General features: G+C 35.6%; 1 protein-coding gene across 1 annotated transcript; it reads right to left on the bottom strand.

Annotated features, from left to right (window-relative positions):
* Positions 1-53,610: 53,610 nt before the first annotated feature.
* Positions 53,611-65,430, bottom strand: LOC114258327 (signal recognition particle 14 kDa protein). Its single transcript, XM_082873128.1, has 4 exons — positions 65,324-65,430; positions 60,131-60,224; positions 59,932-60,037; positions 53,611-54,019 (listed from the first exon to the last, which is right to left on the bottom strand). The coding sequence occupies exons 1-4, from the start codon at positions 65,324-65,326 to the stop codon at positions 53,851-53,853; spliced, it is 372 nt and encodes a 123-aa protein (XP_082729254.1). The 5' UTR covers positions 65,327-65,430; the 3' UTR covers positions 53,611-53,850.
* Positions 65,431-72,089: the final 6,659 nt, after the last annotated feature.

The raw sequence follows: 72,089 nt of genomic DNA, 5'->3' as shown, positions 1-72,089 counted from the left end.
GTGTAAGCACACCACTATTCTGACTCGTACGACGGTTGTCTAGATCTCGAGTATGGAACCGGCTGCTATTGATTATGCAACCTAAGTACTCTTTCACTAGCAAATTAGGACCATTTGTTAATAACCACAATTCATCAGTTGCCTCTAATGACTCTTCCATTCTCAATCTATTTATCTACAATTGCATGTAACAAACAATAAGTAAATAATTTATGAATGACGACATTTTGTAAAACTTTAATTTTGTTTAAGTTGTAAATATCGAAAAATTATAAATGTTTTACCCTCTCTTTGAACCACTTGGGAAATTCTTGTCATTGTATGTGGGTTATCTCATGTCCAGCTTGAGTTTGTAATAGATTTTTGTGTTCCCTACTCAAAAAAAAAAAAAAAAAAGTGATTACTACGTAGTTCCGCAAATAAAAAAGCTAAGCATAAACATAATTCAATGAAACACATACTTCAAATACTTTTCAATCTCTGGGCTATTGTACAACACAAACCAATAAGCAACATCACGAATTTCTTGAGACATTTCAGCATCTCGTGTGATTAGACTAATTGGACGTGCAGTTTCTGTGAATACTGTTAACCCTTGTTGACATTCACCGCGATCTTCATTCCGTTCTGGTCGATTATGCATGGTTTCAATCCCATCAACATACATTGAACAAAAAGTAATGCACTCTTTGACAATGTAAGCCTCAGCAATTGAACCTTCTGGTCGAGCTCGGTTGGTCACATATTTTTTTAATGCTCCAAGAAACCTTCAAGAGAGAACGAATTAGGAGTATAATTACATATGCAACACACTTACGCAAATCTCATTTACAATTATAAGTGTAAAAAATACCTTTCAATTGGGTACATCCATCGATATTGTACGGGTCCTCCAAGAATAGCCTCACGAGGCAAATGAACAGCCAAGTGGATCATCACATCGAAGAAGGCTGAAGGAAAGATCTTTTCAAGCTTGCATAAAATGTGTATTATACGTTCCTCTAATTTCTTCAGTTCGCTCTGCATTAGTGTCCTAGAGCATAGGTCTTGGAAGAAATTTCCTAACTCAAAAAGTGTTGTGCTAATTTCTTTATCCACGTAACTACGTATTCCAATGGAAAGAATTCTTTGTATCAGTACATGGCAGTCATGGCTTTTTAGGCCTGTTAGTCTACCATTTCTTGCATTCACTGATTTGGATATGTTTTCCGCATACCCATCTGGATACTTGACAATTTTTAAGAATTCAAAGAAACCCTCCCTTTCACGACCCAAACCCGCCCCTAAAAGTTTGGTCCATGACCGGCCTGTACATAGGCCTCAAAATAGAATTTTAAAATAGTATTTAACCATATACGGGGCCTTAGGCAGAAGCAATATCAATAAAAGACAACATCCATTGAGCTCGTGCATACATGATGGTTTAATTGGATTTAAACATTTAAATACATTCCCAGAGTTATATATAATCACATAATTCAAATAGATCTCACACACTCTTACATAAGACTTAATAATTTATATGGCTCCCAACACAAATTAAGGTCTCCACACGGAGACGTACCCCAGGAGACTTGGCAAACAAGCGAACCTGAGTACAACTCTAGTGTCAATCTCCGACGGCTCACCTATAGAAATATTCATAAAAACGGAGTGAGCAAGGCTCAGCGAATAATAGCAATGTAAGGAGGTTAAGTAATTGAGCATAGACTTAGAGAATGTAAATATGCATATCAAACCGTACACAGCTCTTATACATAATCATATTTTAAAACAGCCTCAAACCCACATGTAACACAGAACGGCCTCAGGCCTATATATAATACAGAGCGGCTGTAAGCCCAGATATGATACAGGACGGCTGTAAGCCCAGAGATAATACAGAACGGCTGTCAGGCCAGATATAATATAGATCGGCTGTAAGCCCATATATAATATAGATCAGCTGTAAGTCCACAAATAATACAGAACGGTTGTAAGCCCACAGATAATACAGAATGGTTGTAAGCCCACAGACAATACAGAATGGCTGTACGCCCACAGACAATACAAATAGCTGTAAGCCCACAGACAATATAGAACGGCTGTAAGCCCACAGATAATACAGAACGGCTGTAAGCCCACAGATAATACAGAACGGTTTTAGGCCCAACATATTATGCTGAGCGGCCTCAGGCCCAGATATCAACAGATTGGCCTCGGGCCCATTATTAACAAAACAGAATGATTCCAGATACACAAAGAAATCATTGTTCCATAATATACATATGTTCCATTTGTTCATCATGAATTCAGATAGTTAACTTGCAGATAACAGAATGTCAGTATTAACTATTAACAGTAAGCAAAATGTACTGCTACAGTACTACTCCTCAATAGTGTACAGAGATTTTCCCATGGTTTATTACAAGTCGACATAGTTGTCTTGTGGACAACAGAACATTAATGATCATTATTAATAGAAGACAAATGTATTACTACATTAATAGGGACAGAACAACTCACATCATAACGGCCTCGGGCCCACGTCTATTACTAGGGACAGAACAACCTTAGGTCCATATCAATGCCATTATTCAAGCATATCCATTAATTGAATCAAAGCACAACATCAATGGAATAGACCATTCACAAATAACAATACATAAATCATAATCACAGGAAGTAAGTGAAACATATTGTTACACTACTATTACTCACAGTGATCGGCTCCCGGTAGTAGTGGGACGATGTCCTCGTCTCGACCTACAAGTACAGTGCACAACACATAATATGAGATTATACTTGATCATTTACTTATTCTCTTTGATCATTCAATCAATTATCCATGGTGGTACCAAGCTCATTATTCCTTAATAAGTTATAATCCATGTCTCGGAAAATAGGAGAAATCGATGGGAAATGGTTTAGGTGAAGAAATGGTACAAAACTGGTTGACAGAAAGTGAATAGTCGTCACTAATTTGGGCATAACTATTTCTGTATTTAGAATTTGGGAGTGAGACCACCACCATTAGAAACTAGACTTTCGAGGCTTGATTTTAGGCTTAAGAATCACTCAAAACAGAGTCCGAAGGCAAAAGATATGCTTATTCAAAGTTGGCTGAACAGAGTTGTCTCTCGCACGTGCGAGAAACAGAGCCGCACGTGCAGCCCTGGGCAGTTTGCAGTCCGAAAATGGCTAAAAAATTGGAACTTCTCATTTTCAAAATCAACCCTCAAGTTCATGTAAATCAAAGCCCAAAACCCTTTAATACATGATAAATTTCACATTATTAATCTCCATCAAACATCATAACCTCAAAATATTACCCAATTCCCAAGCACAAGAACACAAGAGCATAATATAGCCATAATTGAGGTTCAAAGTTCACATCTTCCATATCAATCCTTGATTTCATGTAATTGATGCTTAAAACATAAGGATTCAAGATAGATGATCATACCTTAGTCCAATCTTTGTTTATCTCTTAGCTCTCTTTAATTTCTCCCAAGTTTCCATGGGTAAGCGTCCTTCTCTTTCTTCAATTCCCTTCAATCATCTTCAAACCCCCATGATTGTTAAGCTTTTTTTCAAGAATCTTGGTCTCTCTTCTCTCTTTCTCTCTCACGGTTCTCTTCTCTCTCTTTTTTGATATTTTGGGCTTCCAAAAGATGAGATCAACCACTCAAAGACACATCTACATATATAAATAAACACACACATGGCCTAACACAATAGGGAGAGCCAAACGTGGCCTTACGAATCGCACGAAATCAAATTTCAATTAAAGTTCCCAGGTGACTCTAAAAATTGTGCTAATCATAAATACGTCCCTTGTTCTGGTTTCTGAAGCCTCTAAGGCCTTCAATTTGGAATACCAAGTTAACCACCCAAACATGCATTAACGAATTAGATAAATTAGATTTCCAATTAATTTTCCCAAATAGTTCTAAAAATTTCCATTAACACACCCAAGTACTCAATTGTGATTTCTGAACCCGTAAAGGTCGATAATTTCAATTTTAAAGTCGTGGCTCAATAATTAATTCCTCAATTTGAACAGTTATCATTAAATTAAAATGCATTAACCCATAAGGCCATAAAAGTAATCTCTAATACGAATTTTGGGGTTGTTACCTCCTCCCCACCTTAAAAAGTTTGGTCCTCCAAACTTGATTCATCCTGCTACAAGTCCAGTTTCGTCTTGGGTAGACAATATTTCTCAATTATTTAGCCATTCACAGTCCTATACAGTCAATTTCAATGGAGTTTGCTCCCAGAATCACAAGTAATTCAACTTTACTAGCTAATTGGTAACCCAATTGATAATAGTACTCAATAACATCAAAGCATCATCTTATTATTCACAACCCTCGTACACTTCAATTTATTGATCCACAAATCATACCTTCCAAGTAATATAACAACTTAAGGGTATTCAGAAATGGATTCACTTCAAGTATTCGCTTACATGTGACTCATAAGCTATCAAACATAGTTCAAACTCTTTAGGTTCACACCCAACCCCAACTATCATAATTCCTCAAAGGTTAAGGAAACATTCACTACTCAATCGGGTTTCAAATGGCACAAACATACTACAACAATTAGGCCCAGAATAAACAAATGAGTTCCACATTAACGATTTCATAACCCTTGCTCACTGATAAATTAAATATTCAAAACAATGGTTTCAGTAATTTGAAGTATCCCCAAGCAATTTGCTTCCATAACAGATGGGATAAATGAGGTCTAAATTTTGAATAATCAAATTTAGGTTCAAATCCTCAACTTCAATGAAGGCTCAAATAATCAGAATTAAACTTATGAATTCGAATCAGATTCCTAACAGACTTCAAATAGTAACCCAAATTCCAAAATAAATTGTTAGTAAAGTCAAATACAGATCAAACCTTAGTTGTCACAATTCCTAAATTACAGTAAGGTAATAATCATTTAAAATCCATAACCGCTTGGAAGATCTTAAAGTCGACATCATGACATCAAGTACAGAATACATTCACCATAAAGCTATTATATTCGTGTTCCAATAACGTCAAAGTAAGCTGAGTATCGTGCCTAAGCCGATCTTTTTTTGTTCCATATTTAGTAAAACATTCTAATCATGGACATAAACATTTTCCAAAAATATGTAATACATAAAATTCATCGAACCTTTCATAATTGTACGTTGTTAATAATCAATATGTTGTTCAGAGATATTATTCAGAAACTTATCAGACCTTTCAAAGATTATCGAATGATGGGATAATTCCTAATAGCATTAAACATATTTAAACTTTGACAGAACGACCTCTGGGCCAACTTATAACAAATAAGACAGAATGACTTCAAGTTCATCATAGAGTATTCATCAAGCATGCCACAATAAATTATCAAATGGGAAACTCATTCATGCATAGCAAAATATCTTTTTCAAAAAACTTGTCATATCCTGAACAATCGGAGTTTCGCAGCATATCTAGTCATTTTGGGGAAATTATTCGAAAAACTCATCATACCATAAACATGTCAGAAGTTCATAGCATGTTTTATCATTTCAGAAAATACTTATCATATAGAACATTTCGTAGCCAAGATATAAATTTCATTAAACATCGTAGAGCATAGCCTTTTTCAAAATCATTTATACAAAAGTATCTTTTACAAAGACATTACTCACTTAGGTCCATGGTCAACTTACACAAGGTCACACATTATTCATCTATGTCGGAAGTACCGAATTTAATTGATGGTATGACATCTCTAAATAGCACGGATCACATAAGTTTCATTCCAATGATCACTCATTTTCAGATCACAATAAAGGAATAAGCCTTGAATTAATTCTCATACAAATATTTCGTCCTTAGTCAATAATGGTGAGTTTATGATAACAATATGTTTGGTTCAGAACAAAAATGCATCATAACAAAATTATGTCTTTTAGACAAATGGCAGTCCACAAAAGAAACACAATTTTCCTTTTATTTACATTCATTCACAAGAATATATGTTCGTACTGAAAGGAGGAACAAAACTTCACTTATCATCCCATAGAAAGATTCACAACATAACCTTCTTTTCACAAATGATCCACTTCAATAACCCAAATAATTTGATTAACAAACATATCATCTCACTACGTTAACAATGCCCATTCGTATTCTCACACGTGGGAAGACAACATAAGCATCACCTCATTCTTACTACCTTTCCCTCAAGCCACTAAATGCAAATTAGCTTAATACATAAGATCATACCAAGTCATTTAACTCCATGGTTCAAGATTTCAGATAATATTTCCTTCGCCGGCATACATATCTCAATTCCCTCAACATACACTCTATCTCTTCAAATGAACATACTCAACACCACCCACATTCTAGTCAAAATTTCAATTTTCCTGCATCACTAAACTTCCATAAAATTCCACCGAATACTATGTAATTAAAGATCATAATACTTGTATTTATTAACATTCCATTTCATTCCCACTCCTAGAGTCATAAGATGCAGACTGTTAACATCTCGCATATCATTCATTAATTATTCCATAACACATAGTTTCGCATACCTAGTCATAACACACATAAGCATACAAGGATATGAGTGGGGCAATCCCTTTATTTCTATTTCTTATATCAAATCATTCTCAAATCCCGTATCCCAATTGCCATACACTTCATTGATTCACAACATCCTCAGTTTCCCCAAAATTCCGCATGGTCTAATTTCACATATAACACAAATAGAAACTAAATTTAATTTCTTTTCATATTATGTTTCCATGAACATACTTATACTTATCAATTTGAATAGCCGAAGAACACCGATATTCTACATCTTTCAAAACTTTAGCCTTATGTAACCCATGCTCATTTCATAACAATTATCCAATTCTCCTTAAACACAAAACTCAGTCTATGAAACAAAACATAAGAATCTTCTTTTATTACCCCAAAGTCTATGAGAATTCTCATTCTTAATCTCAATACTTAACGTATTGTACAAGCTCACATATATCTTTTAAAATGCACATCATAACCTTCCATTACTAGATACATGCAACTTAAATGCATTCTAGACACTCTAATGCTCAATGGACACATGTGTGAGATCTTAACTCATGCTCTGATACCACCTATCACGACCCAAACCCGCCCCTAAAAGTTTGGTCCATGACCGGCCTGTACATAGGCCTCAAAACAGAATTTTAAAATAATATTTAACCATATACGGGGCCTTAGGCAGAAGCAATATTAATAAAAGACAACATCCATTGAGCTCGTGCATACATGATGGTTTAATTGGATTTAAACATTTAAATACATTCCCAGAGTTATATATAATCACAGAATTCAAATAGATCTCACACACTCTTACATAAGACTTTATAATTTATATGGCTCCCAACACAAATTAAGGCCTCCACACGGAGACGTACCCCAGGAGACTTGGTAGATAGGCGAACCTTAGCACAACTCTAGTGTCAATCTCCGATGGCTCACCTACAGAAATATTCATAAAAACGGAGTGAGCAAGGCTTAGTGAATAATAGCAATGTAAGGAGGTTAAGTAATTGAGCATAGACTTAGAGAATGTAAATATGCATATCAAACCGTACACAGCTCTTATACATAATCATATTTTAAAACAGCCTCAAACCCACATGTAACACAGAACAGCCTCAGGCCCATATATAATACAGAGCGGTTGTAAGCCCAGATATGATACAGGACGGCTATCAACCCAGATATAATATAGATCGGCTGTAAGCCCAGATATAATACAGATCAGCTGTAAGCCCACAGATAATACAGAACAGCTGTAAGCTCACAGATAATACAGAACGGCTATAAGCCCACAGATAATATAGAACAGCTTTAGGCCCAACATATTATGCATAGTGGCCTCAGGCCCAGATATCAGCAGATTGGCCTCGGGCCCATTATTAACAAAACATAATGATTCCAGATACATAAAGAAATCATTGTTCCATAATACACATCTATTCCATTTGTTCATCACGAATTCAGATAGTTAACTTGCAGATAATAGAACGTCGGTATTAACTATTAACAATAAGCAAAATGTACTGCTACAGTACTATTCCTCAATAGTGTACAGAGATTTTCCCATGGTTCATTACAAGTCGACATAGTTGTCTTGCGGACAACAGAACATTAATGATCATTATTAACAGAAGACAAATGTATCACTGCATTAATAGGAACAAAACAACTCACATCATAACGGCCTCGGGCCCACGTCTATTACTAGGGACAGAACGACCTTAGGTCCATATCAATGCCATTATTCAAGCATATCCATTAATTGAATCAAAGCACAACATCAATGGAATAGACCATTCACAAATAACAATACATAAATCATAATCATAGGAAGTAAGTGAAACATATTGTTACACTACTATTACTCACAGTGATTGGCTCCCGGTAGTAGTGGGACGATGTCCTCGTCTCGACCTACAAGTACAGTGCACAACACATAATATGAGATTATACTCGATCCTTTACTTATTCTCTTTGATCATTCAATCAATTATCCATGGTGGTACCAAGCTCATTATTCCTTAATAAGTTATAATCCATGTCTTAGAAAATAGGAGAAATCGACGGGAAATGGTTTAGGTGAAGAAATGGTACAAAACTGGTTGACAGAAAGTGAATAATCGTCACTAATTTGGGCATAACTATTTTTGTATTTAGAATTTGGGAGTGAGACCACCACCATTGGAAACTAGACTTTCGAGGCTTGATTTTAGGCTCAAGAATCACTCAAAACGGAGTCCAGAGGCAAATGATATGCTTATTCAAAGTTGGCTGAACAGAGTTGTCTCCCGCACGTGCGGGAAACAGAGCCGCACGTGTGGCCTTGGGCAGTTTGCAGTCCGAAAATGGCTGAAAAATTGGAACTTCTCATTTTCAAAATCAACCCTCAAGTTCATGTAAATCAAAGCCTAAAACCCTTTAATACATGATAAATTTCGCATTATTAATCTCCATCAAACATCATAACCTCAAAATATTACCCAATTCCCAAGCACAAGAACACATGAGCATAATATAGCCATAGTTGGGGTTCAAAGTTCACATCTTCCATATCAATCCTTGATTTCATGTAATTGATGCTTTAAAGATAAGGATTCAAGATAGATGATCATACCTTAGTCCAATCTTTGTCTATCTCTTAGCTCTCTTCAATTTCTCCCAAGTTTCCATGGGTGAGCTTCCTTCTCTTTCTTCAATTCCCTTCAATCATCTTCAAACCCCCATGATTGTTCAGCTTTTTTTCAAGAATCTTGGTCTCTCTTCTCTCTTTCTCTCTCACGGTTCTCTTCTCTCTCTTTTTAGATATTTTGGGCTTCCAAAAGATGAGATCAACCACTCAAAGGCACATCTACATATATAAATAAACACACACATGGCCTAACACAATAGGGAGAGCCAAACGTGGCCTTACGAATCGCACGAAATCAAATTTCAATTAAAGTTCCCAGGTGACTCTAAAAATTGTGCTGATCATAAATATGTCCCCTGTTCTGGTTTCTGAAGTCTCTAAGGCCTTCAATTTGCAGTACCAAGTTAACCACCCAAACGTGTATTAACGAATTAGATAAATTAGATTTCCAATTAATTTTCCCAAATAGTTCTAAAAATTTCCATTAACACACCCAAATACTCAATTGTGATTTCTGAACTCGTAAAGGTCGATAATTTCAATTTTAAAGTCGTGGCTCAACAGTTAATTCCTCAATTTGAACAGATATCATTAAATTAAAATGCATTAACCCATAAGGCCATAAAGGTAATCTCTAATATGGATTTTGGGGTCGTTACACTCCCTCCCTGCAGGTGTCAATGAAAAGATTGCTTGAGGCTTGACATATGATCCATCGGGTCGTTGTGTTAGCCATAGCTCTTTCCTTATACCCATATCTTCCAAGTCTAACCGTGCCTTGTCTGTGTCCTAGTTCTTTCCATCAATGCCTAACATAGTTCTGAAAACATTTTCACTAAAAATTTTCTCCGCATGCATGACATCAATGTTGTGTTGAAGTTTTCGCTTCTTCCAATAGGGTAACTCATACAAGATGCTTACCTTTGTCCAATTAGGTGCTTGACGAGGCCTTTTTCTATTACTTGGATACTTTCCATATATGACACCTGTCTCGTTGTCCAACTGGTCTTGTATCTTTTCCGCCGGCAACTCCACAGATCTCTTCCGTTTCTCAATCTTACCATTGTAAGCCCTACTCTTTCGCCTTTCTAGGTGGTCCTCAAGCAAGTAACATCGATGGTTAGTGTACCTCGTCTTACTTCTCAATGATTCAAAATACGGTTCATCATTGCAAGTGTAACAAGAATAATGACCCTTTGTTCTCCACCTAGATATGTCACCAAATGCCGGCCAATCATGTATTGTCCACAACAAAGCTGCATGCATTCGAAAAGTCTCATTGGTGGAGGCGTTGTAAGTCAATGCACCATTTGTCCATAAATCATTCAACTCATCCACCAATGGTCGCATGTAGACGTCAATATCAATCCCTGGTTGCGATTCTCCAGGAATAAGTAATGATATCAAAGAAAATGGATCCTTCATAACCAACCAAGGTGGCAAGTTGTATGGAATGAGTATGACGGGCCACAAACTATAAGAGTTGTTCATGTTCCCAAAAGGGTTAAACCCATCAATGGCCAACCCTAGCCTCACATTTCGAGGCTCCAAGGCAAACTCAGGATGTTGTGCATCAAATTCCTTCGACTCATCACTGTCAGCGGGATGCCTCAATATCTCGTCGTCCACTCGTTTGTCTTTGTACCATCTCATGTCCTCAGCCCTTTTCCTTGACATGTACAATCTTTTCAACCTTGGTGTCAAAGGAAAGTACCGCAATACTTTATGAGGGATCTCTTACCCCTTCCACGATTGATCTTGTATCTAGATGTCTTACAAGTCGGACATTTATCTAATGTTGCATTCTCCTTCCAAAATAATACACAATCATTTATGCAAGCATGAATGAGCCCATATGACAAGCCCAAGTCACGTAGTATTTTCTTAGCTTCATAAGTTGTCTTTGGAACCAAATTTTCTTTCAGTAAAAGTCTACTTAAAAACTCTAGCATCATATCAACTGACTTATAGCTTCAATGATTTGTTACCTTCATATTAAGCACCTCAATCACAAACTTCAACAAAGTATAATTTGTACAATTTGGGAACAGCTCACGCTTGGCATCAGTCAACAATTGATCAAAAGTTCTCACTTCCTCCCCTTGGGTTATATCAGTCGATTCCCCTCTTATTCGATCTTCCAATAAGGCTTCAATACCACCTACAATTTCATCATCATCAAGTCGCATCTCATCATCATGGTAAGCCTCATTTGAAACACAGGGTTCCCCGTGCTGGTGCCATATAGTGTAAGTTTGCATAATCCCATATTGGAGCAAATGAATTTCCACATTTTGAAGATTTTGTCTACAAACATTCACACACTTTATACATGAGCACAACAGATTACCATTCTGGTCTATAACCCCCATTGCAAATTGAAGAAATAACTTGACCCCATCATTATATGGTTTACTCATCCTTCCATCAGCCGTCCTACCTAGGGCAATCCAACTTTTATCCATGTCTGATCACAAATGAAAGATTAGGAACAATATAGTATAATGTAGACTTGTGTATTTATGAACTAATTAAATTGAAAAATTCAATAAGAACTTCACCAAATATATGTCTAGATCTTTAATGAAGATTCTTATACAAGTTCTAATGTTATATGCAAGTAAGGAATAAAAACTAACAAAAATGGTCATTATTGATTTTAACATTCTAACACCACCATTCTAACACCATTCCTACTGCAATACAAAAGCAAAATACTCCACCATTATAACACCAAAATACTCCACTAGTAGAACTCCCACACTGAAGGCTACTGATGTTGCACCTACTAACCTAGGCCCCTTCTAACCAGAACAGAAATCCCATAAAAACAAAACCAAAAATGACAGCCACTTCTGAACAAAACATTCTAACAAAAGTTCTTAGTTATACCTCATGTGATATTTAATTATAACTTCTTCTTCTTCTTTTTTTAAGTTACGATCCTTATAGTATTGAGTTATGTTATTTGTTATAATCAAATTTACAAATGACATAATTTCCATATGATATATATCCTCCTTTTATAAGTAATGATTACTAGTATGACTAATATGCCTATCTTCATACAAAGCCATCTTACCTAAAATTAATTAGGGCAAAATATTTCTTTTATGGCATTTGACATTAAATTATGTGGACTTATCTTTAGAGGGGCGTGTACATGAATAATCCCTTCCTCATGATGAATAATGCCTTCCTCATGGTGACGATCCCATGATTTCAACCATGATTATATAATTCCCTTCCTCATTATGACGATCCCATTATTTAAACCATAATTATATAATTATGTTACCACTTGTTGAATTGAGTTCTACAATCTTGTTTCAAACCATTTGGTGTTAGACATACGACTTCACTTCATCTTTAATAATATTTGACATTGCAACACATTTTGATTTTCAATACAAGCACTTCGCAAGCAATGTGGGTATAAAATAAACATCAAACACCAGTCACAAGAATTATGCAAAATGGTTCAAACCATTCATAGTTGATAAAAAAAGGCAACATCAAACACTACTAAAAACATACTAGCTAGTCCAAGAGCATACTTGATACTACCTAAACATAACATTAGTACTACTACTACTACTACTACTACTACTACAGAGACCAAAGAGGCATGGTGTCATGACCCGAACCCCTCCCCGTGGGTTAAGGACATAACTGGCCAGTAATCATGAGATTACCTGCGGCCTTAAACCAAACCAAACGTATTTTAACAGAGTTAACGGGGGCCAAATAGAAGCAATTTAAAACTTTGTCCATAGAGCCGTGCTTATATGCACATCGTAACATTCCATACATGCATATGTTAATAACTCACAACAGAAAGTATAGTAACATAAAGTTCTATACAGACAGGATCATTCAAATCTAAGTCAGCCAAAACAGAGCTATATACAGACATACACCAAAGTCCTCGCCAACATGACAAAATAACATAGAATGGCAGAAGGGCGAAGACGTGTCTCATGCGTAAGACGCAAGGGCTGACTCTTCAAAACCTTAGTTGTTCCATACAGACTTTACTGAGGCTGGGTCTGGACCTCCCTTGGCTCACCTACAAACACATGAATGAGCGTGAGCGAAAGCCCAGTGAATAATATCAAATAAAGAAAATACATTGGAACAATATACATCAGACGGCCTTAGGCCCAATTCATATTTCTATCTAGCATATAAATAGATATAGATCATACTGGCCTTTGGCCCATTCATTCTATCATGTCAGACTGGTCTTTGGCCCATTCACACTTTCATGTCAAACTGGCCTTCGGCCCATTCAAACTTTCATGTCAAACTGGCCGTTGGCCTATCCAAACTTTCATGCCAAACTGGCCTTCGGCCCATTCAAACTTTCATATCAAACTGACCTTCGGCCCATTCAAACTTTCATGTCAAACTGGCCTTCGGTCCATTCAAACTTTCATGTCAAATTGACCTTCGGCCCATTCAAACTTTCATGTCAAACTAGCCTTCAGCCCATTCAAACTTTCATATCAAACTGACCTTCGGCCCATTCAAACTTTCATGTCAAACTAGCCTTGGGCCCATTTATACTTTCGTACCAAACTGGCCTTTGGGCCATTCATTCATGTCAAAACGGCCTATGGCCCATCCATCCATGTCAAACGGCCTTTGGCCCATCCATTCATGTCAAAACGGCCTCTAGCACATCCATCCATGTCAAACGGCCTTTGGCCCATTCATTCATGTCAAAACGGCCTTCGGCCCAATCATTCTTGTCAATCGTTGTCCACCATTCAAATTAATGAACTTACAAAACTTACGTAAAAGTAAACAATTGGACAACAACATATTTCAAATATCTTGTTAAGATATTACTCACAGTGATCGGCTTGTGGATTTGCCCTGGAGCTTGACCCTACACATCATATAGCACATATGGGTCACAAACGATTCAATCCGTTCTTTAATTCACACATTCCTCTTTAGGCTTCATTCTTATCTCTTTAACTCAATTACAATGTTTAATGCATGCCTAAGAGTGCTTGCAAGTGAAAGAGAACAGAAAACGAAACACAGAATACACTTTCAAAATTTCAGAAAACAGGGTCCCCGCTCGAGCGGACCCATTAGGTCTGCAAAAGTGCTGGTTGTATCATTTTTATGCTCGAGCGTGAACTCGGACGCTCGAGCGGAAGTTCATCCTACATAGCTCCCCGCTCGAGCGTGAACTTACCTGCTCGAGCGGACACCACGCCTGCAAGAAAATACTGGGAGCTTGAAATCCCCGCTCGAGCGGCGGTTCCCCCGCTCGAGCGGACATCAAAAATTCTGGGTTTTCCAGAATGGTTCTTGAGCTCGAATTCAACACTTTAACCAACATTTCTTGCATGCCATGGCTCAAATGTCACATATACATATACTAATCATGATACCAATACCAAATTACAACACAATGAAGCTCAATTTCTTGAATTACTTACATGCATGCCTCAAATTAACCCAAACTCATCACCAACACATCAAATTCAAACATGCAAAGCTCATACCTCCATGATCTACTCTTGCATGTGAGAAATATTCATTCATATCAACTTAATTGGTGAAGAGATGATCAAATACATGGATTTCAAACAAGATTCAACATAGATTATACACATTGTGTTCAAATATGGAAATTCATAGTAATTTCCTACATGCATGCATCTATTGACTTTAAATACAACCAAATCAACTCAATTTCCTTATAATGAATTTAATCCATGTTCTTGACCACTATTCAACTTTGAATTCACGAAATTACAATTCAAAATCCATGAATTTACTTACCTAGAGGTTCAATTCTTCACAAATTCTAGTTGAATCTCCAAGTTATTCAAGTTCCTTGTTCAAATCTCCAATTGCTTCCCTCTCTCTCTCTCTCTCTCTAGCCGACCCTCTCCCCTTTTCTTAGAGTTGAAATCAGCCAAAATGATATACAAGAGAGGAATTGAATATAATGAGCCCCTTTTATAAAGCCCCACTCAATTACATTATTCTAATATTAAATAATTTAGCACTTAATTCTTCGTTCTGAGTCTAATTATTTTGATCCACATTAATTTTCAATTAAATTTCACCGTAGGCTCTAAAAATTACGCTAATCACAATGGCGTAATCAATTTCGGGTTCCGTGGCCGATAAGGCCTTCAATTTAATTTCCAAAGCAGATAATCAAACAGATATTCCTACGGTGAATAGATAGAAATTCAAAACCACATATTTTCACATAAATGGCACACAAAATCATTTCAAACACATAATCACATTCATGATAAGGACCAATCAGCATAATAAGGAACAGGGTTATCACACATGGCCTCTAATACATGTAATGAACTGCCACTGTCAAAAGGCCTAAAATATGCAGCCTATATATATGCAGCAGATGGGATTGAAATTGAAGTCAAAATGTTGAGTGGGATTGAAGAATAGTTGTATGGCAAAAGAAGCAATAATAGAAAAATAACAGGTTGTATATATATATATATTTTATATGTAAACAAATCTGCAACCAGTGAGAGGGAAACTGAGGAATGAAAGGTGGGGATCAACCGAAAAAGAAAAAATTGAGAAGTGGTGAAATCGGCTGCTGAAGTTATATATATATATATATATACATATATTTTTTATATGTATACGGAGCATTATACAGAGCATATACCAAGCATATTTTATATGTATATAGAGCATATACATCAAACAAAGAAAATATCAGACAGAGGGAGCATCGAGAGAAAGAGAGAGAAAAACTAACAGCGGTGGTGGTTCTTCGATCGGCACAGCAGCGGCGGTGAGGAAATGAGGGGCTAACGATCGGCAGCAAGGGAAGGAGAAACCAATGGCGGCGGTGAGGAAAGGCTGTCGGCGGTGAGTCGATGAAATGGTAGCAGCGGCGGTGAGGGAACTCTGTGTGTGAATGAGTATAAGATGTGTGTAGAAGAACTGATTGCGCCAAAACATTTTTATTTCCCCTCTAAAATATTTAGTGACTAAATTATTTATTGGTGACAAAATTATTTCTTCACCAAAGATAAAAATATTGGCCACAAAAATAGTTTTGTCACTAAATAATATTAAAATATTAAAAATTATTGGTGACAAAAATATATTCGTCATTAATAATTTTATAATTGGTGACCAATTTTTTCATCACCAAAAGTCTCAAAATTTTGGCACCCTCCGAAAAAATTAGTGGGAAAATATTTGGTGACAAAAAAAATATAAATAATGACGAAAAATAATTTTGTCACCTAATTTTTTTTTTATGATTTAGATTGGTGACGAAATTTTATTTTTGTCTCTAAAATGGTACATTTGGAGACGAAATATTATTTTCGTCATTAAAAGATACGTATTTCGTGACAAAAAAAAATTTTGTCATTAGTTTTCGTCTCTAAAGACTATTTTTATTGTAGTGAGCCCACTTTGCCCATAATCTCCCCCTCTACAAAAATTGAGTGCCCCTTGGGGCCTACCCCAAGTTCCAAACCCAAGTCTTATAAACCCACACAAAGTTTGTCTACCAAACCAATGTGGGACAACCCTTAACACAAACCTTTATGAAATTTCACCAAAAAACAACATTTCCATGGAGCTCACTTTAGCTTCAATTTCTCATGTACCCGATAATGGTTTTGAGCAACCAAATATACTACGGGAATCACAATGCGGCATAGAACGCGTTACCACTTTGAACCACCAACTTTGGTGCATGGGTCCCACCTAAAAAATAGACCAAAGTTAAGAAAAAAAATTATTTTTTCCAAAACCATTTCTTACAATCCCCCACATGAATGGAATTTGATGACAACGGAAATGCAACAATATGCAGAATTTGTCGAAAGAGTATAAATCAAAAAATATCTTGCATCAGGATAGGTTGCTTTCGACCTTGAACCTTCCCTAGTGATAACCTATCAGACTTACTAGCTAACCAATGGATGTGATGCCTTGAATTGTTCAGCAGTTTGTATAAGCCAAGACAATAGATTTCACATAAAATATCTCCTAACACATCGTGGTTCTCACGGTTGTGTTCATTTTGGCCTTGAACGCTCCTGGTTGTTCATGAATGCTTCTAGAGAATTTTGCCTCTTCATTCTCATAGAACCGACCCCAGTTCGACATTCATATAGGTGATTCTTATTGTGAGTATCTCCTTATACTTATCTTGATTTTTATGCCTAAATCAAGATATAAGTAATCATTAAAAACAAAGCTTATCCTTAAACCCCTGCATACAACACATGTTGCAGATATCACTCTCACCATAGGAATGGGTAGGGAATTTTAACCCCTTGGTGATTTCTAGCAAGCCACACATAACTTAGTTGTCCCTTTGAACTTAGTTCTTGGGATCTCCGGTTATAGAAGTAGGGTTACCATTATCATGACTCTTATGTAATAGGCTTTAATCCCATCCCCTTTAATGAACTATACGCTTGCTCTTTAGTCAAACCTTTTATTAACAGATCTGCAATATTCTCTTTAGATTTTATATAATCTATTGAGATTATTCTATTTGAGAGCAATTGCCTTACGGTATTATGTCGACAACGAATATGTCGTGACTTACCATTATACATATGACTCTGTGCCCTGCCTATTGCAGATTGACTATCACAATAAATGCAAATAGCTGGCACGGGTTTTGGCCACATTGGAATGTCTTTAGAGAAGTGGCGAAGCCATTATGCTTCTTCACCTGCTTTGTCTAAAGCGATGAACTCAAATTCTATTGTGGATCTTGCAATGCATGTTTGTTTTGTGGATTTCCAAGAAATAGCAACGCCTCCCAGCGTAAAGACATATCCACTAGTGGATTTAGAATCTTTAGTATACGATATCCAATTGACATGACAATAACCTTCTAGTACTGCAGGACATTGAGTAAAGTTCAAACCATAATCATGGGTAAATCTTAGATATCTAAGAACCTGAATGATTTCTTTCCAATTGTCTTCTCCGGGGTTACTAGTTTACCTACTCAATTTACTAACCGCATAAGCTATATCGGGACGAGTACAATTCATTAGGTACATTAGGCTTCTAATGATTTGGGAGTATTTTAACTGAGACACTGCATCACCTTCATTTTTTGATAAATAAAGACTAATGTCTTCAAGTGTTGTAGCTACATTCATATCATCTTTGATAAATTTACCAAGAATTTTCTCAATATAATGAGATTGAGATAATTCATACCCATCAGATATTTTAGTAAATTTCATTCCTAATATAATATCTGCAACCCCTATATCTTTCATATCAAATCTTTTGTTCAGCATTTGCTTGGTTGATTTGATCATGTTTTGACTGCTTCCAATGATAAGCATGTCATCCACATAAGGACAAACGATGACATAACCTTTGTCAGTGTTTTTAACATAGACGCACTTGTCACCTTCGTTTATCTTAAACCCATTAGTAAGCAGAGCATGATCAAATTTTTCATGCCATTGCTTAGGAGCTTGTTTTAATCCATAAAGAGATTTTACAAGCCAACAAACTTTCTTTTCTTGCCCTGGCACTACAACCCCTTCAGGTTGCTCCATATAGATCTCTTCATTTAGATCACCGTTTAAGAAAGCTGTCTTAACATCCATTTGATGTATTTCTAAATTATACAACGCTGCTATAGCAATAAGCATGCGAATGGATGTTATTCTTGTCACAGGGGAATATGTGTCAAAATAGTCCAGACCTTCGTTTTGTCTGTAACCTTTTACCACAAGTCTTACTTTATACTTGTCTATTGAACCATATGTTTTCATTTTTCTCTTGAATATCCATTTATATCCAAAAATTTTAGAACAAGGTGGAAGATCCACCAATTCCTAAGTATGATTTTTCATAATTGATTCAATTTCATTATTAACAGCCTCTTTCCACAAAGGTGTTTCAGGACCTGTCATTGCTTCCTTAAAGCTTTGAGGTTCATTTTCTAACAGGTATGTCAGAAAATCTGGACCAAAGGATTTTGGTGTTCTCGCTCTCTCACATCGTCTTGGTTCATCATCAGTTAAATCCTGTTAATCGAGACCATTACTAACCTCTTGTGTTTGATTGTCATTAGTCTCTTGACTTTATGTACAATCATAAGTTCTTTTATGTGAACTTAATTCCTGTCCTTTCTTGTAAGGAAAAACATGTTCAAAAAACATAGCATTCATTAACTCTATAATAGTGTTCACATTTATATCAGGTACTTCTGATTTATAAGTCAAAAACCGATATGCATTACTATTCTGAACATAACCAATAAACACACAATCCACTATTTTTAGTCCTATCTTAGTCTTTTTCAGAATAGGAACTTCTACCTTTGCCAAACACCCCCATACTTTTAAGTATTTGTAGAAAGGTGGTCGACCTTTCCACAATTCATAAGGAGTGCTGTTAGTTTTCTTGTGGGTTATTCTGTTAAGAACATAGTTAGCAGACAATATTGCTTCCCCCCACAAGTTCTGCGGTAAGCTTGAACTAAGTAACATGGCATTCATCATTTCTTTAGGGGTTCTATTCTTTCTTTCAGTAATTCCATTTTGCTGTGGAGAATAGGGTACTGTAGTTTGGTGAATAGTGCCATGTTGTGCAAAAATTCATTTAAAGGTGCATCATATTCACCACCCCTATCACTTCTAACCATTTTAATGGTTTTCCCAAGTTGATTTTCAACTTCAATTTTGTAGAGTTTAAACATTTCTAAGGCTTCATCTTTACTTCTAAGTAAGTATACATAACAATATCTTGTGCAATCATCGATAAATGTTATGAAATACTTTTTGCCTCCTCTAGTTTGAACAAATTTAAGATCACATACATCTGTATGAATTAATTCTAAAGGTTCGGTTTTTCTTTCAACTGATTTAAATGAAGCCTTAGTTAGTTTTATTTCTACACAAATCTCGCATTTGTGGTTAGGATCAATTTCAAACTTTGATATATAATCCAAACCAATTAGTCTACGCAAAGTATCAAAATTTACATGTCCTAATCTACCATGCCATAAATTTGACTCAAGAATATAAGCAAAAGATGTGTTATTCTTATTAACAGCAAGTTTTGGTACAGTCGTCATTACATTTAACTTAAAGAGACCATCACTCATGTATCCCTTATCAACATACATGCCACTCTTTGTTAATACAAATTTATCAGACTCAAAAACAAGCCTAAAACCATTTTTACTTAACAAAGAACCAGAAACTAAATTCTTTCGGATGTCTGGTACATGCAGTACGTTGTTGAGGGTCAGTTCTTTCCCCGATGTCATCTTCAAGATCACTTTTCCTTGTCCAGCCACAACAGAAGCAGATGAATTTCCCATGAATAGTTACTCACCATTTGTAGCCTCATTATAAGTAGTGAACATCTTCTTGTCCGCACAAATGTGTCGAGTTGCCCCAATGTCAACCCACCATTCCTTGGGATTTCCAACCAAATTAGCCTCAGACACCGCAGCAGAGAGATTGATGTCATTCACCCCGTTAGAGATGTATTCAACTTCTGTCACTTTGGCTTGATTAGTAGTCTTCTTGCTTGTACTTTAGCGATCCTTCTTAAGGTAGCGGCAATCAGAGGCTTGATGTCCGGTCTTGCCACAGTTATAACATTTACCTTTGAACTTTTTATTGCCATTGTTGTCACCTTGTTTAGGACCATCTCCAGCAAACTTCCTCTTTTTGTTTTGTGGTTTAGGCACATGTTCAACCACATTAGCCTTGGACTCAATGGGATTTTTACCATTCCTCTTTTCAGTCTTACGGTTATCTTCCTCAATTCTTAGTCTTACAATCAATTCATCCATGGTCATCTCCTTGCGTTTATGTTTTAAATAATTTTTGAAATCTTTCCAAGCCAATGGTAATTTTTTCACTAATGCAACGACCTAGAAAGACTCGCTCAGAGACATACCCTCAGCATGAATATCATGAAAAATTATTCAAAATTTTGAACTTGAGAAATTACCGTTTGGGAGTCTACCATAACGAAGTCCAGAAATTTACTGACAACAAATTTCTTTGTACCGGCATCCTCTGTCTTGTATTTTTTTCTCCAAAGAATCCCACAATTCTTTTGCTGTTTTCAGAGGGTTGTAAACATTATACAACATGTTGTCAAGCCATTGAGGATGTAGTTTCTGCACAGAAAATCAGAATGTTTCCAAGCGTCTACAACGGCAACAACTTACTAATCACTTTCATCCTCTTTTAGTACTAGAGCCTCTTCACGGAGAAACCGGGCTAGATTTAAAGTTGTAAGGTAGACCAGCATTTTCTGCTGCTATCTCTTAAACCCAGTGCCATTAAATTTTTTTGGTTTTTCTCCATGATTTATTGGAACTTGAACATGGTTCTGGATAGGGACCAGAGTCGTTGTAACAATCAGATTTGAAGTACTACTTTCAGCAGCCATAATATCTGATTACAAAAATCAGAAAAACCAAAACACAAATTAATTTCTAGTTACACAAACCAGAAAATAAATTATAACACAAAATAATTTTATTTTTCTAGTTACTAAAACCAGGAAAATAAAATACTACACAATAATTTTCTATAACACTACTACACAAATTAATATTCTGAAATTGTTAATGACACCAGTATATTACTACTAGTTGTCAAATAAAATAAACAGTATATTACTACTATTTGTATTTTCCAACCAGAATATCACTTTGTAAAAGCACAGAAAATAAATGCAATGAAGACACCAAAAAATAATCTGTCTTAAGATTGTTGGACAATCTTCACTGTATTATGAATAAATTATGTTTGTGTACTCAACAACAAACAAAACACAGAAGAAATAAAGGAAATGAGAGAGGTTGTTTGATTACAAAAATCAAACCAGAATATAAAATAAAATAAAATAAAATAGATTTTTATTTTGTTACAAAAACAAAATCAAAATCTGTCTTAAATAAACAAATTGAAAGTAAATTAAATACTTGCCTTATTTATTTGTCAAACAAATTTTTGATCAAGTCCAGTGTTTAACACTATGTCCATAAGACAGATTCGTCCTCTCCATGGTGCTTTCAGATTATAGACGTCTATCTCCCAAGATAAAATGATCATAACGAACAATAGCAGCACTATAAATTATTCACACAATGAACACACTTTGTGTTTATACTCTTTCTCACACGAAAATTAAATGCAGCAAAATGCAAAGAGTAATTACAGAAGGAAGAATGAATTTTCTGAATGAAAAAACCAAATGAGGGACTTGTCTATTTATAGGTGCAAATGTGGCTTTTCAAATTTGAATCCAACAGGTATGGCACCTGTTCAGACAAACACAAAACCTGTCTAGTTTGAATTGAAAAGGTAAGGCACTATTTTGAACAGATACAATCTGTTCGGTTTGAATTTTGAACAGATAACTGAATCTGTTCGGTTTCTTTTGGACAGATATGGACCTATTTGGGTGTAGGAATAATCTGGACACCATTTCGGAATTGTTTTCAAAATTTAAATTCAAAATAATTTTAGAAAAAATAAAAATCCAAAATGTTTTTGGCCCAAAAAGATAATCATTGGGCCGGACAAGCCCAACCAAATCTCATACCACGCACCCAGCCTAGACGGACGGCGCGCCTGTTTATTTTGGGTCCAAGGGGTCTAGTCCACTTTGCCCATAACCTCGCCCTCTACAAAACTTGAGTGCCCCTTGGGGCCTACCCCAAATTCCAAACCCAAGCCTTATAAACCCACACAAAGTTTGTCTACCAAACCAATATGGGACAACCTTTAACTCAAACCTTCATGAAATTTCACCAAAAAACACTATTTCCATGGAGCTCACTTTGGCTTCAATTTCTCATTCACCCGATAATGGTTTTGAGCAACCAAATATACTACATGAATCACAATGCGGCATAGAACGCATTACCACTTTGACCCGCCAACTTTGACACATGGGTCCCACCTAAAAAATAGATCAAAGTTAAGGAAAAAAACTGTTTTTTCCAAAACCATTTCTTACAAATTTGGAGGTGCTATTGGTTCTCTTATGGGTGATCTACCTGAAGCGAATTTGAAACACTTTTCAATGGCCTTATTTCCACTTCATTTATGTCTGAGTGTATTCATTATCAGCGAATTGTGTGCCGAAGTAGCACGAGTGTCATCACTCCATATCATATTGAAGCTAACATACATTGTGCGACGGATTGGTTCCCTGTCCTGTATTTAAGTGACTGCAATGATAGAAAATGCATAAATAAATGCTATTGATGTACTTGACAACCACATGATCACCATTAAAATCCACATATAACTCCTGCACTTCAAGGGTAATCCACTAATAATGAGCAACATTATTTGCTCAGAGGTACAAAAAAACCTACCAGGTTGGCATAGATTTAAGATTTATATGTTTCCAGATAATTATAGGCAACTACAGCTTCTCCTGCTTGGTATGAATTTTGGATGTCTGTGATTGAATCCTCTTTCCAAACTCCACCAGATGGACTAATTCCTACTCAGAAAGCCATTGTTGCAAGAACAAATGCCACCACTGTTACTTTATCCCTTTTCTTTACCAGCCAGTCACCATTATTGAGAATGCTTTGCGACTTATCCCCTTGTGTGGCTAATGATGTGGTGTGATCATGAAGAAATAAGGGTATTTGTGGATTACTTGCAGTTGCGGGAAACGGTATAGCTTGATCATGTTCAACAGCTTTCAAGCCCCAACTTCTTGGAGGCAGTTTTTAATATCACAATTTTGCACATCTCTTGAATTTTGTGCTAGAATATCCAATGTTGTATACCCATTTGCATTTGCGGCTTTTACATCTATGCCATTTGTAAGCAAATATTTTACAATCTGCAGCACATTAATTTGTAGTCATATTAGACGAAAAAAATTGGCATTAGGCTAGCATAACTGAGAGGGAAAACAATTTATGCATCTTGGACGAAAGCCATCCAGGTCATTACAATCCTATTTCCATCAGTAATTAATGTGGATGAAGTATACATTAGTTTCAGCTGGCTCATACAAATGTTAGTTCATACAATGCAAGATTGAGTGTGAAAGGGTGTGAAAGGTTTTTAAGCTATGCGATCACATTTTTTAGGGTTAAATTGGCATCACATTAATAGGTGGAAAAGTACATAAATTTGAATGATAGAATTACCCTTTACATTATGTTATGCTCTTGAAGACGTAGCAATTGATGTTGGGTAGACCAGTGAGCCTAGAATATGCCAAAGATGACAAAACTACAATACAAAAAAAAAGAATATACAACTCTCCCTGTTTGATTTAAATCATCTCCATTTCAATGTACAAGGTTATAAATGTTAAGTTAATTTGAATTTTAAAATCTCCTTTAAGTTATGTTTGAATCTTAGATTTAATTACAGTTTGGTGGAGGAGAAAAAAAAAAAGGAATAAAAAAAAGTGACAAAAATTAAGCTTTTATTTTTATCACTTTTCTCCCCTACAAGTCCCTACTCAAATAAAAGATCCAAATACATTCTTTGATGTAAATATATAACATAATGAAATTCAACTTAATTTTAGTCCCTACTCAAATTAAGCTTTTATATATATATATATATATATATTAAATAAAGTTATATTGATGTAATTATTACACAACATTGATTCTTAAATGAAATTCTATTTCATTCATATGATAAAGAGGATACAAAATTCTATATTGATGTAATTAATATTTAACTAGTTAAAATATTGAATTGAAATCGCACAATTTGTTAAAAATAATCTTAATATATGATTTTTTTTTTTAAGACAATATTTTATCAAATTAATTACACTAAAGAAAGGAAAATGATCTCTCTAGATTTTTATTTTTTGTAAGTAATGAAAAATTAGAAAGACAAAAAATATATATGTACGTCGCTACAAGAAATAACACTTTTAGCAACCAACTTTTTGGTCACAGAAAGCTCATATCTGGTCGCTAATAGTTTTTCGCGACCAAAAAAAGTTGGTCGCAATTTAGTCGTCAAAAGCCCGTCACATAAGGTTTTTGGCGACCAGAAGTGAAGTTGGTCACGGAAAGTTATCATTTGCGACCACATATTTTGGTTGCGAAAAGGATTTTAATTTGTCAAAAGTTGATCATTTTGCGACCAAAAATTTGGTCGTTAAAAGTTAACATTTGTGACAAGGGTTTAAATTTGTTGAAAGTCCGAATTCGTGACTATTTATTTAGCCGCTAAAAGCCTATGCTTTAGTGACCACGTCCATGGTCACCAATAGTTATTCCTAAAACCTTCTCAAACACCTATTGTGACTAAAATTTTATTGGTAGCAAAAAAGCTTTCAATTTCAAAAATTAATTTTTTAAATCTAATGCTATTTTTTTTTTAATACCTATAATACATTTGCAATTAATGCATAATTCATGTTCATCCAATCAATTTCAACATACTAATCCATCAACAATCCAATCTAGAAACAAAAAACCATTGACTCTAAAATCAAAATAGTAGTTAATCTATCTAATTACGACCACTTGTCAACGTGAATCTATTACAAGTCCAAAATAACCATCCATTCGTTTAGTTTACAACGAATTTATATCAAAAACATATTTACCAAAACCATGAAAGATTTCAAAAACCATTAATATCCAAGTGCGTGTCATATTTGTCCAATGCGAAATATATCAAAAACTCCACGTATAAGCACAACTTAGAATTAATGCACCGGCAAACTCAGGTCCATAAACACGCATGACTACACCTCTAGCTACCTGCAATAAAAAATTAAAAAAAAAAAGAAAGCGTTGTTAATAATAATATTTTTTTCATACATTTCTATTTAATTTTGTAAAAACCTATGGATCTAATTCCACTCCCAAAACTAGCAATCATACACAGCCTTACTGTCCAGTTCAAAAAAATAAAATAAAATAAAATAAATAGGGAATTAATCTAACTAGAGAATGCTTCATTGATGGTGACAACTATCATCAAAGTTTTTCAAAAACAATTATTAATTTTCATGATAGGAAACATGTAGAAATATTCAAATGAGTCACAAGCAACTTAAAAAGTTAGAAGGCGTTTTTCCCAATGTCAATTCTAACTGGAGTTCCTACACTTAGGATTGGATTCTTATAGTTATTTCCTAGTAGAACTAGGATTTCCCGACCATTATAAATTTGGTTATGATCCTCTTGACTAAGTAAAAATTAACTCAACTTACCAATTACATTCCCACTAAAATTAATCAACATTTGAAAACTATCAAACGAATTAAGCTTGCAAAAATGCATTAAGTGTGGGTATATATGTATGTATTCAGATCTTTATTAGTCTTATGATAATTGGATCAAACTATCACGGAGCAATGGTATGAAAAGGATAGAACGAGTTAAGCTTGCAAAAACGCATTCAAACCTTGTACTAGCAAGTGTGGGTACCATCTCCATATGAATTTAGCAATGCATCAAGGTTGTGGAAAGAAATTATCCTACTCGCCTCATCTAATCTTGCTTTGGTTAACTTCTATCTTTTAGGATTGAAGTTGGGGATGGCAGGAGGATTCAATTTTGGGCAGATATGGTTCGACAATATAAGTTTGAAGGAGGAGTTCCCTAGGTTGTTTGGCCTATCAAATGAAAAAGAGGACTCACTTTAGGCATTATTATCAAAAGAGAGTACTTGACTCAAATTAAGGAGATCACAGATACACCAATTGAAGAACAAGTTCTACATTGTTATCAAATTCGTGTTCTATGGAAGGGTACTAGACTCAAATCAAGGAGATAACAGATCAGTTAGCCCAAGCTTCTTCACCAATTAAGGATGAAGACTTTGTTCTACTCAGAGGCGCATCTAAAACAGCAAAAGCAGGAAAACAGAGGCGCATCTAAAACAACAAAACATGGGCACATCTAAAGCAATAAAACAGAGGCACAAACAAATATTCTAGTTTCATAATGGATTATTGTTCCTTCCCGAAGAGTTCCCTCTAGGAAGTGTAACATTTCCTATAACATTTATAGACCAAAGTCAAGTTCCCATTATACATGTGTGTATATATGCATATACCTAAATACATATATAGGGTAAATTATCAAACATATTAAACCCAAGGAACACATCAAGCAACAAAATGAGATAGAAATACATGACGCTACGAGAAAAATTGACCCAAGTAGCCTTTTCGTTGAGTATTAAGTTATTATTACTTTCATCCATTCTAGTAATCAGCACATATATTTTGTGTCTCACCCATACCACATAAAATAACAATGAGTAAAGAGCACAAAATAAAACCAATAAAACAGAGCAAAACAAATCTACAACCTAGGTGAGAAGTGACAAAGAAGAAAATTTCATAACTTGATTACAAAATAGCGAAAGCAGCACTTAAGCAACGTATATAATTTGCCAATTGGACCCCATTGTGCACAACCAAGTTAAGAAGAAAGGGCATTACCTTGTTTTAAAATGTCTCAGCAAATAGTTCTTGAAAACTTCAGCCACATTACATGATCATAGTTAAAGATACCGTAGAGGGAATATACACACGTCCTTTAGAATGACAGCATGAAAGTCACAATCTAGCCAAATAGTGAAATCCATAATAAATAAATAAATAAAATAAAAAATACAAAAATAAGGCATCAAGTTCACCTGTCATTTTTTCTTTTCTTTTCTCAATTATTTAAGTACTTGTAGTGCAGTGGCCAATAAGTAACCTAATTACCCCTTGTATTATCCCTTGTAAGAATGTATGATTTGTAGTCATCATTTGTAGAATTTTATCTACTAGGGCAAAAAATAGGGTATTATATAACCTCATGAGAAAAGGGACTTTAGCTAGGTATTGGCAGCATATCCACTCTTCGTCCAAGCAATCTATTAATGGCAAAACAACTATGTTTAATATTTTTATGCGTTTAATATTATTGTTACAGTAGAAAATTCCCACAATTACATTATTAATATATCTCACAATTTTATGAAACAAATACAGTACTTATGTACCTAACCAGCAAGAGTGGTAGCTCTATTTTCCATCAGAAAACTTTACTACAGAAAAAGGTCCATTTTTATTCCTCAAATCAACAACTTATTTGGACAAAGAAATTATATTTTTATTAAGTCAATGTTTTTCCCTTTAGATCAACCAATCAATAATTTTTAATTACTCTTTCTCCATTCTTTGTAGTTGGAAGTCGATAACAATGCTAATCCCAATGATAATCCCATTCAATGGTGTATCTAAATTGGAAAAAACCTAATCACTGGGAAAAACCCAAATCAAAAAAAAAAAAAAACAGATTTCATTGTTTGATTTTTTTGTAAGAAAAACCCAATTACAGATACGATTCACATATAAGATTCAAATAAACGTCTTCGAAACAGATGGAGGCTTAGAGGGAAAAAAAAAAAAAAAAACCAAATTTTGGTTTTGTCCTCCTTCGTTCATGGTGGGCATTAGACAAAACAACACAAAAAAAATTCAAGAACTAAGCTTTTTGGTTACCTAATTGCAAATTCTGTTGGAAAACTGGTTTTATATAAGCTTAGTTTGGGCCAACTTTGAGCCCAAAATTAAGTGGGCCCTAAACGTCTTTTGGGGTGGGTCCGAAAAGGTGACGTGTTCCTTGCCACATGGCAAGTCACACGGTGAAGACAGTTCGTCAAAACCATTTATGAGTGAATGGGAACTTGATGTCATTTTTGGGATCGTGGAATGGACATTTAAAGAAGTAAAATGTGAGTTTTCTTGGAATGGTTATCCCACATTGAAACTTTAAAAGAGCTTTTGTGGGTATATAAGCTCTTGGTGTACTAACTTCGGTTGGGCCCCAAGGGGCACCTCAAGTTTGTAGAAGGGAGGAATTATGGACAAATAGAACCTTGGCTGGAACCACCAAACGCACGCGCATCGCCGACCAACCTGCCAAGCGCAGGTGTGGGTGTGGGCCAGGGTCAGGTTGGTTCTAATATTAATTTTTTGGACAAAATTTTATTTGAATTTTTCCAGAAATTCTTAATGAAATTAAATTCCAAATTTTAAGTCAAAATTGAAATTAATTTTCTATCCAAAATTTTACCACCTTCAATCCGAAATTCCACACAGGGTCAAACTGTTTTACAGTTATAAAACTGCCAAAAACTGCCCAGCAATTTCCACCAGCAATTTCTGGTTGAATCTGCCTCCAGATCTGTTTGAATTCAAACAGTATCTATTCAAATTCAAAACTACACCTGTTCACTGCCTTGTATCTGTTCGGGTCAGATTGGTTGCCTATAAATACCAGCCCTATTCCAACAGATTAGAGATCCAAAAAATTAACTAAAAATTTCATTTTGCTATCATATTTTTTCTCATTTGCATTATTTATTCTTCATTCTAGTTTTAGAGAAAATTAAAGAGAATATAGAACACAAGGTTCTAGTTCGCTGGACAAATTTGTTTGGAGTGCGGCTATAAATTTGTGAAGATCATTATATCCTAGGAGATAAACACCACTTAACCGTAAACACCATAGCGGAGCGAATCTGTTTTAAGGATAAAGTGTCACACACTCGACATTGGCAAAATAATTTCGGTATATTATTTATTTTATGTGTTTGATTTAGTTTCAATTTATTTTTTGTATACAGAAGATTATTCAGCAGATTCTTCACGAGCTTGGAGAGTATTTTGATCAATGTCCCAATATCGATTTGAAACCCCCTTGTGTAAAGATGGTGTTGGGCGGAGGCCGCGTTGGGAGGAGGTAGAGCTTCCGAATTTGGGCTTTTGGACGATTCGTTGTCTTGTCCTAGTCTTCAATTCTGAATTTTGACTCCGACGATGCTTAAATGGCAGTTCAAAATACTGATGGGGCTTTTGATTTTTCTATTGCTTTTGTTTTTTACTATAGAAAGAGGTGGCAACAATGGTGGAGCAAGGGTTGGGTGTCTCTCTCTATCTTCTATGTGCAAACCCTTGTTCCTTTTGATCAGAAGAATCCCAAGAGTTGCGTGTCCCTCTGTCTATTTTGATTTTTTTTTTTTTTAATGTGTTTTGGTGTTTGGTGCCAGTGTTTTTTTTTTTTTTTTTGGCACTATTATTTTTCGATCATAGATTTCACCACAAAAATTGCAAGATTCTAGAAGAGAAAAAAAAGAATTAATCAGTGTGTTTAATTTCAATTTTCTAAATTTAGTTTTTTGAAAATTGAATTTTTTATTTTTCATATTTTTTTACTTTTAGTGAATATTTTTAAATTTTAAGATTTTTTTTTTTACTTTTTTGGATGCACCTTACTTAGATGTATCTAAATAGGAAAATATTTGTGAAAAAATATTTTAAAAAATTAATAAATACAAAAAAATACGAAAAATGTACTGAGTTTTTGTATTTTTTTTTTTTGTATTTTTTGGTATTTAGTGTATTTTTTAAAGATTTTTTCACAAATATTATAATTTTTAAATGTATTTATGCTAGGTATGTCTAAGAATTTAAAAAAAAAAATGCTTAAAATATTAAAAAATTATTAAAAACATTAAAATACAAAAAATAAAAAAGTAAAATTTTCTGAAAATTATTTTTTGAAAACCAAAACCAAACAAGATGATACTATTTTCTAATAAATTTAAAATGGCAAAAATTTCCTTGATACTCATTTTCTAGCAACCTGTAAAATTATTTCACAAAAACAAAATACTGTTCCGTGGCCCCAAAAAACTATAATTAAAGTTACAAAATAAGAACAAAAAAAAACAAATTTAATTATAAAAAAAAAAAGAAAGATAAATCAAGCACAAGAACATCTTATTTTTATTTTTTGAAGCAACAGAGTTGATTTAAGAAAATAAATTTATAATAGAGTCACCAATATTTTCTCGTTCAAAAATATAGTAGAGGCGTAGCAGATATCAGATTGTAATTCAACCTCAACAAAGCACAAAAAGAAAAGGGGTGAGGCATGTTGGCCCATTCAAACTTTGTAGCATAGCTCCATTACTAAATAGCTTATGAAAACCCGAAAATTAAACAAAAAAATACTAAAATTCTGCCATTTATCAGTTACAATACAAACATCATGTATGTAGGTATAGAAATATATATGTATATGGAGCGAAAACTAGAGGAGTTTATGTGAGAGAAAAGAAAACAAACAAAATCAAAAGAACACTCACGACAATGCAAGTGGCGGAGGCAACCAGACTGATGGCAAAAGTAATCGAATTGGTGGCATAGGGAGAACAGGGGACGAAGTGAATGGAGTGTAGAGACTGCCAATCGGGATGGTAGAGAGTGACGAAGTGAATAGCCGATGGGAAGGGTACAAAAGCAGAGAGGAACCATGGCTATTGGGAGAAAAAAGGGGAATGACGAAAGGATGAGAAGCTCACTAGGTTTTGGAAATGTTCAAAACGATGTAGCTTACTTAAAAATAATCATTTTATTCTCTGCAACCACAATTCACTTGGTCACCAAGAGTTTAGAAATTCCGCCTAACTTTTTCGCTCTCCCGCCACTATACCTTCAACCAACAAAAGGTTCTGTATTGGCTACCAAAGAGCTGTTGGTCGCTAAAACTTTGATCATCCGCGACTAAAATTTATTTTGGTTGCAGAAAGTAAACTATTTGTGACCAATCTAGGTGTGGTCGCAGAATGTAGTTGCCAAAAAGTTTTCAGATCCCGCTTTTTTTTTCCCTCTCCCGCCATTACTTTCCATGACCATATTTCTTTTTTTGGTCGCAAAAAATTACCTATTAGCCACCAAAATGTCGTTGGTCGTAAAAACACAACTCATAAGCGACCAAAAAAATATTAGTCGCAGAAAGTCAACTATCTGCGACCAACTCAAAAAAGGTGGTCGCCAAAAGTATTTTTTCTTATAGTGCGTTGTAGGGAAATTATTCCATACTCCTAAAATATTGTTCCTTTTCACTCACAAAATAGATATACCATCACAAGTTAGACGTACCATTAGTGATTTTTTACAAGTCTAACACAAAAGTGATGAATCTTATCATTTATACTAATAATTATTACTTTACGTTGTGTTTAATTGAAAGATTTAGAAAGAGATTTGGAAAAAAAAAATGTATGAAATTATGTAAAATATATGTATATTTTATTTATATTTTATCTTTTTTTTCTATTTTTCTTTTTAAATCTCCTTTTAAAATTTTCAATTAAACACAACATTAGAACATTACCTACTAATACTCTAAGGCCCCGTTTGTTTTCAGAAATAGAATGGAGGGGATTAATAGTGAGAGGATTAATAGTGAGGGGATTGTTAGTGAAGGGATTAATTATCCCACATTGGAGGCTTCACAAAAAATAATAGAAAGTGGACGTCAAGCAACTCAGCTGACGCTGTTCAGTTCTTTTCTTCGAGTTATTGACGTGACAATTAAAAATAAGGGACAAAATACCTACACCTCCATTAAGATTTAACGAAATGACAGATTTTTCCTGAAATTTCAAAAATTACATCTCGTCCCATCACAATTAACGTCATTAACGGATATCATAAATTGACTAAAATGCCCTTTTGACAAATAAGGGCAAATTGCCTACACCCCCTTGAGGCTTAGCTAAATTACAGACTTTCTTCTAAGGTTTAGCTAAATTATAGATTCCCCTTGAGGTTTAGCTAAATTATCATTTTTAAATGAGTTATGAAATGCAAAATTAAAATAAAAAAATACTTGTCACACTAAAAAAATTAAGGTTTTAGAGACCAAAATTTAGGGACAAAATTATTTTTAGGGGACCAAATATTTTTGTTGCGAAAAGCGTCATTATATTTTTAGCAACGAAAATTGAATATTAGTGATTAATTATTATCTTTTTGGTATCAATTCTTTGTCGCAAAAAATAAACCATTTTGAGACCAAATTATTTTGTCCCTAAAAGTCTATTTATTATTGACATTTTCAAAATTTATCGCTAAAAGCCTTATTTTGACTTTTCAAGGCAACCTTTTTACGACAATCCTCATGACGATAAAAATTAGTCCCCAAATATATTTTACAACAAAATTTTTAGTTTCAAAGATCAAAAAATTGGTCTCAAAAACTCTTATATGTTGTACTGTCAGATGGTGAAAATATCATAAAATTAACAAATAATTAAATAAGTTAAAAACACAAGAAATGGCTTATCAAAAAATTCTTAGAATATGTTTGGTTTGATTTTTAGAAATTTTTTTTAAAAAAATTAAAAATTAATTTGGTTAAGAAATAAAAAATTAAAAATAATTTTTATTTTTATATAATTTTATCTTTTGAGTGGTTAGAAATAATTTTTACAAATTAAATATATTTTTTCATATTTATTTTTATTAAATTAGCTGTTTTTTTTTTTAATTCTAAAATTTTTTTCTAAACAACAAATCAAACATGGTTCCAAAAACTTAATTTTTTTTTTCATCTAACGTAATTCTTTTGTAAATTTTGTTAATTTATCAAAGGGATTTCAGCATGAGCAATATCATCTATCAATTTATATTTTGGTGATGTCAGCTAACCATTCTTAACGTTTAGTTAACGGTAGGGGTTAAATTGTTATGCCAATATAGACTTCAGGGGGACGAGATGTAATTTCTAAAATCTCAAGGAAAAATCTGTAATGTAGCTAAACCTCAAGAGAGGTGTAGGTAATTTTCCCAAAATAAGTGTTGACTAGTTATTGAACCACGTTAGATACTCGCCACAACTGCACCAAGGTGACGGTAATGAAATTATGGGAGCTCGTGATTCGGTTTTGAACGGTTTAATTTGCGATTTGGATCCGTCTACATATGTGCGGTTTGGAGAAAATTGAACCCGCAGCCTCCTGTAGTGCGAGTTGTGATTTGTGTGGATAGGGTTCACGGATGTACGGACGGTTATGGGCAGTTTGCGAATTGGACTCTTTTCTTTAAAAAATTATTTTTGGACCTTTTTTCCCTGTTTTGTAAATATTTATTTTGGACTCTTTTCCCCCTATTTTTTAAAGTGCTCAACATTAATAATTAATGAATTAAAAGTTATAAAATTAAAAACACAACAAAATCAATTCCTAACACAAGCAAATCATTCAAAATCTTGAATTTTTAAATAAAATCATAAACAAACACAAGTACATCTTTCAAAATCCTAAACTAAATCATCAAAATCGTTCACCACTCAACAATACAACTAAAGTAAAATCATTCAAAATATGTAGGATAGAATGAATGAAATCAACGGTCTAGGTTAAAAAATAAAGAAATAATAAATAAAAATAAATAAATAAATTTTTTTTTTTTTTTAAAAGGGTCTAAGTGCGGGCCAGTTCTTGCGAATGTGGATAAAACCCGTAACTTGTCCGCAACCCACAATAATGCCATATTTCAAATCACATCCACCCACATTGTGTTTGCGAAACTGTCCATTTGTATGCGGATAGGTTCAGGTTGGACAGGCTTGGCGGTTCGGATAACCCTATACCCAGCCCTAAGTAAAACCCCCCCTAAACATTTTAAATAAGAAAAATGCTACATTTCTCAAATTTTTTTTGCAACGATGTTACATTTATAAAATTTAGTGTGGTTTGAATTGTCTAAATTTTTTTATGTAGGTCGTCTGACAGGTTGTTCGGTAGGTTGTTCGGATGATATGGTGATGACTGTAGTAGATGAGAGTGAAGCCGATCATCAAGCAATCATTTGAGTAGTCATTTGGGTTGTAATCCGGTTGGCACAAATTCGGCCGACAATAAATTCGATGGATAAATTATTTCAATTTTTCCCCTCAAACTTCTCTCAATGATGTGACAAACAATTTAAAGAAAATTGGTTTGTTGGTATTGAAAATTGGGAGATGTAACATTGAAAAGTGTACTAAATTATAAAATAAACATAAAATAAAAAAAAATTATTTAAGACTCTTAAAAAATTTATTAGTGATAAATTTTATAAATATTAATAATCAAAATCATAATTTTATTTTAAAATCTATAATTATTTTTTGAAAAGTGTACTAAATTATAATTTCCCCATTTACATATATGGTATGGAAATCTTACTACAAATTGGTATAATTATATTATGAAATTTTGTATCATAAATTAACGTAACAAAATGTTCAAAATTTTGTAATTCATATAACAAAAATTTATGATTTAATTATGATATGTTTTATTATATCAATTAATGATAAGATTACATATTTAATGATTAATATTACAAAACTTTAAAATAAAATTACGTTAATTTATAATAAAGTACATATTAATATATCATCTTAATATGTACCTCAAAAAAAAATGGACACCATAGGATTTTCCATATGGTATATACCTTTTGTGAGCAATCATGCTGACGGAGTTGGGGTGCCTGCTGTGCACCTAGCACAGTAAGCACTGTCGTGCAGTCTTATGGGCTTATTTTGGGGTCTGTTTTGATAATCTGAATTATTCACATTTTAGAGTACATTGAATAGAACATACTTATAAAAAATTAAGTTAATCGAATATCGTTAACCCTTTCATCCACTCACATTTGTATGCATTTTAATACTTTAAATCACAATGTCATTTATTTTTTAAGATACAAATGTGAGTGGATGAAAGGGTTAACGATATCTGATTAACTTAATTTTTTACAGGTATATTCTACTCGATATACTCTAAAATGTGAACGGTTCGGAGTATCAAAACAGACCCCAAAATAAGACCATAAAACCACACAATAGTGTCTGCTATGCTTGGTGTACAGCAGGCACCCCAACTCCCATGTGGATAGGTTCACGTCAACCACCCCATATTATTCGCCAATTTTTTATCAATTAGCAACAACTAAAATAAAAAGAATTAGAGAGTAAAAAGTAAATAAATTTTCAATGGCCAGATAATAAATTAATCATTCATAACTTCAATTATGGTCGTACCTCGATTTGTTTATCGACAATAGCTAGATGTAGGGGTGTAAATCTAACCTGGCCCGGCCTGGCTCGGCCCATGTCAGACCTCGCGGGCTCCAGCCAAAATTTGAGCCAAGTCGGGCTGGGCCACACGCCAAAAAAATTAGGCCCAGGCCCAAGTCCAGGGGTATTCGAGCCTTGGGCGGACCGATGGGTCGGGCCTCGGGCTTGGGCGGGCCTGAACATTTTTTTTCTACCAAAATTTTATTATTTTCCACTAAAAAAAAAAACACTGGGCCTCAGGCCGGGCTTTAAGTGAGCCTTAAGCGAGCCGTTGGCCGAGCCATCGGCGCCAGGCCAAGCTTCAAAATGATGGCCTAGGCTCCAGCCCAAGGGCTCGGGCCCAAACGGGCCAGGCCCACCCCGAGCCGCGAGCCATTTTTAGAGCCTCCGTTTGGCAAAACTTAACGCATAGATGTAATATGATATCACCATGATCCACCGTAGTTCGAGCCGCTTAAGGCATTGCCTGAACCAACTCTCTCAAGACATCAACCTTTCCTTTCATTGCTGCAAGATGGAGAGTGTTCAAACCATCTCGATTAACAACCATGCACATCACCGGGTCCAGCCAATAATAGTCCCCTTTAAGTGCTGCTTCAAGGAGCCTCTCCTCCAGTTTCTCTATGCGTTTATTGTCTCTAAATTCTGGCAGGGGTTTTGACAACTTTTTAAAGTCCAAAATCGTCTAATAAGACAAAAGATGTATTGTTCGGACCAATGTTTTGAAAACTAAATCGATGAGCGAACCGGAAAAGAGACTTAGTGGATGGGTCACCGATTTAACCGTTGAGTCAAAGCGATCGAACATAACGTCATAATTAATATTGTATAATTAAGAAAATATAATTATAAATTATAAATAAATAAAAATATATATAAATACTGAAATAAAAAATAAAAATTGTTACATAGTATTTATTAATAATGTTTAATAAAGTCATAATTGATAAGAAAAAGTCACTTGTTTTAAAGAAATTAAATTTTTTTAACATTTCCTTCAAACAAATTGATTGAATGCTAGATTTAATTTTGGAGGAAAAGGAAATTTTCAACTCTCTCTCCAATCAATATGATTCAAATAATTTGATTGAATCCCACATAGAATTTTGTAGGTTCTCTTTGAAAAATCTTTTCCTATAAATAATAATAGACTTTCATAATCTCCTCAAATTTTCAATGAGACTTCTCCTCATAAGAGGAGACTCTTAAAGTAAGAGTTTTTAGTCAAAATTTTAAAAAAAAATATATATATATATATATAAGAAAAAAAGAAAAGAAAAGAAAAGAAGAAGATTAAAAAAAAAAATTAAAAAGGTTAATGATTTTCCAATCGCCGGGTCGTTTGAAAACTGGTACCGGGTCACCAGTTTTCCCCGTTGAACCAGTGGTTCTTTCGATTTTGACAATCTAAATCGATTTTCAGCCTAGTCCGGATTTTGGGGTTCTTCCGGATCGAAACTAGGCCCAGGTCCCAATTTCACCTATAGCGATCCCGGTTTTGACCCGACCTTTGTTATATTCCGGACTCGGGATTCGTGGTTTAATATTGTTATCCATGTCTTATTTTCCCTCATTTGTCTTTGGGTTTAAGTATTGGAATGTCTTGGGCATGTTTGGAGCAGGTTAGTTGCTAGTTGTTCAAGTTGTTGTTGTCCAGAAATTACTTCTTCGCTCGAGCGAGGCTTCTTGCGCTCGAACGAGCCTTGTGAAATTTGCTTCTTCGCTCGAGCGAGGTTTCTTGCGCTCAAGCGAGATTTGTGTGCTCTCAGTATTTTGCCCAAACGTAGAATTTCTGGAAAGGTTAAGGTCTTTGCTTGAGCGAGGCTTATTGCACTCGAGGGAGGGTGTGCGTCTGTAAAACTTCTGAAGGTATGTATTCTGCGCTCGAACAGCACTTCTTGCACTCTATCGCAATCCCGGTTTTAACCCGACCTTTGTTGTATTCTGGACTCGGGTTTCGCAGTTTAATATTGTTATCCATGTCTTGTTTTCCTCCTTTAACTCTTCGAATTTGAGTTTTGGAACATGTTGGGCGTGTTTGGAACAGGTTGGTTGTTAGTTGGTCAAGATTGTTGTTGCCCAAATTTTGGCTTCTTCGCTCAAGCGAGGCTTCTTGCACTCGAGCGAGCCTTGTGAAATTTGTTTCTTCGCTCGAGCGAGGTTTCTTGCACTCGAGCGAGATTTGAGAGTCCTCAGGTTTCTTTTCCAGACGCAAAATTTCTGGGAAGGTGAAGTTCTTCGCTCGAGTGAGGCTTCTTGTGCTCGAGCGAGCGTGTGCATCTGTAAAACTTCTGAAACTTTGCATTCTGCACTCGAGCAACTCTTCTTGTGCTCGAGCGAGGTCACTTGTTGTGTCTGGTCGCTCAAAGGACAACTCCTTCGCTCGAGCAAAGGTCGCATATATCAGTTCGCAGCATAGGAGTTTTATATCACTTTTTGATTTCCTTTTTGCAAGAAACCCTAATCCGGCACTCTCTCTCTCTCTAGTTCTCTCTCTCTCTCTACAAATACTCCAAGATCCAAGCATCTCTACCCTACTTCCTTTGAGAAAAAGGTGGAGCATCTTGTGGGCTTCCATTTCATCCGAACCAAACTTGGTTTTGTGCACTTTTGAGGTTCTTCTTCATCTCCTTTGAGCTTCTACACTTGAGGTAGGGATATTCTACACCTTGATATGGCTTTTAACCTAGATATGTGTTGTTGTGTATAGGTGACGGGATTTGAGAGTGAATATGAGTAAACTAGGGTTTGGGTTCAAAATTTAAAAGAGGGGTTCTACATATTGATCTATAAAATGACTACGGGACCTTGTGTATGAAGTTTCTCTAGTGCTAAAAAGGTGGAATCTAGCCATTAGGTTGAATTTGAGGAAAATTGGAAGATTTGCCCTAATTTGAGTTAAATAATGAAATTGATTTGGGAAATATGAAATTGGGAGGGTGTATGAATGATTGGTGCAGTTGGATTTGATAAATCACTCACCTATGGAAAATTGATAAATTATCTATTGATCGATTGTATATCGTTTTAGAAATATCTGTTTTGGGCTATCGGTGGAGGATAGCTATGATTGTTGTAGAAACTGCATGAGGATTAGGTGAATTGAAACTAATCATTTGAATTACGTCACTAAATATGACGGTTTGATATTAGGACGTGAGTGAATTAGCTTCGGCACATTTGTAAATGTGCTAATCTCCTTGTTACCTTCATTAGGATGTCAGGACGAAGCCGTGGTGGTGGGCGCGGTAGGCATAGGAGGCATGAGATGCCTATATCCGACGTAAAATGAAGGAGTTGGTCAGGCCAATGTGGTCAAACCAGTTGGTCAACAGGCCATGGACACCTTAGCTCGCGAAATGGCTAGAGCATTGAGGGAATCCATAGACATTCTCAGGGCTGAGAATCAAGTCCAGGCCCAAGTAGCTGAAACCAGGCTGTCCTTTTTGAAAAGGGAGTTCTTCCGGTCGAATCCGGACGAGTTTTTAGGTGATCCCAAAGAACCATTGAAGGCTAACGAGTGGTTAGAACAGATGGTGAAGACATTTGAGATGCTCGGCATCGAAGATAGAGGTTTGAGAGTGACCTTGGCGTCCTTCCAGCTGAAGGGAGACGCGAGTCAGTGGTGGAATTATGCGCGGGGGCACATTGGAGGGACCTGGGAAGCCTTTGTGGATGCCTTCCAGGACAAGTACTTACCTGCTACAGTAAGGAAGAAGTTGAGGGATCAATTCTCCAAGTTGGTACAGTTGAATACACCAGTTGCTGAGTTTGAGGCCACCTTCACTAGTTTTTCGAGGTTTGCACCAGAGTTAGTGGCGATCGAGGAGTGCCGATGTTTGGAGTGCCGATGTTTGGAGTTTGAGAAGAGGTTGAGGACCGAGCTTATGTTTAGAGTGGTCGGATCTATGATTAGGGACTATGGGCACCTTGTAGAGGATGCAACACATCTTGAGACTATTATGTATGCTGAAGAGAAGAGAATGAGGGGCTCCAGAAAGAGTCAGGATGGTCAGGGGGACAGTAAAAGGCAGAGGGGTTCTAAACTTCAGCAGTCCTAGGGAGCACATTCGAGGTCTACCTTTCGAGTGCCAAGTTCGGGTTCTGGAAGAGGTGATCAGGGAGACATCACTTGTTTCAAATGTGGTCAGTTGGGCCACAAGTCTCCAGCTTGCCCACAGAGGAGAGGAGGGCAGTGAGCAGTTTCATCTTCGACTCGTTCTCAGGGCCAGAGTCAAGGTAGGGGCCAGTCGTTCAGTTGTTATCAGTGTGGGCAGGCGGGGCACTTGAAGAGGTTTTGTCCACAGTTGGGTGGCATACCTGGTGCATCTGGTTTGAGGCAGACACAGAGTCGCCAGCCAGCTCAGTCAGCACAGGCCTCGAGGGCCAATCAAGGAGCTTCTTCGGCTTAGTCAATACAGTAGTCTTACGCTCCAAGGGGTGAGCAGGTAGATTAGAGACCTACGGGGCATGTGTATGCTATTACAGAGCCAAATCTTGTACCTGTTCCATAAGTAGTGAGAGCTACCTTCCTGTTTTGCAATTCAATTGCTAATGTGTTAATTGATATGGGTGCATCCCATTCCTTTATATCTTCTGCATTTGCATCGGTTTTGGGATTGGAGTTGGCACAGTTAGCATCTCCAATTTGTGTCGAGTCACCTATTGGTGGTGAGGTTATTCTGAAATAGGGGTGTCGGGGTTGCGACATAGAGGTCGCTGGTCGTCTATTACCTTTTGCATTTGTTTTGTTTGATATGACTAGCTTTGATGTTATTTTGGGTATGGATTAGTTATCGTCATACCGGGCTGTTATAGATTGCTACCGTCAGAGGGTTACTATATGTACCTTGAGTGGTGATTGCTTTTATTTCTTGGGGGATCGGGTAGATAGAGTCCTATCACCGATATATGATCTGTGGGGGCGGAGTGAACTTAGTTGTCTTCTTAATAGCTTTTTGAGTAGTGAGTGTGATGAGGCCCGAGTTGAGTTGCCAAGAATGGTTTGTGAGTACTCGGATGTCTTTCTCGAGGATCTTATTAGTTTACCACCTCACCAGGAGATCAAATTTTCTATTGGTCTAGTGCCTGCCACGGCATCGATTTCTATGGCACTGTATCAATTTGCGCCAGCTGAGTTGAGCAAGTTGAAGGTTCAACTCCAGGAATTACTAGATAAGGGTTTTATTCTCCCTAGTACTTCGCCTTGGGGAGCACCGGCCCTCTTTGCTAAAAAGAAAAATGGAGCCTTGCGACTCTGTATTGATTACCGAAAGTTGAACCGGGTTACGGCTAAGAACAAGTATCCAATGCCACGTATAGATGACTTGTTTGATCAGTTGAAAGGGTCTCGTTGTTTCTTTAAGATAGACTTGAGATCAGGCTATCACCAGTTGAGGGTAAGAGAGGAGGATATTCCGAAGACGGCATTCCGTACACGGTATGACCATTATGAGTTTCTTGTGATGCCTTTTGGGCTAACCAATGCCCTAGCTGTGTTTATGGACTTGATGAACCTAATCTTCCTAGAATTCTTAGACCGTTTTGTGGTCGTCTTTGTGGACGATTTCCTGATTTACTCACCCTCTGAGGAGAAACACGAAAAACACTTGCGAGCGGTGCTTGAGCTGCTCAGAGCTCATAAACTGTATGCCAAGTTCAGAAAGTGTGAGTTCTGGCTAAAAGAGGTTAAGTTCTTAGGCCATGTAGTATCCAGAGAAAGGGTAACTGTAGATTCATCCAAAATAGAGGCAGTGCAAGATTGGGCACAATCTAATAATGCTTTCGAGATTTGTAGTTTCTTAGGGTTGGCCTGGTATTACCGTCGGTTTGTGAAGGATTTCTCCAAATTAGCTTCACCTTTGACTAGATTGACGAGGAAATGGGTCAAATTTGTGTGGAGTAAGACTTGTGAAAAGTCGTTCCAAGAGCTTAAAGTTAGACTTACCACTGCTCCAGTCTTGATTATTCCAAAGAGGGATTTGGGCTATTCAGTATATTGTGACTCCTCACGAGAAGGTTTAGGTTGTGTGTTGATGCAAGAGGGAAAGGTAGTGGCCTATGGCTCACGGCAGTTAAAAACCCACGAGAGGAATTACCCTACCTATGATTTAGAGTTGGTAGCGGTGATTTTTGCCTTGAAGATTTGGAGGCACTATCTGTATGGTGAGAGATTTGAGGTGTTTTCCGATCATAAGAGTCTGAAATATCTGTTTACACAGAAAGACTTGAATTTGAGGCAAAGAAGGTGGATGGAATTCATAGAATATTATGATTTTGAATTGCATTACCATCCGGGGAAGGGCAACATTGTGGCCGACACTCTAAGTAGGAAGTCTGTTAGTAGTATAGCTTGTATTGTCATCCGGGAATGGGAGATGTTGGATACTCTTTGGGAGTTTGACTTGCATTTTGGCAAATCCGTTGAATCTGCAACCTTATTTTCTGTAGTTACACAACCTACACTTTTGAACCGAGTGTTAGAGGCCTATAAGGGAAACCTTGAAGTAGAATCCCTCTGAGAGAAGATCTCCAGTGAGAAGGTAGAGAAGGGCTTGACTGTGTATCCCGACCTGAGTGTGAGATACTGTGACCGCTTATTTGTGCCGAAGTCTTGCCCAGAGGAAGTACTTCGAGAGTTTTACCATTCACATCTTGCGGTGCATCCGAGAGGCACAAAGATGAATCACGACCTAAGTCGTCAGTTTTGGTGAAGAGATATGAAGAAAGATATGGCCGTGTTTGTATCAAAATGCCTTACTTGTCAGCAAATGAAGGCCAAGCGTCAGAGGCCAACGGGTTTGTTGCAACCCTTGCCTGTAACTGAGTGGAAGTGGGAGCATGTCACAATGAATTTTGTTGTGAGCCTTCCGAGGACTCAACAGGGTAGTGATGCCATTTGGGTGGTAGTTGACCAGTTGACCAAGTCGGCACATTTTATTCCTATGCACATAAGTGATTCGGTAGACTATCTTGCTGACTTGTATATTAGGGACATAGTGAGGTTGCACGGGGTCCCTGTGACGATCGTTTCAGATAGAGATCCACGTTTTACAGCTCGGTTGTAGCAGAGCTTGCAGAGTGCCTTGGGCACTAGATTGACTTTTAGTACAACGTATCATCCTCAGACTGATGGACAATCCGAGCATACTATTCAGATCCTAGAGGATATGCTTTGAGGCTGTGTCCTTGACTTCAAAGGGTCGTGGGAGAGGCACCTTCCCTTAGTGGAGTTTGCCAATAATAACAGTTTCCAGTCGAGTATTGGTATGGCACCGTTTGAGGCCTTATATGGCCGACCGTGTAGAGTTTGCCGCCACAACTTTCCGGAGTGCATGACGTATTTCATATTAGTATGCTTCGGAAGTATGAGCCAGATCCATCGCATGTGTTGGATTGGACTGACTTAGAGGTAGACAAGAATGCCTCGTATGAGGACAAACCGATGAGAGTCTTGGACCGACGGGACCAAGTCTTGCGAGACAAGACAATTCCCTTGGTCAAAGTATTATGGAAACATCACGGGGTTAAGGAAGCAACTTGGGAGCGTGAACTGGAAGTCCGAGAGAAATATCCAAACTTATTTGTTGATGTTTGAGTATATGTTGTGGTTTTAGTTTTGTTTATAAACTATGAAGACATTGTATATGTTTTGAATTATGAAAGCATTGTATATGTTAAATATGCTTCGGATATGCAAGTTGATTTGAACATTGTATATGTTGTTTAAGTTTTGAAATGCGAACTTATCATAAACATTGAATGTGTTTTGGAAATATGAGATGTACGTCTTGGAAGTGGTTGAATTTCGGAAGATGCATATTGATAAAATATGTTGAATTATCTATTGTGGAATTGTTCTCTTGTAGAAGGATTGAATGGCCGATAGGTGGCTCATGGTAATGAGAATTGAATAGTAATCATTTTGGAAATTGGATAAACTTGGTTTTGAAACATGATTTTAAAATTTTGGGGATGAAATTCCTTAAGGGGGAAGGTTATAGCGATCCCGATTTTGACTCAACCTTTGTTGTATTTCGGACTCGGGTTTCGCGGTTTAATATTGTTATCCATGTCTTGTTTTCCTCCTTTAACTCTTCGAATTTGAGTTTTGGAACATGTTGGGCGTGTTTGGAATAAGTTGGTTGTTAATTGGTCTAGATTATTGTTGCCCAGATTTTGGCTTTTTCGCTCAAGCGAGGTTTCTTGCGCTCGAGCGAGCCTTGTGAAATTTGCTTATTCACTCAAGCAAGGTTTCTTGCGCTCGAGCGAGATTTGAGAGTCCTCAGGTTTCTTTCCTAGACGCAAAATTTTTGGGAAGGTGAAGTTCTTCGCTCGAGCGAGGCTTCTTGCGCTCGAGCGAGCGTGTATGTCTGTAAAACTTATGAAGCTTTACAGTCTACACTTGAGCAACTCTTCTTGCGCTCAAGCGAGGTCACTTGTTGTGTCTGGTCGCTCGAGCGACAACTCCTTCGCTCGAGCGAAGGTCGCGTATATCAGTTCGCAGCAGAGGAGTTTTATATCACTTTTTAATTTCCTTTTTGCAAGAAACCCTAATCTGGCACCCTCTCTCTCTAGAACTCTCTCTCTCTCTCTCTACAAATACTCCAAGATCCAAGCATCTCTACCCTACTTCCTTTGAGAAAAAGGTGGAGCATCTTGTGGGCTTCCATTTCATCCGAACCAAACTTGGTTTTATGCACTTTTGAGGTTCTTCTTCATCTCCTTTGAGCTTCTACACTTGAGGTAGGGATATTCTACACCTTGATATGGCTTTTAACCTAGATATGTGTTGTTGTGTATAGATGATGGGATTTGAGAGTGAATATGAGTAAACAAGGGTTTGGGTTCAAAATTTAAAAGAGGAGTTCTACATATTGATCTATAAAATGACTACGGGGCCTTGTGCATGAAGTTTCTCCAGTGCTAAAATGGTGGAATCTAGCCATTAGGTTGAATTTGAGGAAAATGGGGAGATTTACCTTAATTTGAGTTAAATAATGAAATTGATTTAGGAAATATGAAATTGGGAGGGTGTATGAATGATTGATGTAATTGGATTTGATAAATCACTCACCTATGGAAAATTTGATAAATTATCTATTGATCGATTGTATATCTGTTTAGAAATATCTGTTTTGGACTATCGGTGGAGGATAGCTATGATTGTTGTAGAAACTGCATGAGGATTAGGTGAATTGAAACTAATCATTTCAATTACGTCATTGAATATGACGGTTTGATTAAACCATTGAATATGTGATTTGGATAGTCATTGTACATGACGATGCTTTTAAATACATTGTATATGTATCCTTGTTTGGGAGAAAATAGGGGATGTACTCCATTGTGATGGACTCTATTTAAAATTAAGTTGGTCGAAGTGTCCAGGGTGAAAGTCCCGAAATCTTATATATATATATATTTATGTATGGGTGTCGATTCCCTCAGAAGTGAATCCGTAAAATGGAAAAATTAAAGTGTTGGATAATGGTTGTTATTAAATTGTGAACAAATGAGTTGTAGTCTCATTTGGATTGATTAGATAAATAATGAACTAGACTCATGAATTGACTGGAAATGTATGAATGGAAATAGATTGAGATGTAAATATCAATACTGGATGGTCATGAAAAGTATGTAAGTTGCTCACGAATGTTGAACATTTAACTGATACATGTATCTTAGTTAAACTACATATATTGTGTTAGTACATCTCTACTGGGCTTTGGCTCACCGTACCTGGGAAACCATTTTCAAGTACTGGTGACATGTCACCTCCAAGGACATAACTTGGGAGGACTAGGGGCTGAAGACTCTATTTTTGTTATGTTATGTTTAAATGTTCATTCAAGCCGAGGGCTTTACATGTATAAAGCTTAGGACACTTTCTTTTGTTTTAACCAAGTGATATCTTGGAAAGGTGTAAGCCCGTACGGCATTTAATTTGTTATCACCAACTTGTATTACATGCTGTAAATTCAAAATGAATGATTGTGAATGTATAATACATGTAATACCTTTTTGTAATATAAACTCTGATGAATGAAAGTATATCATTTTCATGCAATCGAAGGATCTTATGAATGAATTATTTATATTGTATTTTGAAGGCGTTACACGTTCGAGCGAGGTCACTTGTTGTGTCCGGTTGCTTGAGCGACAACTCCTTCGCTCAAGCGAGCTTCACGTATATCAGTTCGCGGCAGCATATTTTTATATCACTTTTTGATGCCTTTTCACTCCAAAAACCCTAATCCAACTCTCCCTCTCTCTCTCTCTCTACATTTTGACCAAGATCATTTGATCTCTTCACCTTTGTGTCTTTAGAAAAAGGGTAGAGCATCTTGGGGACTCCATTTTCATCCGATTAGAAGTTGATTTCATCACTTTCAAAATTTCTCCTCTTCTCCTTTGGGCTTTTGGTTTTTAACTTAGGTATTTATTGTTATGTATAAATAATGGGATTTTAGAGGTTTTGGGAAAAGTTAAGGTTTGGATTCAAAAATTGAAAGAGGGGTTTTCCATGTTGGTTTTACAAAATGACTATGGGGCTTGTATATGAGATTCTCTAGTGTTAGAATAGTGAAAATTTAGCCTTTGGGTTGATATTTGAAAAAAGGGAGAAATTTTTCCTAAAATGAATTAAATAATTATTTTGTATAAATAATGAAATTGATATGGGAAATGTGAAATTGGAAGGATGTATGAATGAATGGTGTAGTTGGATTTGTTAAATCACTCACCTATGGAAATTTGATTAATTATCTGTTATAAAGATTTCTATCTGTCTAGAAATATCTGTTTTGGGCTATCGGTGGAGGATAGCTATGATTGTTGTAGAAATTACATGAAGACTAGGTGGATTGAAACCTATCATTTAAATTATGTCATTAAATATGATGGTATGATTGAAACATTGAATATGTGTTGTGGATAGTCATTGTATATGACGATGTTTTTAATACATTGTATATGTATAATTGTTTGGGAGGATAAATGGGATGTACTCCATTGTTTAGGAGGAGATGGGGGATGGACTCCATTTAAAATTAAGTTGGCCGGAATGTCCAAAGTGGAAGTCTCGAAATCTTGTGTATATGGGGGTGCCGATTCCCTAGGATGAGAATTCCGTAAAATAGCAAAAATAGAAGTGTTGGAGTAATGATTGTATTGAATTGTGAACCATTGAGTTGTAGTCTCGTTTTGATTGATTAGATAACAATGAATTTGGTTAATGGATTAACCTGAAATGAATAAATGGAAATGGATTGAGATATGGTTATCTATATTGAATGGTCATGGATAGAATGTAAGTTGGTCATGAATATTGAACATTTATCTGACACTTATATCTTAGTTAAACCTCATAGACTGTGTTAGTTTATCTCTACTAGGATTTGACTCACCCTACTTGGGAAACTATTTTCAAGTACTGGTGATATATTTCCTCCAAGAACATAGCTTGGGAGGACTGGAGGCTGAAGGCTCTATTTTTTTGGTTATATTTATGTTTAGATGTATATTCAAACCGAGGGCTTTACATGTACAGAGCTTGGGACTCTTTCTTTTGTTGTAACCAAGTGATATCTTGGAAAGATGTAAGTCCGTAGAGCATTTATTTTGTTGTCATTAACTTGTATTACATGCTGTAGATTCAGAATGAATGTTTATGAATGTATTATGCATGTAATAGCTTTTTGTAATAGAGACTCTGATGAATGAAGTAAATCACTTTATTATGTTCATAGATCTTATGGAATGGATTATTTGTATTTTTTTCGAGGTGTTACATCACCGGTCTGGTCCGGGTTTTAAATCGTGGGGTACTTACGTGTAGGTCCTAATAAGTGGACTTATTATCTAATAGGTCCTATGGAAAAAATTTGTCATAAAAAAACGTCACTAATTGTAAGTTTTAGCGACAATTTATAAAAATCATGACAAAAAAAAGTCACTAATTCTCAATTTTTAGCGACATATATAAAAATTATCACAAAAAAATTATTTTTAGCGACAATTATACCAAGATTTATTTTCAATAGGACTTGATGGAATTAAACCTAACTATTTGAACCTATTGATAGTTTACCCTTAAATATTATCATTGGTTCGAAGGACACTCCATTACTTTAAACACTCTAATTTAAAATTTAAAATTTTAATAATTTTTTTAGAGACTCAAATAATACTTATTGTATTTCTAAAAGCTCTAAAATATATTAAAATTTTACTTTTTACACCTCAATAGTCTAATAATTAAACAGAAACGCAGATCCGAATATTTTAATTTTTTTGGATATTTTATACTTGTCATCAAAATTGAATCTATTTGGAAACAAATTTCTAAACATATGTAAATTGGTTAGAGATGTAATACTGGGTAATTCTTTTTTTTCATAATTGAAATATAAAGAAGTTAGAAAATTAAATGGTCCGAAACACAGAGCCAAACATAAACAATTTATTCGGATATTAAAAACTGAACAATGACCATTAATTTGGAAATACACTGTCGAATATATGAATTTTGTTTAAAAACAAGTTTCTAAATAAATGTAATTTTTCAGTACTGAATTTCTAAACAATTTTTATAAATCCAACAACCGAAAACGATAAATATAAATAGAAAACTTTCTCTTAAAAAAATGATTGGAAACATTTTTTTCATTATTCATTGTTGACTTCAATATGAAATAAAATGCAAAAATAATGGATTTAAGCAAAATAGGATTGAGTATGAAGTTGTAAGGTGAAAAGAGTAAAATGAGAAAAGAGAATGGAATAGTGAGACTGATTATAAATAGGGTGTCCAAAACACTTTGATTTGTACTTTTTTCAATATCAAGTACTTTTTCATCATTTTAAATAGAAAATGTAATAGTAATAAAAATATTTCATTAAAATGGGGTGTCTAACGTAATTTTTGAGATGCAAATAGAGCCTTCCTACTCTAAGTCTTGGAGAAAAAATAATGGGAAAATTACACATGAGTGGGAATTAGAAAAAAATATTTATAAAAAACTGATAAATATTAATAGTTAAAATCATAGTATTTTTTTTATTGTTTTGTAAGGGGTTGTTTGGAATGACCTAAATAAGTGTACTTTTTGTCTTTTTACGAAAAGATGTACAGAAAAGTAGAGAGGTGATGTGATGGAAAAAAAATAAAAAGATAGATTATTTTGGTGTTGCCAAACTTGGCCTAAATATTTTTTCTAATCCCACTGATGTGTAATTTCCTAAAAAATAATTACAATCATTCAAGTGACTTTCACCTCCTTTAAATTAAAAATAATTAAATAAATTGATCCCACACTTTTATATACTAATATCTCTTTTAATAACACTAAATCGATTGAAACTAAATAACATTGAAATAAACAAAGATAAATATATATTTTAATAAGTAAGATATGGCAACATAATTTTTATCATTCATATGACTACCGAATTATTAATGAAAAATTATCTAATAATTATATAAATTAAAATCTTTAAGGTTGTTGGTGTAGTTATGTCAAAAGTATAAAACTAATTGTATTTTTTCCAAACCATAAGTGAAGAGACTGTAATTTACTCATTCTTAAAATAATTTTTAAACAATAAATTACATAAACCTCCCCTGATATATCAAAGAGATGAGTGAAACTTTTCTTGGTGACCCAATATTGGGAGACAAATGGAGTATCACAATATTAGTTCATAAGAGATTCACAGCTCCAAAGAGGTTGGCCTTGTAATGAAGAGTTTTTTTTAAACACGCAAAAAAAAATAATAATGATGAACTCCCTACGTTTTTTGGTTCAACGTTTTTTCCGTACTGAACTTCCAAACGTATAGGGAAAAAAAAAATGGCAATGTAGGGCCAAACTAGATACAGTAATTTAGCAAGGTCTAACTAGATTAATTTCATTTGTTCAAAAGATCAGTGTGGAACAGAGTTTGGAGCAAATCTAAGTTTGGTCCCATAAGATCCAATTGTGAGATCGACGGCGAGAGATCATCAATAAGAAAGAACTCGTTGGAGGGGTCTGGGGAGGAGTGGACTCTTACGATTTTAGGAGGGAAAGAGTGGAACTGCTAGAGTTTTGGCAATGTGTAGGATTTTTGGGAGGGGGTGTGCGTTTTGGTGGGTGTAGTATTTTGTGTGAAAGATAGTTTTGGTAGTTTTGGTACTATGTAGGGTGTGTTTGAAATTTTTTTTCAATTTTAAATTTTACAGATGAGAATTCAAAGTAATGAGGAATCCAAAGTTGTTTTGTGGGGCGATTTTGCCCCTAATTAAAGGGGGTATTGATTCGCGTTTAGGATTATAACAAGATAAACCCACTACAACATATTATTATTTAAATTTGAAAGTAAACTTGTAAATTTGATTTTAAAAATTTGAAACTATTATGGCACTTAAACTATCGTGAAGAACATGTGTGTAGGTGTGGGGAAAAAGTTTTTTTTTATTATTATTATTCAATTTACCCGTGGTAGAAGATTCAAGAGACCAAATTTGAACTTCACTTGAGGACAATTTCGGAAAGATAGTTATAATTAGTTTTTTGATGAAAAGCTACTTATAAGCAACTAATAAGCAGTTTTTTTGTGAGAGATGAAGTGGGTTATAATCTGGGAAGTGGATTATAACCCACTTCCCAAAATAGGCCTTAATATAGATAGTATAGATATATATATTTTAACTGAATTTTTATTTTAACTTCTAAGAATTGAGATTTTTTTTAATTTTATTTTATAGTTTTGAAACCTACAGAGTTTCTGAAACTAAACATTCTTGTTTTGTATAGTTATTTTTGGATGAAATTTCATAGTTTCATCTCAATTTTTTAATTTTGGAATGAAATTTCCCATGTTTTGGGATAAAATGTCTCAATTTTGGGTTGAAATTTCTCTTTTTTGAAATAGAAATTTTTATGTTTTTGAAATGTCTCCTATGATAGGATAAAAATGAACACCACAAATAATTCAAACTTCACTTCATAAAAATTGAACTTGCAACTTCCACCACAAAATAATGTTACACAACAATTAGGACGAAGGCCCTAGTTAGCCCTTGTAAAATGAGCAAACTTCTAGTTTGAGATCTAGCTACTTTAAAAATAAGGAAAAATTAGTCTAGGGTCCCTCTCCCACTTTTCGTAATGAAAGAGATCCACAAAATTATTTTTTGATGTCTAAGGTCCCTAAACATATATCAGAGAAATTTGACTCTTTGTCTCTCCTCCTCTACTATAGAGCGGCACTTCCCCTGAACTGTGTTTTACAATTTGAAAACAGAAAGCAAGGCGGAGACGCCGGAGACCACGTAGAACAAGACGACGGCTGGTCCGGCAACGGTTTTGGCCTCAAGTCCAGTGAGGACGAAGATTCCGGCGCCAATCACAGCACCCATGCCGAACCACATGAGGTCCCACCAAGTAAGAGTCCTCTTCATCTCATTATTGCTCCGAGCCTTCACTTCCAACTCGACCGAATCGAGTGACTGAGTCAAGACTCGGTCCATCAGCGTCGCCGGAGTTTGCTTCAGAGCCTTCCCGTAGTTAGCCCAACTTTGGAACGTTTCTTCAGGGTACCCGTCTGCTTCTTCTTCTTATTCTTCTTCTTCTTCTTCTTCAAATTGTTGCTGATGTTGATGTTGATCATCAATATCCAAACATATGTTGTGCTTTGGGGACCTTTAAGCTAACCTGGGAGGAACCCAAACCACTCATCAGTTCAGGCGAATTGGTGATTTATCGGGATGGACAGCGGTACTGGACGAGTGGGCTTTTGTCATATCAAAATATCCCGAACATGCCTATGTTGAATGGTCCTAATTCTGCGTTCCATCACAACCTTCTTCCAGTATCAAACAAAGAAGAAAAGTATCTCACATACTCTGTTTATGATGAACCACTACTGATGTGGAAGTTGGAGCCAGAGGGGTATATTGTTGATAGTAGTAATCTTTTTATTACACCGTATTTATTTTGGTATGGGTATCAATCGGGTAGTTATGATGGTTGTGTGAGCCATTTCGGGCTTTCCTCATGCCGGAGCAAGAAAGATACGTTCATGCAAAAGCAAGCGAGGTTTGAAGGAAATACTATTAGCCAACGCGACGATAATTCGGGCTTAAGCATTAGCGATTGTATGGAAAAGTGCTGGAACAATTGCAATTGTGTTGGGTTCACCACAAGCAATAGCAATGTTAGTCCAGAAAAATTCTCTGGGTTCCAAATTAAGTATTCCAGGTTCCAAATTGTGAACTGAATTTTTTTTTCATTTGAACTGAATTTTCTCTGGGTTGAAACTAGAGAAATTCTCTGGTTTTTTAACTGAATTTTCTCTGGACCAATTTTCTCTGTGACGTGAATTTTCTTTAGACCAATTTTCTCTGGATCAACTTGAGGGACCTTAGACGTTATGAAAATATTAGATGTCTTTTATGCTATAAAATCTTAATAAGAGGGACCTTAAAAAAAAAACCCTAAAAATAAGAGCATTAATGTAGTGTTTGGCTCATTAGAATAACATGGATTGAAATAAAACTTCCCTATGGAATCATGATTCATTTATCAATAGTAAATAATAATTTCATTTATAATATATTTTTATTATTTTTTGAATGTACATTCAATTCGAATACATTCACCAAAGCAAACAGAACATAAGAATTGAGAACACTAATGCTGTGTTTGGTTGAGGGATTTGATGAGGGATTTGGAAAGGGAAATGAAAAAAGTAGGTGAAATGTGAAAAAAATATACCTACATTTCACATAGTTTCACACACCTTTTCCCTTTCCCTTTCCAAATCCCTTCCTAAATCTCCCAACCAAACACAGCATAAGAACAAATGTCTTAAAGGAGATGTTTATGTAATAAAAATTATGTGTAAAACCTACCATAGTGAAACTTACCGTGCCCCATGAGAAATCACATAGGAAGTGAAGCATTCCGATGAAATATAAGTCTTTTTCTCTTTTTCTTTTCTTTTTTTTTCTTTCTTCTTTTTTTATTTATTTTTTTTATTTTACAATTACTGGGTAAGGGAACAACAGCTGCAAAAATACATTTCAATTTTAATCAGACACAAGTTTTAGTAAATAATAACATTGATTGAAATAAAACTTTCCTATGGAATAATGATTCATTTATCAATAGTAAATAATAATTTCATTTATAATATATTTTTATTATTTTTTTGAATATACATTCAATTCCAATACATTCACCAAAGCAAACAGAACATAAGAAATTGAGAACATAAGAACAAAAGTCCTAAAGGAGATGATCATGTAATAAAAATTATGTGTAAAACCTACCATATTTAAAGAGAATAGTGAAACTTACCGTGCCCCATGAGAAATCACATAGGAAGTGAAGCATTCCAATGAAATATAAGTCTTTTTTTCTTTTTCTTTTTCTTTTTTCTTTCTTTCTTCTTTTTTTAATTTTTTTTTTTTTATTTTACAATTACTGGGTAAGGGAACAACAGCTGCAAAAATGCATTTCAATTTTAATCAGACACAAGTTTTAGCATTCAATATGAACCACATATGTAAAAGAAAGGTAATTAAAGAAAAACCCAATTCTCTCCAATCCCTGTAACAGCTCTCTACGCTACATTGTAGAAACGATTAAAAATTTTAAAAAGAAGAAATGTAATTCCTAGCATTCTATCAAACAAAAGAGAGTGGGGAAAAAAATGAGAAGCCAAGGAGATCCAGTTTGAACAGAGGACTAGGAACCAGTAGATTGCTTCTTTGAAGCCTTTTGTTTCTTATTTGCATCTACAGGTGCAGCTTTTCTCTTGTCCTTCCTCTCTCTCTTCTTCAAAGCAGTCATCCGGGCCTTGAGAATAGTTGCGTAAGAAACCTGAAAGCGTTGGTGATCCTTTGACCCCACCTTCTATTGCAAAACAAAACCGTGAATACAAGTCTTCCATAATGAAATAACATGGAAACACCATCAACAAATCTTCATCAAGCAGGGAAAAAAGAAAAGCTATGAACACTATATTCCATTACACTGGAAAAAAGAGCGCACACAAAAAACAAAAACAAAAACAAAAACAAAAAGCCACTGAAAAACCAAGAACACTTATGTTGGCTAAAAACGAATACACAAAAATAACAGGTACAGCTAATAACAGCCCATCTATAAGCATCCAACGAAGTATTCTTTCAAAATTCAACAGCATGTCTAGTTGTTTTGCTCAGTCTTGACCGGTACCAACAATTGATAATACTTTTACTTCAAACCAGACAAATAAGCATTTAGATGTATCCAGTTATGAGGCTAAACACTTAAAAACATCACTAACAAAAATTTACCACCTATTTTATGAAATTCCACAAACATAACTCACAAATATGTGACAATAAAAAGTTTTAAGATACAGTGAACAAACTGTAACAAATGGATTGTTAATGAAAGATTAGTTTGAGAGAGTGAGAGAAGCTATAGAGCGAGAGAGAGACTCTGAAATGTTTGTATATTGATTGATTTATAAAGAGAATGAAGTCTCTCTTTATAGAGAGAAAATGGGCATTGGATACCACCATTACCACCGAAAGCAAAAGGTAAAGCTATACAATTAATAATATAAAGCTAAAGCTAGTCTAGTCTAACATAAAGCTATACAATGAATAATGATAAAGCTAAAGCTATTCTAACAGCCCCCCGCAAACTCAAGGAGGGAAAGCATCAACCAAGTTGAGTTTGGAAACAAGATCATTGAAGTGGCCAGGAGGATGAGCCTTAGTGAAGATATCAGCGGGTTGATCGACTGAAGCAATAGGAAGAAGATGAACAGTTCCACAGGTGACATGCTGGCGAATAAAATGACAATCAATCTCAATATGTTTGGTGCGATCATGAAAAACATCATTGTGAGCAATCTGAATGGCACTCTGATTGTCACAGTAGAGAGGGGTAGGAGCAGATGAAGAAACACCCATATCAGCAAGGAGCCAGCGAAGCCAGAGAAGTTCCTGAGTAGTATCAGCAAGAGCTCGGTATTCAGCTTCGGTGCTAGAGCGGGCAGTGAGGGATTGTTTTTTGCTACGCCAAGCAAGAAGAGAATCCCCTAAGAAGAAACAGAATCCCGTGGTGGAGCGTCGATCCGTAGGATCCCCAGCCCAATCAGCATCGGAAAAGGCACGTAGGTCAAGAGAGGAAGAAGCCGAGAAGTGAAGACCATGGAACATAGTGCCTTTGAGGTAGCGAAGGATACGGAGTAGAGCAGTATAGTGGGGAGTGCGAGGAGCCGACATGTACTGACTGACAATGTGAACAGCATAGGCAATGTCAGGACGAGTGACTGTGAGATAGACAAGACTGCCGACGAGCTGGCGATAAAGAGTAGCATCAGAGAGAAGAGTCCCATCGAGAGGAGTGAGACGAATCTGAGGATCAACCGGAGTAGAGGCAGTTTTGCAATCAGTAAGACCAGCTCGAGCCAGAAGATCGGATGCATATTTGGCCTGGGACAAATAGGAACCAGTAGAATCATGAGAGACTTCAAGGCCTAAGAAGTAGTTAAGAGTACCAAGGTCCTTCATCTCAAACTGTTGGTGGAGAAATTGTTTGAGGTGGAGAATACCAGCTTGATCATCACCAGTGATAATCATATCATCCACATACAGAAGAAGAAGAGTAGTACCATGAGAAGTAGTCCGTATAAAAAGAGCAGAGTCATAGGAGCTAGAGGTGAATCCGAAGTCATGAATGGTAGAACTGAACTTAGCAAACCAAGCACGAGGCGCTTGCTTGAGACCATAAAGAGCACGCTGTAGTTTGCAAACCTGATGAGGTTGAAAAGTGGACCCAGGTGGAGGTTGCATGTAGACCTCTTCAAGAAGATGACCATTGAGGAAAGCATTTTTGACATCCATCTGAAAGAGCCCCCAGTGGCAAGCAGTAGCAACAGCAAGTAAACTGCGAACAGAGGTAAGCCGAGCAACAGGAGAGAATGTCTCCTCATAATCAATGCCATATTCTTGGTTGAAACCCTTGGCAACAAGACGAGCTTTGTAGCGTTCAATAGAGCCATCAGAATGTGTTTTGATTTTGTAAACCCATTTGCAGCCAATCGCAGTCTTGCCAGGAGGAAGATCAACAAGATCCCAAGTATGAGCTTTGTCCAAGGCATGGAGTTCATCAGTCATAGCTTGCTGCCAAAGAGGATTAGTACAAGCCTCACGATAGGAGGTAGGTTCATAAGTAGAGAAGGCAGCAGATCCAACAATATAATCACGAAGATGGATAGGAGGTTGAGTTACCCGGCGGGGTCGGCCCGTAGGAGGATCGGTGGGAGGAAGAGTCGGTGGAGAAGGAGGTGTGGCAACAAGAGGTAGACCTTCAGGTAGAGCAGGCTGGACAGGATCAGGGGTGAGCAAGGGCGTCTCGATGGAGGAGGAACCTGTATCAAAATCAGCAGAGAAAAGATCGATGGAAGGATTAGTAAACAGTGCAGTAGTGGAAAGTCCGGGTAAGTGAAAGGAGGATAGCGAGGAAAACATTTGGTGTTCCCAGAAAACGACATGGCGGGAGATACGAAGACGTTTAGAGAGAGGATCCCAACAGCGAAAGCCTTTATGTTCAATGCCATACCCAAGAAAGCAACAAAGACGAGAGCGAGGTTCAAGCTTGGTGTGTTCATGGGATTGAAGTAGAACAAAACAAGCAGAGCCAAAAACCCGGAGATTGGCGTAAGGAGGGGGAGTGCCATGCAGACGTTCAAAGGGAGTTTGAGTATGGAGGACAGGGGTAGGAGCACAGTTGATAGTGTAAACAGCAGTGAGGGCAGCTTCTCCCCAAAAGTTTTCAGGACAGGAAGAAGAGAGAAGGAGAGCGCGAGTAGTGTCAAGAATATGCCTATGTTTCCGTTCAGCGCGACCATTTTGCTGGGACGTGCCAGCACAGGAACGATGAGGCAGTGTACCATGATGCTGAAGAAAGGAAAGGAAATCTAAATCCCGATATTCCATAGCATTGTCAGAACGAAAAATTTTGATGGTTTTGGAGAATTGGGTGTGAACCATTTGTGCAAATCGATAATAAATGTGTTTAAGTTCAGACCTATTTTTCATGAGAAAAAGCCAAGTAAACCGGGAAAAATCATCAATAAAAACAACAAAATAGCGGGATCCCCCCATAGTAGTAGTAGGGGAGGGCCCCCAAATATCCGAATGTATAAGATCAAAAGGGGCAAGAGAAACAGAAGTACTCTTATTAAATGATAAAGCAGGTTGTTTGGCAAGTTGACAAGGTATACAATCGAAATTATCGGGAATTACATGACCCAACTGTCCACTAGAAACCAAAGACCTTAAACGAGTAATAGAAATATGCCCTAAGCGACAATGCCAAAGATGAAAGGGAGATAATAAGGAAGTAGATGTAGGAGCAGCAATCTGAGGAGAGGCAGGAACATGAAGGTGAATGAGTTCATAGAGACGTCCACGCTTACGGCCGATCCCAATAGTCTGCCCTGTCTGAGGGTCCTGTACCAAACAATCAGTAGCAGAAAAGGTGACAGTTAGACCAAGTTCACATAATTGACCAATGGAAATAAGGTTTAAGGTAAGAGCAGGGATATGATAAACGTGAGGTAGAGATAAAGAAGAGGTGGAAACAGTACCAACATGACGAACAGACATGAGGGAACCATCAGCAGTATGTATTGAGGGAATATGAGGAGATGAAGATAAAGAAGAAAAGATAGTAGAACTGGAGGTCATATGATTACAACAGGCAGAGTCAAAATACCAAGAAGAGTTACCTGGGATTACAGACAAAGCAGTAGGAGGAGGTGTACCAGATGAGGAGAGAAGTTGTTTGAGCATGGCCTCTACATCCGTTGGAGAAAAGTGAGGGGTAGATGGAGCAGGTGACTCAGAGAACCCTGCAGAGGGGGCAGTGTCAGTGTGATGAGACTGATTCCCGGAAGCAGCAGCAGCAGTGTGATAAGACTGATTCCCGGAAGCAGAAGTAGCAGTGTGATGAGACTGGTTGCCGGAACGATGAAAACTTCCCCGGGAAGAGCCACCGCGAGAGGAGTGGCTATTGGAGGATGAGCGGGATGGATTGCGAAAACAATCCTGTTGCAGATGACCAGGACCAAGTTTGTTGCAGTAGCGGCAGGATCTGACGGGGCAATTGACCAGGAGATGGGTTAAAGGAAGGCCCCGATTCTGACAATAGAGGCAAGCAGTTGTCCGCTGGGTAAATGATGGCCGGGACGGAGGAGTGGCAAGAACAGAGTCCACATGATGAGTTTGAAGAGTACCTAGACGAGTCTCCTCTGATAGCAACTCAGAAATGGCTTGTTCAAGAGTGGGCAAGGGATGGCGATGAAGCAGAGAGGCACGTACGGGCTCAAAAGAGAGGGTAAGAGCCATGAGAAATTGCACCAACCTTTGCTGGTTGCGATGGTTAGTAAATAAAACTGCATCTTCGGGGTCATGCCAGGTTGGTTCTGAAAGAGCAAGCTGATCCCAAACAGAGTATATTTGAGAAAGGAAGTCATTAATGGACTGAGTGGATTCTTGGCGCATGCGGTGAAGTTGGTTCTGAAGTTGATATTGATGGGCAAGACCAGTAGTCTGGTATCGTTCTTTCAAAAAATCCCAGATGTCTTTCGCAGGAGTAGTTACAGAGTCAAGCTGAAACCGGCCAAATTGAAGACTGATAGAGGTAACAGAGGTATTACGAAACCAGGTAATGATTTGGTAATTCTTACTGTCCCATTCCTCAAGTCGGTCTTCATATGTAGCAGTATGAACAGGAGTTTCAGTAGTGGCATTGTCTTTGACTGGTTTAGTCACATCCCCGGTGACAATTCGCTAGAGCTTCTTGCCTTTAAGAAAGGAAGACATGGCTTGGGCCCACAGAACATAGTTTGAACCATTCAGAATAACGGAAATGAGATGAGAGGTGTCAAGACGATCCATAATACTAGTTAAGTAGGATTAAAGCAACAGGAAGAGACCTGTAGGAGCAAAATTTGGTAAAACAGAGTGTACCAGTGAGTCCGGAAGGTCGAAAATAGCCAAAAAAGGCTGCTGGACAGAGATGATGTCAGCGATGATGTCAGCGGCGCACGTTAGCAGAGTGCAGGGAGGAGCACGTTAGCAGAAAGGCGGCGGCGCACGGTAGCGAACAGGCGCAGGCGCGGCGCACAATAGCCGTTTTGGCGCACGCGGGTGCAATGTAGTGAAGCGGCACACGAAAGGCGCACAATAGCAGGCGCGGCGTACGGGAGTGGCAGGGCTGACGTCAGCCGCGGTTGTGTGGGCGCGTGGAGGCGCGTGGCGGAGGTGAGTGGCAACAGATGGCGCGTGCGGGCGCGTGTGAGAGTGGTGGCGGAGCTGGTGACGCGCAGAAGGTAAAGGCGGCGCGTGTGGGCGCGTGGAGGGTGTTCTGAGAACGGGCTAGGTGCCGTTGGAATCGTGAGAAAATTCCGAGCGATTTGATGTATGCCACTGTGTACGGGACTAAACACCAAAATCGAAAATTGCCAGAAATGTAACACTGGGCTCTGATACCATGAAAGATTAGTTTGAGAGAGTGAGAGAAGCTATAGAGCGAGAGAGAGAGACTCTGAAATGTTTGTATATTGATTGATTTACAAAGAGAATGAAGTCTCTCTTTATAGAGAGAAAATGGGCATTGGATACCACCATTACCACCGAAAGCAAAAGGTAAAGCTATACAATTAATAATATAAAGCTAAAGCTAGTCTAGTCTAACATAAAGCTATACAATGAATAATGATAAAGCTAAAGCTATTCTAACAGTTAAGACTACTTACCAAAAGTCGAAATGGTCTTTTTGCCATCAGTTGCCCGAATAAGACATCTATATTCAATTTCTTCACCGGCCGTTGTCATCTTATTCCTCTTGACCTTAGACTTCATGGATGCTATAGACACAACACAAAAGCAAAAGTCAAAAAAGCCTTCTAAGTCCTGCAATGATAATATAACCAAAAAAATGTCAAAGAAAAAAAAATTACAGCGCTTAAGAGTAACCCAAACAGAGCCTTTTTCTGTGCTATGCTCAAACATGCTAGTAAGCTCATTGAGAAATGAATCTGGCTGTAAAAGTACCTAAAGAAACAACAGAACACAACACGAAGTCATTGATATCAAAAATCAATCTTAACCAAAACCACACTTGTTCAAGTGCAAGGCAACCATGAAACAGAACAAGGGGAAATCAATAACTAACTGTACAATAATGTAAATCCATTAAATTATGTACATAATTTCTCACAACATAGCTGAGATTTATTGATCTACTGAATCAAATTATACAGACAACTGACAAGTGACTTTAAACTAACCGTAAAAGTACAAAATGAAGATATTGATATCGATGGGGGAAATCATACAATTGTTTGTGCAGAGAAAAAAGCACTTCATCTTAAATAGAAACAATTGTTAAATCTTCCGCTATTATTGTGATTAAATAAGTCAAAAACATGCTATTTCATTAAGCATTACATTTTAAGATGGACTGAGTTACTTCAAAGTGAGAGTGAAGCAGTTATCATCTAGAAAGCATGGGTGTGGGTGAGGAAAGACCTAAAAATAAGTATGATATGGGTACGATCAGACTAAGGTAAACATAATCCATTTTAAACAACAAGGCTTATGTCTCAACTACTTATGTCCCAACAAGACTTATTTTTAATGAAAATTCTTACACTAAGGCAGGACTATGGTGGTAAAGCTAATTTCAGATCTTTCTTTCCAAATAACTACCACATTTTTACTTTCATATTTAACTTAACATAAATAATAAAAATCAAAGAAAAAAAGAAAGAACCATGAGATTTGTAACGACTCGGATTTTAAATTCACATTGGATTGATATATAGTGGTGCCTGTCACCTTAAAATTTGTATGGTTGTCGGACTCTTGATATTGATGGGTTGGCAAGTGAACTATATATATTATAATTGAGGACCCTTGGATGATGTTTGGAACCTTGATCGAAGCCTTAACAAGATATATAGATAAGATTAGATAAAAAGTCCCAAATTTGAGTTTGAATTTTTGACCAGCCGTCACTCTTTTGCCCTTTTCTCCTTCCATACTTAGAATTTGAATGTGAGGTTGGAACCATTGGAAATCTTGTTTCCGGGGCTTCAATTTGAACACAAGAACGGCCTAGAAAGGAGTCCCGATGAGAGAGTTATACCCGTTTGAAGTTTTCACATCTGTGCTGGAAGCAGAGCCGCACGTGCGGGGAATAGCGCCGCACGTGCGGGCTGTGCGGGACAGCAGCTCAAAAACGTGATTTTTGGTCCATTTCTTACATTTTCTTTTCCTCTCTTCTTCTCCCCTTTTCCATGTCCGAAAACTTAGCCCTAAAAACCTTGATTTCCTCCACTTTTATCAACAAATCAACCATGGATTTTGCATCAACGATGAAGAACAAGTAAAGATCAACATTTTCAACCGATTGGATTTTGGAATTTCGAAGTGATGCTCTTGACCTAGCTTCCTTGCTTTCAATCTTGAGGTAGGGGTCCTAGTTCTCCTTCAATGCTTACATAAATAGATAGATTTTTGGTATTTTGGAGTATATAAATGCAAAATCTACATTTTGAGCATATAGGGTTATATTATGGAAATTTGGGGATTTCGGATTTGAAGAATTTGGGGTTTTATTGTTGGGTTTAGATTATGGATTATGAACCTAGGATATATAATCAAGGGGAAAATTGGAAGAAAAAATAATGGGTTAAGAAGTTTGAATTTTTCTTTAAATTTCTAGGTTTTTCTAGAAACCCTAGGTTGATTTTTGATGATAATCAATGATTTGGCCCAAATTGAAAGTTGAATCTTGAAATTGGTAGGTTGAATTATCTATGTACAAGTTTAATTGGAATTTGGTTATGTTTGAAAATTATGTTTAAAATTTGCGAATGAATTTTGTTATGAGCAATGTAAATCATGTTATAATGAGAAGGAAATTTGAGGAAATGATTTATTAATGATATAGATGACATAAACTCGGTTACGGAATGTTGAAATGGAATTTAAGAATTCCTCTTGAATTATGTTGAATTATATTTAATGATGTTGAGTTGAATCATGTTGGTTATGTTGAATTGTAGTGATTATGTGAGATGGTATTGACTATGTTGACGTTGATTTTTGTGACCTAAAATGTGGAGTTTTCCAAAATGAGTTAATCCCAAATTATTTTGCTAAATACTCGCGGGCTTGCTTAGTTATTAAAATCAAGAGAGTGATTTATTTTTGGAAAAATGTGAAAGATGTCCATACAATTCCTTCCTATCTTGAAATCGAAGTGATTGATTATAAATTCCATATTGTGTTTGCAAGAATGGTAATCTTCTATTTCTATATATAGATATATTGAGATGGAGGAAATTGTGGTATAATGGATGGATAATGGTAGGCTTGTGAAGAATAATGAAGGAAGGAAAAAGAACTAATGACTAAGTTATATATGTGTACAGGGCACACTTCAGGAGGGCCAAGCACTCCGTTGTAGCACTGTGAGTAGTAGTACTTCGATGTATCTATAACCGTTAATGATTATTGTTATTGACGTTATGATCTTCGTCATAAGAATTATGTTGACATGTATGTTATGTATGCTACGTAAATATTGTGAAATTATGGTGACATCAAAGGTGTATGCTATATGAGGAACATTGTGAAATTATGGAAACACGAAAAAGGATTTGTGAAATATGCATATCGAGTTTGCGAAGTATGGATCACCAACTTGTGAAATATGAAACGATGTGGCCGAGGGCCATTTGTGAAGTATGAATTTCCGAATTGTGAATTGTGAAACTATGAAGCCAAGAGCCGAATTGTGAACCTATGAAACCCAAAAGCTAATTTATGTATATGTGAATTTATGAGGCCAGGGGCCGACTTGTGAACTTATGTGGCCAGGGGCCATTTGTGAAATTATGAAGCTATGAGGCCAAGGGCCAAACTTGTGAACTTGTGAATCCAAAGGGCCGAAGGCCGATGTAATAAGTTGTGAATCTATGAAACCTAAAGGCTATCGTGAATGTGTGAATCGCTCAGGCCAAGGGCCGAACTGTGGAATTGTGAAACCGATAAAGTCATCTGTAATCTAATGAAAATGTGCTTACTTTGTCCTGTTAACTTTATGTTAATTATGTCAACTCGTGGGAATGATGTAACGGTTACCATTAGGACTCTATTAATTACAAGGCAAGGCAACTATGTTAACATATAAGAACGATTAAACAACTGTGTATACTATTGATTAATAGAGCACGTGAATTAAGTCATTTACCCAAAAGAATTTATGTTCATTCTTGAAAAATAGATTCTGAGTAAATATAAGAGTAACTATGTGTATCCATATGAATTTGAAGTTATTTTGCTATGTTGCTTATGAATTGGAAGTTATTCAGAATCTACTATATAAGTGCAAAGTTTAGCATTATTATGTGACTCTCATGAGAATGTGAATTAGTCTCTTATTGTTAAGCGTACGATAATGACATGATACAACAAGAAACGCTCAAGTTATAATATGTTCCGTTTGAATTAATGAATGATGTTCAAGTATGTTTCAGGCATGTTTCCAGTATGTTACAAGTTCAAGTATGCTCAGGTATGTTTCAAATATATGTTACAAGTTTGAATATACTACAAGGTCAAACAAGTTTCAAGGGCTTTAAGCCAATGTTTCAAGGGCCTCGTGCCACCACATTTCAAGGGCTTATAGCCATCAAGTTTATGTTGCAAGATTGGGCCTAAGGCCGTTATATACTTAGCACAGAATCAGACTATTACATTGACATGTATTGTATTTCAAGTTAAGCATCATTTTATTTATGTATTACTATTCACTGAGCCCGGCTCACTCTCTATTATGTCTGTTTCTGTAGGTCACCAATCAGGTGGTCAGTCCTAGCCAAGACGCCCTCTTTCCTTTGTCAACCTTCGTATGTCCAGGCACTGTATAAGCCATTTATTTTGTCAAGTTGTTAAGATGTTGACTTGCTTATGGGTGTGCCTCTAAGGTTGTTGTATATACTTCCATGTTCGTTTTTTTTGTATATGCCCAATCATGGGGCTGGCATTGTAAATGTGTATGTATATGCTCCGGGTTATAATTAGAACTTTATCTATCCACTATAATGCATGTGATGAATGAGATCCTGGCATGTAGAAGTAGCTCAATGGAGTTTATTTGTTTCATTATTTCCATTTTTTTCGTGCTTCCGATAAGGCCCCGTATGTTATGTTACCAGGTTACGTGTCCGTTTCTGAATAGGTCATGCCCAAACTTTTAGGGACGGGTTTGGGGCGTAACAAGATTCCTCCAGCTATATAGTTGATTTTTCTCTAGAAAAATAATGCAAACAATATGCTGAAAATTGTGATGCTCAACCCAAACCAAGTTTTAGGGAAAGCACTTCAATATCGATTAAGACATAACTATAGAAGCTTACTCCTCAAGCCATTAAGCTTACATAAGTTGCAAAATCAATAACTACAATTGGGTCTTTCTTGAAATTGATATTTATAAATATCTAAGGGATTACTGAACTCCGATAAATAAATTAGTAAAACGGGAAGCTTGGAAAGGGAAAGGGAAAGGAATAGGAAAAATATATATGAAATGTGAATAAAATATACTTATATTTCACTTAGTTTCACACTTTTTTTTTCGTTTCTTTTTCCAAATCTCCTAACCAAACACAGCATTAGTATTGTTCCAATTCCATGCTTCTAGTTTTACCAATTTATTTATTAGAGTACAGTAATCACTTAGATATTTATAAACAAAAGTCTACGTCTATGTATATTGATACAGAAAGAACTTTACCATGGTTCAACCTCAGACAATTGAGTGTCCCTATGCTTCAGGTGCCTTTTCCAAATAAACTAAGCATTGAATTGAACTATACCAATAAACATCAATATTGATTGGGAAATCACACAAATAGTCAACATATTAGCATTAAAATTATTCAGAAGCAATCCAGAAAAACCATACTCATCAACAGAAAAAACGAGTATGGACAATTAAATCAAATCAGTGGCTTCCAACATCGAAACCAATAGAGATACACTATTCCGATGTGTGTCTTCATATACTAGATATATATAGATATAAACATACATACAGAGACAGAGACAGAGACTGTGTGTGTGTGTGTGTGTTGTGTTACCATGGCGAAGCTTCAGTTGGAGACTGCACCGCAGAGGCAAAACCATAGCGAAGCAGAGAGAGAGAGAGAGAGAGAGAGAGAGAGACGGGTGAGGTGAATTACAATATGGAAAATGCTTGAGATGAGATCAGAAGTTCTACCAAAATTATCAAATATTTTATATGGTCGTAGAATTTATACCATGTAAATTTCATATGTGATATTATAAAAGTTTTATGATGCGTTTGGTGGGGGGTTTGAGAAGGAATTTGGAAAGGAAAATAGAGGTATGTAAAATGTGAATAAAGTATACTTATATTTTACTTAATTTTACATATCTTTTCCTTCTTCCTTTTTAAATCCCTCCTCAAATCCGCTAACCACACTTAGGGTTAGGATTCTGAACATTATTTTATTTTATTTTATTTTATTTCTCATTTTTTCTTCTTCCTCCGATATAGTGTAAGAGTAATGGTTCCAAGAATTTAGGGTGTAAGAGTAATGGTTCTAAGAATTTAGAGTGTGTTTGGTTTGCTTTTGAGAGAGTGATTTTAAAAAAAAAAAAAAAAATTAGAGAGAGAGTTTAGAAATTTTTTTAGTTTGTTTGGTTGTATATTTTGAAAGTAGTTTTGGAGTTTGGAATAGTTTGATATTTTTGTTGTAATTGAATAAATGTGTGTGAGAGAGAGAAAGTGATTAAGTGGGTGTTTGGGAAGTGAGTTTTTTTTGTAAGTTTTTTTAGTTGTAGGATATTATTAGAGAAAAAAATTTTACGTTTCAGAAGATAGTTAGATTTTTTTGTGGTTGAATGTGATGTTTGTGAGAGAAAAAATGAAATGATTATGGGGTTTGATGTGATATTTTGTTTTGATTAGTTTTTTTTTATTTTGTAACAAATTTGTCTTTTAGTAGAAAAAAAATAAAAAATAAAAACCACAAAACTTCCTTCCCAAACACCCCCTAAGAGTAGGAAAATGAGTTGGACCCCTAATGGGGTGACCCCAGCACCCCCACTATTTTGTGATTGGATCAATTTTTTTTTTTTATTCTATCTGCAAGTCACAGCCCCCCACACTATTTTGTGATTGGATCAAATTTTTTTTTTTTTTCTATCTGCAAGTCACAGCCCCCTACGTAGAGGTAGGGTTGTTGGGGTCACCCCCACTGGGGGTCCCCAGCAGGACTGCTAAGAGTGAGAGAAGAGAGAGAAAAGGTGATTGATTGATGTATAAGAGAGCAAAAGTGATTTTCAAAATTTTTTGAGAAAAATCACAAACTAAACAAAATTTTAGAAAAAAATTTCTAAAACAACTCTCTCAAAAACAAACCAAGCAAGCCCTTAATTTTTTTAAAACTTAGGGCTTATTTGATTTGCATGTCAAGATATAATTTTTGAATTTTTTTTTTAAAATTTTGTTTGGTTCAAATTTTTTGAAAAAAATAATTCAAAATCACTTTCTTTCTTCTAGATATCAATCAATCACTTTTTATCTCTCCTTTCTCTTTCTCAATCATTTTTTCGCTCACATATATCAACTCAATCACAACAAAATATTAAATCATCCAAAACTCCAAAACTATTTTCCAAATATACAATCAAACAAACGAAAGAAAATTCTAAACTCTCTCCTCAAATTTTTTTTTTTTTTTTGAAAATTTATCTCAAAACACAACCCAAACACACCCTTAGTTTTTTATTTTTTAGCTTTTAATAAATTTTTTAATATTTTAAATAAATTTTTTATTTTTAAAGTTTATCTAATTTAGATGTATCTAAAAAGTAAAATATTTGTAAATAAATATTTTAAAAAATTAATAAATAAACAAAAAATACAAAAATAAAATGTACTAAATTTTCTTTTTTTTTATTTTTTATATTTAATGGATTTTTTTAATATGTTTTTATAAATATTATACTTTTTAATTATATTTATATTAAGTGTATCTATAAAATAAAAAATTACTTAAATTATTAAAAAAATTCATTAAAAATACAAAAAATATAAAATTTAATTTTTAAAAAATTGAATTCCAAAATTAGAACCAAACATTATAATTTAGCCTTTGTTTGGCATAAGCTAAACGAAGGCTTTTTGGCTAAAATAAACACAAAAAAATAAAATAGATTTTTTAGCTCAATAAGACAAAATATCACAGCTAAACCATAATCATTTCATTTTTTTCTTGCAAAAGTAAAAAAAATCAAAAAAATTATCACAAATAAAACTTTTTAATTCCAAACTAAAATAATTAAAAAAAATTAAAAAACTAAAAAATCAACCCACGTTATAAATGAATCCTAATTTTACTCATTCTCATTGGGCCCTATGGGCTGGGAAATGGGCGTTGGGTCAAATTGAAGAAGCATATCTCCAACAAGTTGGGTCAAATCTAAAGTCCATCACATCAATCTGTATTCGCTTAAATTTGGCTTGTAAAAAATTATTTTTCTTAGGAATTATTAGGCAAATCAATCAACTCAAATTCCACTCAACTCAAGGTTGAGTTCTTATTTGGGAAGAATTATTTTAACTTGACTTTTTAATTTTTTATTTATTTTAATTTAACTAAAAAAATTTCATTTAAGATGAACTTTTGACTATTTTTATAATTTTATAAAAAAAAAGTAAAATAATTATAATTTAAATGTAATATTTTATTTTATTAACTTTTTAATATATTTTATCTTTTAATAAAATAAATTAATTCAAACCATTTTGCCAATGGAAGTCTGACTCATTATAAACTCATCATGATCTACCTGTTATCAATCAAGTTAAATTATTTTAGTTCATAAAAATAAAAATTAGAAAAAAAAAAAGGTAAATTGCACTCATCTCCTCTAAAGTTTTTAACAAATATAGGAACCTCTAATGTAGTTTGAATAATTACACAAATCTCCCATACTTTAACTGACATTGTCAAGATTCTCTCATTCCTTCAGATTGGCACAAATGACATTGCTTGACCTTATTATCTTTGCTTTTGAGCACAAAAAGACGATAATACCCTTTATAGTCTAAATCCCTAATTCACTCCCTATTCTGATTAACGATCGAATTTGTGAGAGAAAAGAGAGAGAGAGAGAGAGAGAGAGAGAGAGAGAGACGAAATCTTTGAAAAAGACCGATCAGTGAGAAGAAACGATGAAAAAGCTTAAGATTTTGGTTCAATCATTGTTACCAGTGTGAAATGTAAAAGAGATTGATCGGTGAGAAGTTATTTTTAGGGCTTCCAAATAAGATTTCAAACCTTTTATACTTCGAATGAGGTTTACAATTATGTTTTTTCTTCTTCTTTTTATACAAAATTTCTAACTGTATGGGTTTGATTGATGAGATGTATATGAAAAGGGTTTCATACATTTAGGGCTTTTATGTTTTTGCAAAATTTGTCACTAGAAAACAGGGATTTGATAAATATTAGTGTAATAATAATGTAATTTAGGACTTTTGTTAGATTTAGGGCTTTTGTTGATTTTGTGTTAGAAATATTGATGTAGGGTTTTTTTTTTTCTCTCTCTCTTCTTTTTCTTATGATTTTTTATTTTAGGGTTTTTTTTTCTTCTTTTTATTATGAAATTATGATTGAATGGGTTTGGTTTATTTGCTAAATTTGGGGGGGTTGGTTAATTTTCTATAAGAACTAGTTTTGTTCTTATTTTTCTTAGAAATACTGATTTAGGGATTTTATTATTATTATTATTATTATTATTATTATTTTCCTTATGAAATTATGATTGTATCTCAAATTTTAGTTGTAAAATTTGAGATTTTGTTAATTTACTGTCAGAAATAGTTTTCTTCATTATTTCTTAGAAATATTGATTTAGAGAAAAAAAAAATTAAATGCAATTATGATTGCATAAGCTTTTATTTATGTTTGTTATGAATTTGGGGATTTATTTTTTTTATTTATTTATTTATTCTACTTATGAATTTTTTTAGATTTTACCTGAAATTAGTTAAAATTTGTTACATTTAGATGAGTGATTGTTGAATGGAATTGTGTTTTTGTAATTAATTGTTACTCATTATGATCACAGTATGGTTGCATTCCCTTATTTTAATTTAATCATCAACTATAAAGGCAAAGTGAGCAGAGTATATGATGTGAACCCAAATATGTATTGCTATATTGATGCCTTGAAGGATGTGACTACAATAGTCCTCTCTGACATTGATCGTAGTGAAGTAATAGCTATCACATTGCATTGTGATATGCCTAGTATTGAGCATAAAAGATTAATAGAAAATGATCTTGATGTGTTGGATATGTTTTATGGGCAAGGTAGGAGTAAAACAATTAACTTATATGTAGATATTGCATATTCTATGAAAATGAAAGAAGGTGGAGATAGAAATGATATTGGAGATGGAAATGGTAGAGGTGATGGAGTATATACTTGTCATGACCCAAACCCACCCCTAAAAGTTTGGCATCATAACCGGCCAGTAATTCTTGGATTACCAAAGGCCTTCCCGTACAATAAAAATAATTGGGGCTTGTGGAAGCAAAAGACAAAAACACCAATAGTCCAATGAGCTGTGCATCTATATGAACAAATATTTACATGCAAAAACATTAATTTACCCACTTACATTACATAACATATAACCAAAATATCTTATACAAAATATATGTACGGGTCAAAAGTGTACAACAAAATCAAAAGCTTGCTATCGGCCTTCCAAGCCTAGCCCCAGCTTGGAGGCACCCAAAACACTTGTTAGGCTTCAAAATAGTGGCTCGGTAAAAACCCTTCTACACTTACCCTCTAGAACGCTCACATATAAATATATATAAAAACAGTGAGTTAAACCCTAGTAAATAACATTAAAGTAAAGGAGTTAGTGAACGAATTCCACATATAACATATCCATAAACAAATCATGTCACAATCATACATATCAGTCTCATATCAAAATATAACATAATGGTGCATCTCACAGGACATAACACATATCGTTTTCCGACTAGAGTAATCGGTTCTAGATACTGATTAAACACATATCACCACAATAAAGTGGCTAACAAGATCTTGTATCACATGTATGTCATGGACCCGCACTAATGTGTCGTCCCCCATGACTTGGGACTATCCGTGGATGCCATATTAAATTCGCAAATAGGATATTTGTTCACATAATCAAGATTGCATTTCAAGAAAACATAGCTTATCGATAACAATTAAACATAATTTATATCGACATATCTTTAAAAAAATGTTACTTACAGTGGGCTTCCAAAACCGGTTGCACGGTCTTCAAGTATTGACCTACCAATACAAACATTCATAGCACAATTCCTCAGTACATATCTGAGTCATGCAATTGGTTCTTAACCTCATTCAATTATCTGTTACTTGATCATTCAATTATTTCCATGCTCATGAGATGCATGTGGGTGTATATGACATGTGAAAACCATGTAAATGAAGGCCCGGAAGTCAGAAAACGAAAAAGAAACAAAACCGGAAAACCTGCCCTGCTTGGCCGCACATGCGATGGCCTTGGTTGCATGTGCGGTGCCCTGGCTGCTCGTGCGGTGGGCTTGGCCGCACGAGCGATGGAATTGCAGAATGCCACTTTGGCCAAATCAAGGTTGGCCGCTCGAGCGGTCTAGGTGAAAAACCAATCCGAAAATCTGCTTTGAAAGGGAACTTCTTCTTTTGCAAAATCAACTTCAAATTCATGAAAATCAAGGCCCAAAACTCATGCAAACAACTTGAATTAAACATCTTCCACTTAAAACATAAATCATAACTTCCAATCAAAACTCAATGTTTCATGTAAGGGATCAAACCTTGAATTGATATGGAAAATCACAATACATGCACATAAACTCAAAATCCATGGAGTTTCCTCCCCAAATATGACAATCATACAAGAAAACATGATGTACAAACATGAAAAAAAATGTCATGGATATTACAAGCCCTCTCTTTCAACTCAAGTGAGTTCCAAACAATAACTCACACTACTCAACTCTTTAATTCCACTTAGCTTCAAAATTTGGCTTTAATCCTTCTTTGATCTTCTTATTCCTCTTCTTTTCTTCTCTTAGTCTCTAGAACACACACACTCTCTCTCTCTCAAATTTTTTTCTTCTTTTTGTGTTGAGTCAAACAAGGGCACATATCTATATCTATATATAATTGTCTAAAGGTTGAGCCAAACATGGCTTAGCGAATCAGATGAAAGCAATTTTCAATTAAACTTTCCAAATGACTCAAAAAATTCCCAATAACATATCTATGTGCTCAATTTCATTTTCTGAACCCATTATGGTCGCCAATTTCAGTCCCGAAGTTGTAGCCTCAACAAATATTTTTTCAATTCAAACAGATATTCTCCAATTAATTCATATTACCGCATAATTAATTAAGGATAATTGTGACATGCATTTTGGGGCCGTTACAATATTGTAGATGTAGATAAAGAATACCGTAAGGACTATGTCTATGGGTTTAATGATGAGATTAGGGATTAGAATGCAACTGTTGATGATGAACACGAATCAGATAGCACTGAGAGTTTGAATGATAACGAGAAGTCAAATGAAGATGATGATGATGTACTTAGTGATTACCAATCTGGTGATGATGAAATAAGATATTCTAGCAGTGATGATGAATTTAATAATGAAGTAAACTGGATGGATGATGAAGAGATGTCACATCCAGGCAACCAATTTGATAGTACCTACAGTGGGAAAGAGCCATATTTCAATCAAGAATGAGAAGTCGTATTAGAAAATGGAATGTTTTCCCAGCTGTGCATAGGTT

This window comes from Camellia sinensis, chromosome 6, assembly GCF_055761805.1.
Source record: "Camellia sinensis isolate YWXY chromosome 6, ASM5576180v1, whole genome shotgun sequence".
Taxonomy (NCBI): domain Eukaryota; kingdom Viridiplantae; phylum Streptophyta; class Magnoliopsida; order Ericales; family Theaceae; genus Camellia; species Camellia sinensis.
Note: the sequence above shows the minus strand (reverse complement) of the source record. Positions and strands in the feature narration are given on the sequence as shown.

Coding starts and splice junctions, on each gene's coding strand:
- LOC114258327 (XM_082873128.1), bottom strand. Junction 60,038..60,130: donor TTGGGTTACTCTTAAGCGCT/GTAATTTTTTTT, acceptor TTGTGTCTATAG/CATCCATGAAGTCTAAGGTC. Junction 54,020..59,931: donor GGCAAAAAGACCATTTCGAC/TTTTGGTAAGTA, acceptor TGTTTTGCAATA/GAAGGTGGGGTCAAAGGATC.